The sequence below is a fragment of the Prunus dulcis genome, chromosome 1, assembly GCF_902201215.1.
Source record: "Prunus dulcis chromosome 1, ALMONDv2, whole genome shotgun sequence".
In the NCBI taxonomy this organism is placed as follows: domain Eukaryota; kingdom Viridiplantae; phylum Streptophyta; class Magnoliopsida; order Rosales; family Rosaceae; genus Prunus; species Prunus dulcis.
This window is the reverse complement of record NC_047650.1, coordinates 19,397,782-19,469,070: the sequence shown is the minus strand read 5'-3', so window position 1 is coordinate 19,469,070 and position 71,289 is coordinate 19,397,782. Positions and strand designations below refer to the sequence as shown.

The window sequence follows — 71,289 nt, the reverse complement described above, 5'->3', positions numbered from 1 at the left end:
ACCTATTTTCTTAAAACAACTTATGGAAAACGAGTATAGATGTATGGCTATACTATTTATTTTTAAGATTCAAAAAATAGTATGACCGGGCAGCGACACTATATGTATATACAAAGACCCGCCCAGGGCCTAAGCGCCACGTGTCAAAGAGGTAAAGCCGGTCGGCTATATTATTTTTTATGCAAAAACAAATATAGCCGCACGGGCTATACCTTTTTTTCTAATAAATATATGTTATTTTTATTCAGTATTATGTGAGAATTATGTGTATAATACATGAATTTTGTATGTATTATTGAATTTTTTGTAAAACAATACGTCTATTAAACATGAGAAATGCATGCGTACGTATATAATACATTATTAAACATGAAAGTGCTAAAATCTTTATACGGGTAACAACTTTGGAAAAGTAAAAAATCAAAAAGGGACAATAGATACTCCACTAACAGGTCGCCCATGGGCATAGGGTACTCATCCTTGGGGGTTGCAAGATTTAGATTTCTATAATATGTGCAAACCGTTAGAGCTCCAGTATTTTTCAACATTTGGCACAATGTTGGCCAGCCCCTCAACGTGTCGGGCGGTATGGATAAAGTCGTCTTTGAGAATATGTTAAATTTCTTCTTTGACTTTTAGTTGTACCTCGGCAGAAAATCGCAAGTGGTGGTTGTTGGAAAGGTTTGAACCTGTTTTTGATTTTCAATTTGTTTTCTACTAAACCTCTGGGTAATCCAAGCATCTCATGATAGTCCCAAGCAAAACAATCTTTACATTTGCAGAGGAGGCTGATGATTTCGACACTCAGCCTCAGGTTCAAAAGATTACTAAGAAAGAGAGGTCGTGGTTCGCCCTTAGTTCCTACATTGATTTCTAACAAAGGTTCTTAGACTCGAGATGGCTGTCTTCCATCTCAGTAGGTGCAGGATCCAGGTCATCAATGGTTAATACATCATCGTCATCTGACTCATGTTGGAATTCGATCAAATTAATCGGCAAGTTCGGCAGTAAAGAGTCCTCGGCCCAATATTCCAATAGTAGTTCCATCAGATCGACCATGGCCACTACCCCTTCTTCTTTGGTTATGGTGTGATCAACACCTCTCGCGCCGAATCCTTCCGGATGTTCTCGATACCTAGCTCCAAGACTTTCTTGTCGGATGTTCTTGTTAGTAGTCTTAAATCCGTGCTTGCATAACGTGGGTTTCAAAGGGTTTTCCATTAGCTGGGTATATTGACACTTTTGCCCGTGTCTGCCAAGCAATATGTTGTAGTCCACATTCGACTCCACAACATAAAAGGCCTTAACTCTTGTTTGATCGTCCACAATTATTTTCAATGGCAATACCCCAATGGTTTTGGACTTGTTACCGACAAAGCCGCTCATGGCCACGCCAAATGGGATAAGATCTTCCTTGATCTTATTCAGCTTCTTCATCAGGGAATAGGGAAGAACATTGACTTGAAGGAAACATGCATCTAATGCTTCAGAAATGAACTTTAGCCAAAACCTATATGCTGGTAATTTTTAACAACAATATTAAAACCTTGCAAGTGCACAAATCAAATGATAGTATAGTAAGCAAACAAGGGTCCGTCCCACAGAGATTGTGATCTAAAGAGATGTTTATCAATGTCACACAATGAAAACTAAAACACAATTAAACACGAAAACAAAATAAAGATTGAAACCACAAGGACTTCTACACATTTCTTATAAATATAAAGAGAGGGTGAACATAGAGGGTGAATAGAGCAAAGGACACAAAAAATTGAACAATCAATCAAACAATCAAAAAATCAACCAAAGACAAAAAACTCAAAATGATCACTTGATCACTGAGAACCTTCAAACAAACTGGAGCAACCAAAAGCTCATTTGAGCCACAAAAGAAGCCAGCTATAGATCAGAACTTCCAAATTTCAGAATTAGAGAAATAAGTCATTCAAAGCAAGACTTCTCTCGTTACAAATTTGGTTCAGCAAAAGCCAAGACAAGCAGAGTTTGAGTTTTTATAAATATGAAAACCTCAACAAATTTTACAGTGCAGTTCCTTCCAGCTTATTAAGTCCTCAAGTCTAGCCACTTTTGCTCCTTCAGACTGAAGAAACCGCAGTTCTGACTGCTCAAAAGCCTCCTAAGGCTTGAAGTAGATTAAAGCTCTGCCAAAATTGAACTTTGGTATCGATTTACAGCTAAAGCTAAGCAGTTGAAGTTGTTAACTGCTCAGCCCAGCCCAGATCAGAAGTTTCTACCTAGGCAGAAATGGGATTCCAGCCATCGTTTTGTCTTTCTAGAGTTGATTTCTCCCTTTTTAATTTTGTAAAAGGGAGTTCTGCCTAAAACAGTCCACTTTATTATCATCTATTCTGGACAAAACTACTAATTTTATACTGTGATAAATTATGAAGTCCTCACCAGTCTAAGACAGGAAAAGAACTTACTTGGGAGATATTCCTTACCCAAATTCACAATCGCTTGTTTAGAAATCAGTAACTTAGGACGCAGTTATCTGTTTCAAAGAAGTCTGTTAGGATTTTTTATTGCTAGCAGTGGCACGCTCGCACACCAAAGAAAGTTGGCTTGTTGACCAGTCAATGGTTTTCAAGGCAATGGGGAACTTTGTCCTTCCATCACAAGAGTAAAAAACAAAACGGGTGAACATTTTGGCACGCCCAGTGGGACTTCTCAGTATACATACTTCAATAGAAATTTTCTCAAGTATATGAATATTGGAAGCTCTAGCCAGAACCCACGCCATGCCATGGAAAGAAATCAGGTAGTTCTCCTAGAAGGATTGGAGTCAGAAGAAAGTGATGCCAGACACTCAGTTCATGACAGCACCGGTAGCAGACGTTCCAGGACAGGCTCCAGGAGGTTGAATCAGATACAAGAAGCTATGTTTCGACAGGAGGCTACAGCGCAAAGGAGCCAGGATACTCTGAACAACATGACAACCATGATGCAATGGCAAGTTAACAGACAGTTCAGGAAGGACCGAGAGGCTGCCATGGCCAGAATTTCAAACACAGATGTTGTAGTCCAGCAGCTAGTCCTCCCTTATGGCCCTCCACCAGGATTGGCTTGGCCATACCAAGAGAATCCTCTCATTGCACAGATAGCTGGAGTACAAGGGCATGGAGAGATCCGAGCTGGACAGAGGGGATGAGCCTTTCCTGACCAAGAGCATGAGGGTCCAATCAGGCCAGAAGGCCTTGCACCAGTTCAGGTTCTCAAAATCAGCCAGAACCTCCACCTATTCCATAACTCGTGGCCCCACGTGATTAGCCCCTGGCACTTCTGCTTGTGGCACCAGCTGTGTTGCCTTACAGACCCAGAAGGATGGATCCCAATCCATTCCCTCTACCAGTAAGAGACAGAAGAGGCAGAGGGGGGATTAACCCCTTTGCCAACAATGACAGGAGCAGACCAGGAGCAAATTGGAGAAACCATCTAGATTTTGAAGAAGAGGAAGAATACAGGGAGGAAGTTCTGCCTAGGCCATACAAAATGAAGCACGAGATTCAACACATCCATCCAGAACAGGGACGAAATCAACACCCTGTCAATGCTTTAAATGACATAGGGGCACTACAGAGATTGATCAGGGAGATGACGGAGCCTGAAGCCAGAGGAGGAGAAAGGCCCACTTACAGAAAGCCATATCCAGCTTATATTGATCAAATACCTCTATCCCAGGGTTTCAAGGTGCCAAACTTCACCTTGTTCAATAGAGAAGATCCCCATGCTTCATCAGTGGAGCGTATAGGCAGATTTTCTATCCAGTGCGTAGCCATAGAAAATAACCCTATGTTAAAGCTAAGACTTTTTGGAAATTCTCTCTCTGGACCAGCCTTCACCTGGTACACCAGTTTACCAGCTAACTCTGTTTAAACTTGGGAGCAAATGGAAGCGTTCATAGACAAGTGGCAAGTTCAACTCAAAGGTAAAACGAAGAAGTTATGATCTACGGAAGCGTAGTGGCACAATCGTAATTTATGATCACTAGAACCACATCCAACTTCTCTCTCTCGCAATACTCTTTCTCCTTGACTACTCTCTCTCTCTCTCTCTCTCTCTCTCTCTCTCTCTCTCTCTCTCTCTCGAGTTCGTAGACAAGTGGCAAGTTCAACTCAAAGTAAAAACGAAGAATTTATGATCTACGGAAGTGCAGTGGCACAATCCTAATTTATTATCACTAGAACCACATCCAGCTTCTCTCTCTCTCTCTCTCTCTCTCTCTCCCTCTCTCTCTCTCCGTGCGATGCCGTTGTTTCAGACTGCAATTTTATCTTTGATTGGCGACTAAATTTGACAATTCTTGTTCCAAAAGAATCGTCTCTCCCTCATTTACTTGACCTACCCATTTTCTCTGGTCGAAAACCAGCGTAGTGCGGAAGATATTGACTAGAAAACTGGGCAGATTTTCGAAGTCGTTTTTGGATATTCCGGCGACTGTTTTCTTCGATCCAAGTATACATCTTCAACCCCTCCACTTGCTCTAGCTGTCTATTATGTCCCCTTGAATCGATTTTGAGGTTTTACCGATCGTTCAACATACCCACTTTCGCCGATGGTTTCGATTTCTGTTCAGCTAGCTCTGTCTAGGATTTGGAAAATGGATTTATGCAAGTGGATTTGTAGAAAAGATGAATTCTATGATAAGTTTCGGAAAATGGTTTTCAAACCCACCGTAGGAGTACCCCCCTGGAAGTTGCCTTTGGAATAGTCCAGTCATTTATGACAACACCCCATGAGTGTTGAGGACAATTGAACTGTGTGGTGTGAGGATTTGCATTCAGGTTGATTATATCTTCCTAAGTCCTGCGAGGGGAATGGATGGATATGCGTTTCAGGCTGGTCACTCGATTTTGTGAGGATATGTGTTCTCGGGTTGACTACGTGTCCCCCGAGTTCTGCGAAGATATGCCGATCATCATACAATCAGAAATCGGAGGTTGTGGGCCTCGTAGACCAAATTGGTGAAATTCCACGATCGAATTCCATGATCGGGCCCAAACCGATCGTTGGATCATGATGAAGATTTCTTGGATGAGTTCAACTTATGGTTATGGACCAATAGGAATTATCATATAACAAATTGAGGATGTGGGCCTTTCGAGCCCAATTGACTTAGATAGTGGTCTATGTCAACTCAGTTTAGGCTATTTAGTAGTTGTAATTGTAATTGGAGGTTTGTTTTAAAATGATATTATGTTATGAGAGTTTCATTGAATGCTTATGAATTATTATAGAATCGCTTTGACCTTCCAAGCATGTTATATTATGTTTAATTGTGTGGAGTTAGGAATGGCTTGGATAACTGGGTTTTGGCATGAATCAGAAATTAATTAAATGCTAGATTATATGTGTACATTTAAATACATGCTCTGTGGCTTGAAATCGATGAATTATGAATACTAGTTTTCTCAATAGTATGTTGTACATATTTGAATGTAGTTTGAGAATAGTTTTGAGAGATTTTGCATGGTCAAATTCAAATTAAGGAATATTGGGATTGATCTTGTTTTAAAAAAGGGATTTTTGGTTATTTATTTACAAACTGATTTTTGGAAATTGAGAAAGGATTTGGAAAATGGATTTGAGAAAGGATTTGGAAAATGGATTTGAGAAAGGATTTGGAAAATGGATTTATGAAAGTAGATTTGTAGAAAAAGAGGAATTTTATGATAAGTTTCAGAATAGTCCAATCATTTATGACAACACCTCATGAGCCTCGTGGACGCTTGAACTGTGTGGTGTGGGGATTTGCATTCAGGTTGATTATATCTTCCTCAGTCCTGCGAGGGGAATTGATGAATATGCGTTTCAGGCTGGTAACTCGATTTTGCGAGGATATGTGTTCTCGAGTTGACTACATGTCCCCCGAGTTCTATGACGATGTAACATATATGGTACTTGTTTTGATGGAATATTATTGGAATTGACGGATTATGATTGGGGGCACGCCTAGGTGGAGAGTATTTGAGTTTTAAGATGTTTTAAACTAAAATTGATGATTTTATCTTGGTACTTATTGGTGAAGGTTTTAATACATTTTTTCAGATTTATGAGACAATGATTGAGAGTTTTCTAAGTTTTAAGGATTTTATACAATTCACAACTACTTTCTTAAGAGATGAGTTTGTTTCAGTGAATTGATTAGAGTTTGAAGCTTTTGGTTTTCGGAAATTGTGAAGGAATATTTAGTTCATGTGCTTACATATGGGTTGAACTTTGTTTCTTGTATAAAGAACTACGTGCGGCTTGATCCCTTAGTAAAGGTACATAGGCAACCTAGGCTAACCTATGTGCAGCCGCAAGTTTATGATTGGTTTGTTATGATCAGTTTTGTAAATTGAATTTGTTGAACGGTTGGGAAATTATTTGAGTTTGCTGTGCAAGTAAAATTATGGGTTTGTGGTCTTTTTCAAGGGAGACTCTGTTAGTTTCCGGTAGAAGCCAGACCTTAAAGTAGTTTTGGAGTAGGGTAAGAATAGTATTTTGGTTATTTGTGCCCGACACCTATCAGGTGTTGGACATGTATGGGGTTCCACATGGATTTCAAAGTGGGATTTGGGTCGGGTTCTGTCAAAAACAATATTAAAACTCACTAGAATCAGTTTATGGCTTCGTTAGAACCATATTAAGGCTAACCAAAATGATATTACACTAGAACCATTTTGTGACTTACTAGAACCATATTATGGCTTACCAGAACAATAACATGGCTTATCAAATTTATGTTATGAATTATCTAAACCATATGAGGTGTACTAGAACCATACTAAGGCTTACTAGAATCATATAAAAGCTAACCAAAAACATATTAACGCACACCAGAACCATATTATGGCTTACTAGAATCATATTATGACTAACCAGAACATATTAAGGCTTACAAGAACCATACTGAAGTTTATTAGAATCGGACTAAGGCTTATCAGAACTGTACTAAGGCTCACCACAACCATATTACGGCTTATCATGACCATTGTTGAGGTCTAAAAAATCCAAGGATGGGCCCAAATATATTTCTAGCCCATTACGACACCTAACTTGGGAAGAAACCCAACTTGGGTACGCAAGAGTTCGTCATATATGCTTGCACAAGAACCACGCCAAGTAAATAAGCAACACAACACGCTACAAGCTTAAGTGGGCCCAAGCCACGCCAATGCCTGGGGCTTGTGGAGCGGGTTGTGGTGTGGATTACGAGTATTCACGAGGCCCATTAATGGTCCAAGGAGTGGAAATTTTGGGCTACTTGGGAGCACCAAAACTCAGGCGTCTTCCTTGAGCCCGAACATACGGGTAAGCATGAGAGAAAACCCAATAGCCCATCACCTTAAGAAAAAGCCCAAACATCTTAGAAAAACATCCAATAGCCATAGCCCACAACACTTGGAAATATCCCACATTAGTCGAAATATCCAACACCTTGTCAAAACCAAGGCAAACCCACTTGAACACAAGCTGCTCCCAGCACCTTGTCAAGATCAAGGTAAACCCATATGCATAGGCTGCTGGAAGTAAATCAACTTTTGACCAGCTTCCTTACCCATTCTTTCCTCTGCAAGCTCTAGTGGGAAAATAATTAGGAAAAGCAAGAGGCTCCTTACCCAGATGGAGGAGTCCGGCTACAGGAAAGTCTTGGAACCCCAAAAAGCTCTTCTTTTATGTGCTAGGGTTGGGGAGATTTCACCAAAAGGGATTGAATGGAAGAAAGTGAGGAAAAATTGAGAAGAAGACTTGATAAAATTGGGGCTTCCAGTGCCTATAAAAAGGGGCATTTCCTACCCAGCAGATTGTCACATCCGGGGGGCATTTGTTGGAGATCTAGGGAGAGCAAGCATCCTCTCTCACTACTGGAACCCTCAAATTTCCAGCTATATTCTTCCATCTCTTTCCTTTTTCTCCTCTGGCATACCGATCTAGAGCAAGAAACATCCTTACTCGTTGCTGGAAGGTCCAATTTCGTGCTATGTTCTTCCAGCACATGCCCTATTTCAAACGTCCTTTCAGCATATGCCCTATTTCAAACATCCTTCCTGCACATGCCCTATTTCAAACATCCTTCCAGCACATGTCTTATTTCAAGCATTCTTCTAGTAGCTAGCAATCATGCCACGCGTCATCACCTCTACAGAGGTTTTGTCCGCTAATTTCAAGTGTTCTGGGGCTAGTGCTATAAACTCAAACACAATGATGAATCAAAACTCAATCCATCCTTACAAAAACCCAACAAGTTTATTGCATTTGCAACTCCAAGATTGGATCCCCACCATCTACTAGCACGTCTAGCTAACGTTGAGGCCCAACACATCAAAGTTGGGCCCAAATATATTTCTAACCCAATATGACACCTAACTTGGGAAGAAACTCAACTTAGGTACGCAAGAGTTCGTCATATGCGCTTGAACACATGCCACGCCAAGAAGAGATTGTGTTTTTAGAAAAATAGGATATTCACTCAATAAACTATGGGTAAGATGTTGCGTTCTCAGATATAGAGGCGTTTTACACTATAACTTACCATTAAGATATAGTGTTTTTAGAAAAATAAGCTATTTACTCAATAAATTGCAGGTAAGATGTTGTGTTCTCATATATATAGGCATTTTACACAATAACTTACTAGTAAGATATGGTGTTTTTAAAAAAATAGGCTATTTATTCAATAAGTTACGGTTAAAATTTTACGTTCTCAGATATATAGACACTTTACATTGTAACTTACCGTTAAGATATGATTTTTTTTAAAAATAAGCTATTTACTCAATAAATTACGGGTAAGATGTTGCGTTCTCAGATATATAGACACTTCACACTATATATTACCGAGTAAGATATGGGGTTTTCATAAGAATAGGAAATTCACAAAATAAATTACGGGTAAGATGTTGCGCTCTCGGATATATAGACATTTTATACTATAAATTACGGGTAACATGTGTCGTTCTCAGATGTATAGGCATTTTACACTATAGCTTATCGGTAAGATATGGTGTTTTTAGAAAAATAGGCTATTTACTTAGTAAATTACGGGCAAGATGTTGTGTTCTCAGATATATAGGCACTTTACACTATAACTTACTGGTAAGATACAGTGTTTTTAGAAAAATAGACTACTCACTCAATAAATTACGAGTAAGATATTGCGTTCGCAATTATATATGCGTTTTACACTATAACTTACCGGTAAGATATGGTGTTTTTAGAAAAATAAGCTATTTACTCAATAAATTAAGGGTAAGATGTTGCGTTCTCAGATATAGAGGCGCTTTACACTATAACTTACCATTAAGATATTGTGTTTTTAGAAAAATAAGCTATTTACTCAATAAATTACTTGTAAGATGTTGTGTTCTCATATATATTGGTATTTTACACAATAACTTTCCAGTTAGGTATGGTATTTTTAGAAAAATAGGCTATTTACTCAATAAGTTACGTTATGATGTTGAGTTCTTAGATATATCGACACTTTACACAGTAACTTACTAGTAAGATATGGTGTTCTTTAAAAAATAAACTATTTACTCAATAAATTTTATGTTAGGATGTTGCGTTCTCAGATAGATAGGCACTTTAAACTATAACTTACCGAGTAAGATATGGGGTTTTCGTAAAAATAGGAAATTCACACAACAAATTACGGGTAAGATGTTGCGTTCTCGGATATATAGGTATTTTACACTAACTTTTTGGTAAGATATGGTGTTTTCAGAAATATATGCAATTAACTCCATAAATTACAAGTAAGATGTTGCGTTCTCAGATGTATAGGCATTTTACACTATAACTTATCAGTAAGATATGGTGTTTTTAGAAAAATAGGTTATTTACTTAGTAAATTACATGTAAGATGTTGCATTCTCAGATATATAGACATTTTACACTATAACTTACCGATAAGATATGGCGTTTTGAGAAAAATAGGCTATTCACTCAATAAATTACGAGTAAGATGTTGCGTTCTCAGACATATATGCATTTTACACTATAACTTACTGGTAAAATATGTTGTTTTTAGAAAAATAGACTTCTCACTCAATAAATTACGAGTAAGATATTGCGTTCTCAGTTATATAGGCGTTTTACACTATAACTTACCGGTAAGATATTGTGTTTTTATAAAAATAGGCTATTCAGTCAATAAATTATGGGTAAGATGTTGTGTTATCAGATATATAAGTACTCTACACTATAACATACTGGTAAGATGTGGTGTTTTATAAAAATAGGCTTTTCGCTCATTAAATTATTGGTAAGATGTTGCGTTCTCAGATATATAGGCATGTTACACTATAACTTGCTGGTAAGATATGGTGTTTTTTGAAAAGTAGGATATTTACTCAATAAATTATGGGTAAGATGTTGTGTTCTCAGATATATAGGCGTTTGACCTAGGATGCACCGATACTTCAATTTTTAGGGGTATGCTCGTATCGGATACGGCTCCGATACGATACGGCACCGATACGGCTCCGATACGTATCCGATACGCCACGTGGCGTATCGTTGACTTATATGGCATGTTGACTTCTCGATACGGATCCGATACGGATCCGATACGTCCCCGATACGTCCCCGATACGGCATCGATACGTCTGGGGGTAAAAACGAAAATATTTGCAGACTTTGGGGGTGATTTTGAAAGTTTCTAAAAATTTGGGGTTAAAATGTAAAAATAAAAACTATAATTTCATATGTTGTCTGTCGAGAGAGGCTAGGTTTTTGGGTTTCCTTTCAACAAAACAGAGGCCAAACAAAAGAGAAGAAGAAGAAGAAGAAGAAGAAGAAGAAGAAGAAGAAGAAGAAGAAGAAGAAGAGGAGGAGGAGGAGGAGTAGGCTAGGTATTTCTTCTTCGCAGGCAGCTCAAGGTTTAAAAGGTTAGACCATTATTTGGCTCGTTTTGCCAAACAATGGCTGTTTTCTGTGCATGCTTGGACATGAAATTACTTGGCTTCTTTTCTTATCATCTTAGCCTAAGGGTAAATTCCCATGGCAGAGTTTTTGTGCAAATATTTTTGTATCTGGGATAGAGCTGGTAAACACTTTCTTGATAAACATAAGCAATAGAAGCATTTTATTTGTTCAATATGTAGAGATGATTAATCTCATATAAGTTGCAATTAACAGAACTGATCCTTGCATTATTAGTATCTTATATGGGTTTGGAACTTGGGTATTGTTGGAATTTGGAACCTGGGTATTGTTGAAACTTGGAGTTTGGGTATTGTAACTTGTATGGTTGGAACTTGGAGTTTGAGTTTGGGTATTGTTGCTGCCTATGAATTTAATTGGTTTGGGTATATAATTTAATTGGTTTGTGAAGTTAAAATTTTTGTTAATTAGATTATAGGTGCCTACCTATGAATTTTTTATATGTATTAATTGGTTTTTTTATTATCAAATTTTATTTGATTCACAGGAAATGAATAGTGTGGGTAGTTCTAGTGATGGGAATACTAGTAATAATAATGGGGAGCATGAGATAATGATAATACTCCTTTATGGAAATATGTCAAGAAGCTTGAGAAAAATGGTAAAGCCGGTGGCAATACTTCATTCCAATGCAACTATTGCCAAAAAACTTTCAAAGGATCATACTTTAGAGTGAAGAGTCACTTGTTAAAACTCAAAGGCAATGGAGTTGCTAGTTGCACTAAAGTTACAAATTCTCATTTGATGGAGATGGAAAAAGTAGTGGAGGAAGCGGAATTGAGGGTTAAAATGGCACAACTTAGAGATGTACCCTTACCCACCTCCAACACTTCAAGTCAAGGAGGTTCAAGTAGTGGTTTGGGTATGAGTTCAAATTGGTGTAGTGACTCAAAGAAAAGGAAGGGTAATCCTATTGAGAAAGCATTTAACAATAATCTTAGAGAGCAATTAGATGGTGAGATTGCAAGAATGTTTTACACGAGTGGCTTGTCATTTCAATTTTCAAGGTCAAGGAGGTTCAAGTAGTGGTTTGGGTATGAGTTCAAATTGGTGTAGTGACTCAAAGAAAAGGAAGGGTAATCCTATTGAGAAAGCATTTAACAATAATCTTAGAGAGCAATTAGATGGTGAGATTGCAAGAATGTTTTACACGAGTGGCTTGTCATTTCAATTTTCAAGGAATCCTCATTATGTGAATGCCTTTAGAATTGCTTGTAGTAAAACACTTCCGGGTTACCAACCCCCCGGTTACAATATGTTGAGAACTACACTTCTCCAAAAAGAGAAGAATAACATTGAGGAGTGTTTGCAACCAATGAAGAGGGCATGGCAAAGTAAAGGGGTAAGTGTTTGTAGTGATGGGTGGTCGGATGCACAAAGAAGACCTCTCATTAATGTGATGGCCGTTTGTGAAAGTGGGCCTATGTTCTTGAAGGCAATAAATTGTGAAGGTGAGTGTAAGGATAAATTTTTCATGGCAAACTTGCTTATTGAATCAATCCGGGAAATAGGTCCTCAAAATGTGGTCCAAGTGGTCACCGATAATGCTCCGGTTTGTAAGGCGGCCGGACATATTGTTGAGGCAAAGTTTAAGCACATCTTTTGGACACCATGTGTGGTTCATACTCTCAATCTTGCTTTGAAGAACATATGCTCACCCGTGCCAAGAAATCCGGAAGTGTATGAGCAATGTAGTTGGATTTCAACAATCTCAAGTGATGCATGGTTTATTAAGAATTTTATTATGAACCATAATATGAGGTTGTCAATGTATAATGATCATTGTAAGTTGAAGTTGCTCTCCGTTGCCGAGACACGTTTTGCTTCTACAATTGTGATGCTTAGAAGATTTAAGCAAGTGAAACAAGGCTTAGAGCAAATGGTTATTAGTGAGCAATGGGACATTTATAAAGAGGATGATGTGGTAAAAGCAAGAACGGTGAAGGAAAAAATATTGGATGAGTGCTTTTGGGAGGACATTGATTACATACTTAACTTTACTTCTCCAATATATGAGATGCTTAGGTTGAGTGACACGGATATGCCTTGTCTTCACTTGATTTATGAGTGGTGGGATAGTATGATAGAAAAAGTGAAGACAATTATATATCGAAAGGAACGCAAGCAACTCAATGAAGAGTCAATGTTCTTCAATGTGGTGCATGAAATTTTGGTGGACCGATGGACCAAGAGTAGCACACCACTCCATTGCTTCGCACACTCTCTAAATCCTAAGTAAGTCTTTACTTTAGTAAATTTCTCCTTGTGTTTATCATTATAATTTTATAATTCTTATAATATACTTCTAGGTATTATTGCAAGGAATGGCTTGATATGGCTCCTAATCGTTGTCCTCCACATAAAGACATTGAGATTACAAGGGAGAGGAAGAAATGTATTGAGAGATTCTTTTCTAATGAGGTGGAGAGAAGAGCGGTTAATGAGGAGTATGCCTCTTTTTCGGCATGTATTGAAGATTTTTCGGGTATGGACTCCATGAAAGATAGAGGTTTCATGGCTCCGGTAAAATGGTGGGTTATCCATGGAGCTTCCACACCAAAACTTCAAACCATAGCATTGAAGCTACTTGGACATCCTTCTTCCTCCTCATGTTGTGAAAGAAATTGGAGCACTTACAACTTCATTCATTCTATTAAGAGGAACAAGATAACACCGGAAAGAGCGGAAGATTTAGTATTTGTGCATAGCAATCTTCGTCTCCTTTCAAGGAAAAGGCCCGAATATAAAGAAGGGGAAACTCATATGTGGGATGTTGGAGGCGATGCATTTGATTCCATGGATTTGGAAAATGCCGGAGTGCTTGAGATTGCAAACCTCTCTCTTGATGAACCGGACTTAGAAGGCATCATATTTACCCATGATGAATGAAGTTAGAGCTTTGAGAAGTGATTTCTAATGTTTTAATTTGTGCTTTGTTTATGGATACTTGTATTTTGTGTGTTTTGGTTAATTTTTGCTTTGTTTATGGAGATTTGAATGAAGTTATGTGTTTTGTTAATGTTTTGAAATTATTATTGGTGAAATATCAATTTTCAAATTTTCTAGTTATATTATTTTTAAATATATATATTATTTTAATTGCCGTATCGGTGCCGTACCCGTATCCTATTTTTTAGAGATTTGCCGTATCGAACACAAGACTTAGAGTGCAAGGATAACTACTTTTAATCATTTCAGCTACAAATCCTTTGTTTATGAAACATTATTTTAGTGGTATATACTTCATTGTTCGCTTATTGGTGCTCAATTTAGAATTGAACGAAACAAACTCTACTACCTTAGAAGAGTCATTTTATTCAACAATTAAGAGATAGGCCTCATCTACGGGCCTTAGATAAGACCCTCACTATAGAATTTTTGAGGGAGTTATTTATGAAATGCGCTTAAGGCTAAAAAGGAGTTTTTCTTGGCCGAAGTTTAGAATGGACCATATTTATGTCCAAATCCAGGTAGGCTGAGCCGCTAAAAATTATGGATCATTTTTTTCTTTGGGGCCCAATTTTGATTTTTTACTTGAGTGCTTCTAAATGTACCCAAAGATTTGCTTAACGCATCCAACCTCTAATGTTTTTCTTTTTCAATTTCCCATTTAAGGGGCATTTAGCAAAGAATCTAAAATATTAAAAATAAAAATAAAAATAAAAATAAAAATAAAAATAAACCAGCAATTAGTTGTTAAATTTTGAAGAGAAAGGCTAACAACATGTCTGGGCTTGAAATATACATGCCAGCCCAAAACAAATATTGGATTCACTCTCCAAAATGGTATTGGGCTTTAGTTTACCAAAAGATGGTGAAAGGCCCATACTATTCAACTATTGGGAATCAATTTAAGCTAATTCACATTTTTGACAGTTGAGAAACAAAGTTACTTTCAATCCAAAAAAATCAAAGTTGTTTATAATAGTTTTTTCCCAAAAGATCACAGTTTATTAGTTGCTAAAGTTTTGTTAGGGTAAACCCTCATCATTGGTGGCTAAAATCCAAAGAAAATTTTTGACCTTAAAAGCTGGAAAGTAAGGTGAGATTTGCTTTAGTTAAAAAGACATGGCTATTTATTGCAAAATCACTTTTTTTTTTTTCTCCTCCCACTAGGATACTTGGATATTTATGGTACCAACGTTGGAACAATATGCGCATTATTGCTCACTTCAGCTACATTGTTACAAAAGGAACGATTAGGAGGCATTCAGGAACATTGATGAACAAATGCCAAAATTGATCAATGCATTGAACTCACAGAACTTTTGCCAGTTGTGCATTAAATGGAGGATAGTCTAAAACTATAATATCCAGATTTCTTCGGCATCACTTTTTCTTCTATAAATACAAGAGTGTCTGGAGTGGAGAAAATCAACCAACTAATCAAACAAAACTCAACAATCAATCCAGATTGATCAAAAGAAATCAAAGGTCATACACTCTTGCAATTACCAAAAGCAAGCAAGCAATCTTCCTTTAGGTATTTCATTATATGAGAACCTGAACAAATTTTCCAAAGACATCTTAATGTCTTGAAGTCGTCTAGATATATAGCTTCCAGATCATTTAGAATCGACCACATGTAGTTCTAATCACTTTTCCAGCCTCTTCAAGGCTCAACTCGTTTATAGCTTTGCCAACTTCAAACTTGGTATCGATTTCTAGCTAGTCCATATTAGTTGAAGATATTGACGTGCAATTCCAGTATAGAAACATTTAGTCCAATCAACAAAATCCAGTCCAGCCTGATCATAAGTCATCATTGCAACTATTGTTTCAATAAGAAGTCAAAGTTCAACACCTCTGAGAAGTAGTAGATTTAGAGATTCATTTGATACTTGTGCTTCAGACAGTTTTGCTTGGATTTGTTTGTTATGTTATCCATAAATTAGTGTATTTTGCTTTGCTAACCATATTTGTCTAGATAAATTGTGAAGTCCTCACAACCAAAATCACAATCGTTTGTTTAAAGGCTATTGCTTGGGGCGCTAGTATATAAAGTCACTTAAATCTGTTAGGGTATTATCTACTAACTGTGGCACACTCACATAAAGAAAGTTAATCCAAAGGGCAAACATATCACCTACAAAACCCACTGATATTGTCCTCAACTTAATCACCTATAAAACCCGATATTTATGGGGTTTTATCACAAATGACATTAGTGATGTTAGCAGTGGAATCATTCATTATATATGTTGTATTTTATTTAGTAAATTTTCGATATGAAACTTTATATTCTTCAACAATAGTTCGTCATATGAGAATAAAACAGAAAGGAAATTCAATAAAAATGTTATTTGAGGTGTTTTCTTCTCTTCAGTTTGTGGCATTTGTAGTATCGTTCAAATAACATTGGGACTAGGTGTGTTTTCTCTTGAAAGAATAGGATTTGATTTGATGGTCGTGATTTTCAGAATAAATTAGCAAAAGGTCACCTGACCACCTAACATATAGGCACAACGTAGAGAAAACTCCACAAAGCAAGCCTTGGAAAAGGATCGTGCCCCACACCAGCGAGGGAGTAACTCAAACACCTTCTTATATTTGACTGAGAATGAAAAGGAGGACCCAAAAAGAAAACCAGATCAAGCTCTATATGTAGTAGATTAGGAGGACCATTTAGTAGGCACAGAATAAAGTTCAAAGAGAGAGGGGGGGAAAAAAAAGGGTTCTTCTTTTCTCTCTTTTTTTTTTTTTTTGGTTACAGAAAAAAAAAAAGAGATATTTAGTGATATACCCATTTCTAGCACTAATATTATAAATAAACCCTACACAATTGAATTCCTATAAACAAACCCAAAAAAAATCCAAAAAATGATAGCTAGCCTTATTGAATTTAATATTGATTATTAAATTACTTTGATGCCCTATTGAGTGCTTTGGGTATTTTATGAGATTTTGGGGTTGGGCTTGTTTTAAGAAATTGATGGCAGTTTTGTAATTTATAAGAAGTTAAAAGCTTTTTTGTTATGGTGTAAATGGGCTTTGGGTGTGTTTCTAAAGTCCATTTTATATAGGGTATTTTTATAATTTGGGCCCCCATATTTGGTATAATAGTGAATCTCCCAAAAAAAAAAGGTGGTTCTTCAATATAGCGGCCTTTATTGGGTTCATAAATTTTGAGACGTGAAAGAAAAAAATAAAAAAAAATAGAAAATTGACATTGTAGGTGACAATGGGGGCAGTGGTAATTAGATGTTGGGAGCTAAGGGTTGGTCCGGGTTGGAACTAATTGAAAGTGAGAGGAGCTAAAGCTTTCCCAAGCTTATATATGGTGGATATATTAATATATTATATGCTTGAGATGTACACAAAGTGATAAGATGAAGATATTGTCATTGGAGCAAGAGAAAGATATGTATTGGCAAAGCCACTGTGCCAGACCGAAGCAACATTGGGGGAACAACCTTTTCTTTTACCCTTCTTTCTTTTGTTGGTTTACAACCCAAATCTTTCTTCCCTCAAGTCCCTCTCTCTCCTTTTGGACCCTTACCTTTCTTCACCACCAAGCTTGCCTGCCTGTCCCCCCATTACCTCTCTCTCTCTCTCTCTCTCTCTCTTAGTCATTTTCTCTTTCCAAACAAATAAATTTCAGTATATATCTAATATATATGAGTTTTCAAATAGATAGAATTTACATGGACGTAGCTTTCTTCTGTTACAAATGTGATCATCAATACTGCGTGCTAAAATCTGTCCCGACATTTGAAGGGGGAGGAGGGGATTTTGGGGCAGGAATCTACCTCTATTTTGGTTTGAGATCCAGACTATATTATGCTTCACGTCAGTGACGCTTGCCAACAGGACTCTTGTATGATGCAAACAATTTTTTTAATGCATTTAGATAAACTATATGACTTGTGGCAGATGTCCTTGGTCACATAAATAGATAACCTATGACACATAAAATGATCACATTGTTGGAATGTTGGAACGAAACAACATAATTGAACTGTTTGTTCTCATGAAATATTAATTTCTCATGTAATGCATTATGCATGACAGATAAGATTTACTCAAACCAGAAAAGAATGTTGATAACATGTTGTCAATCACAAGCACATTTATAAATCGTTGACGTGTGTGAATTTCACTACGTGCTCAAACGCACCAACGATTTTATTTGAGCACTAGTAGGAAGGAACTATCAGGTCAAGGACACTTCTCAAATTAAGGGGATGATTACAAACACATGATAACTGGTCGTGTGTGAGAGGAGGGCTAAACTTGAAACAATAATTTGTGAAAGCATATATATTGATTCTAAAATAATTAATTTAATCCTGCATTCTTTTTGCACGTGTATTAGAGACCCATGTGCATGTATTAAATATTTTTGGAATAATTTTTCAGACGATGGAGAGAGAGAGAGAGAGAGAGAGAGAGAGAGAGAGAGAGAGAGAGAGGTAGGTTTATAGGCGTTGGGTGCGGAATTTAGTTGATTGCATGTTTCATAAAGTTGAGCTCATGTCTTCGCTTTTGAGAGACGTCTTGGATTAGTTCAAAAGTCTTTGAAACAATTTACCAAACACCTCATCGACCCTCCTACGACTTTTAAGACTTTGTTTAAGTTTCAAACCTTATGTCCATCTCTGTCTCCCCCATTTCATCCTTTTAACTGCTTTAATGTCCCTTTTAACCTCTTCCATTATCACAATTACCAATAGCATATAGTTCAATTTCATCCAGCATCTTCTATAGATATATAACATTCGCCTTATCAACTCTTAATGTAAGTGATTTTATATACATCAACGACTAATAATTATTACACATCAAGGTGATGTATGTACGAGTCTTTCTTATCTACTAAATTTCATGTCGGATAGTTTTACAAAATTGCTTATTTTCGCCAATCAAGTGTTCAAAGGGGCCAACAAAATTAAGGTCCAATTTTGTGTTAAATCACGTGAGATATGTATGTAATTTAAGGGAGGAGAGCGTGTTGCCAATGCCAACAAGATGTATTGAAGGCGGTGGATGATGATTTTATAAATTTTGTCTGATGGGTGGTGGTGGGAAAGCAATCACTTCACTTTATTACAATTATAAATATAAATAATTAATTGATGGTGGCTCGTCTGTCATAACCATGAGTCTATATGAGAGCAGAGGGATTAATGTGAAGGGACAAGGTGTATGTGCATGGCTGAAGCGTGAAGGCAGAAGGCTGTCCCAAGAAGGAGACCTATTAAAACCATTTTAAATAAATCATGTTTATTAGGTGTTTAATCATAAAATGTACTCTGATTAATAATAATTAAATCCTGAAAGAGAATTTAAAAAAGTATAAAAAGAGAAAGAAAAAAAGTGCAAGATGGCAGATCATCTGCTCTCCAAAGTCTGGATTTGTAACTTTAAATATCTGCTTGTTTGTCTCCACTAGGCACTAGGCAACTCCCTTTGCTTCCTCATCTGCACTTCACGTTTATTTATTTATTATTTTTTAAAAAGGTTGCTAAAAGAAACAGTTGTCTGGCCATCAAGTTCCTTTGTTTGGTTGGTCCTGTTTGTCTGGAATTTTGGATTAACAAGGGTCTAAAATTTGTTTAACATACACAAATATTATTGGCAAAGGAGACATACATCCAATCCAACCCAAGGATGTGCCTAAGTTGTCTATAGCCCTATGGGTGCCATCATTAGTACACCCAATTCTCTCCATATATAACTTAATTTCATGTCAACAGAAAAACACATTGTATAGTATAATATAACTTATGCAAAATAAAATATTACAAGTTTCTGTTGTATATCGCTTTTAAATCGAATCAAACTAATTGCAATTTAGCAGGTACGTCTCTTTGTTACGAAATACATGAACCGTGAAATACTAGTGTTATAATTTTCCTATGTAGTAAGCGTTTAAATCTACATGTATTCCCAGATTGCAATTTTTTTTTTATGGCATCATCTAAATTTGATCTCATTCACAATTAGATTTTTTTTCTTTCTTTTTGGCTACACCATAGTTCCATAGACAATCTGTCGTTCCTTTAAGAAGTCACAAAAACGTACACACCAACCATGGAACACAACATTTCTCCTTGACAGCAAAAACTCAGAACATGAATTAAAAGCCTGACTAATTTCAATTTGATTGGGAGGCAGCCTCTTCAAAACTTGTACAACTCTGGTAGTGGGGACATTAAATGTGATTTAATTTTATCTACTCTCCACTTTATAATCAAGGAGGGCCTGCATGCAATTCGATTGCCAACATGCAGCATGATTAATGTTGATATAGAAACACGACCACAGAATGTGAAAAGAAAAATGCAGTAAAAATTTCTCCTTTTGAGGAGATGATCAGTAAATATCAATAAGAACAGAACAAGAACGTAAGTTTTCTTTCTCTGGTAAAATAGATTAATTAAAGTTACTTCTTTTAAGTTAATTAAATACTTCAGAACTTTTTCCACCTGTTTAGGCGCTGAGTAGGTGGTGGTTACTTTTGTTTTTCTATTTGTGTTGTTTGATTCTTGAACTAAAGAAAAAATAAATTAAATTGAACAAGGGGATTCTATCAAGTATATAAGAGCATTTACCCCTACATCTGAAGCACTAGGTTTGATTATTTGAGTCCTAATTTAATATCGCTTGTAATAAAGCTTGGCTCCTTAAAACTGAAGAGCAACTCCTCCTTACCACTAATGCGGTTTTGATACTTATCAATTTTTTTAAATAAAGGAAAAAGCCATGTAGGATGTGCTGAGTGGGCATAGTGGGCCCACCCTGCTAGCAAAATCAATGATAAAAAAACTGACTAGAGTCTTCTTTTTATGACTAGTTCAGTTGTTCGGGAGTTGGCTCTGCCTGCCTCCTTCTCTTTTTTTTCTGGAGTAGTTTGTGTGTGTGTGTATATATATATATTATACACACAGATTCATGGCCTGAGATAGCGGCTTTTTCTCTCTGAAGTCTTAATATCTGAGTAGAAAATGGGAAGAGCTGCACATTCATCATCTTCTTCAATAGATAGCAGCAGCCATCCTGATCTTCTTCTTCCTGTGCCTGCTGGCTCATCATCTTCTTCCTCTCTTTCTCAGAAAATCAATGGCAATTATGGTAACAGTCATATCAACACAAGAACAGATTTGAGCACTGATCTAAGACTTGGCCTCAGCATCTCCCCCTCTAGTCACAGTGACTTGTCTTCCACTTCAACCCCAGGGTATGCTAATATCACATTCATTGAACCAACCAATGTACAAATTATTTTATTATATTTTTTTAAGAACAAGAAGAAAGGAAAAGTTTTCTTGGGTTTTTCCCAAAATTTGTTCTTGATCAACTTTTGTGGTTGTAACTTGGTATGTATGTTTTGACTCAAAGTTGACATTTCAGGGAGGAAGCACTGATAAACTGGCCACCAATCAAATCTATCTTGAGGAGCAGACTTGCAGGAAAAGCAGACCATCCCTCCTTATTTGTGAAGGTCTACATGGAAGGCATTCCAATTGGTAGAAAACTGAATCTGTTTGCACATGATGGCTATGCTGCTTTGATTACAACTCTTAGCCTCATGTTCAAGGCCACCATTCTATGTAAGTTGTTCTTAAACACAAATTCTAGGACCTCTAATCATGAGATCAAATCAAATCATAGTTGGGTTCATATTATTTTGGTCACAGTATTTGACTAAGAAAAGCTTCAATGCTATTTCCATCTGGAAGCAGGTCCTGAGGAAAATCATGTTCATTCAGACAAATATCATGTGCTGACTTATGAAGATCAAGAAGGAGATTGGATGCTGGTTGGAGATGTGCCTTGGGAGTAAGCTTACCAACTTTTGATTCTCCATGTTTTTCATAATTGTTTTCCTTACATTTTGTTTCTCATTTTGGGTTTGGTACACAGGATATTCTTGACAACTGTGAAAAGATTGAAGATCACCAGAGCAGACAGATGTTAGTTAATTTTTTTTGGTCATCTTGGACTCAGTTAGCAGATATACTCTGCCCTGATACAGTTTTGTCCTAGTGGTGGTTCATAACTACATACTCAAAAGAAATTCAGATTAATTCATAGTTTGGGGCTGCATCCAATATTGTGTACATTATCAAATATAATAACAGTTGTATTTGTAGACTTTTTTTTTTTTTGCTTTTGTTTTCTTGGTTCCTTTTCTCTATGAAGCCAATTATTCTAGAAGTAAAAGTAAAGGGAAAACAACGTGGAGCTTTTGAAAAATTGCTATGAGGGTAGGGAAGGTTTGCTAATATGGATGATGGTCTTCATTTTTTCTTGTGTGTTTTCGCATTATTAGGTGGGATGTGGTCTTCGTGTCGATAAATTCTTAGATGAAGTGGTCCGACCACATCATCTGTACGATCACTATCACAAAACAAGAACCCTCTTTTTTATTTATATTTTTTGAGAGAGTGATCGCACGTGTGACGTGATCAGACCGAGCTACTCAAGACCTTGTCGTTCACGTCCCTTGTTGTGACAAGAAGATTTGTAGCCTTTAACTATATGTGATGATGATGATGATTATCAAACTGTGATAGATCCTCAATCAAAGACTCTTTGGGTACACGTGTTCCGGCTTGTGTTGTGTGAGCTTGTTAGACGTGCACGCCATCATGCTCATGATTCCTATGGTTTTGATTGCAGAAGAGAGATCAATTCAAAAGATAGATAAAAGTTGAAAAGCAAGCATCATAACTTTGATCCTAATAATAATGTTAACAAGTGCAAATATTGACCACCCAATTTCGTGAAACGTGGTCAAGTGGTGCCTCGAAAGCAATAGGAAGCTATTCTTCATAATCTCATCTCAGTGTATATTTTGTGCCCACAAAACCCCTGTAGAGGTTTTGTAGATATATATGTAGGTAGGCAGATAGGTATATTTGCACACAAGTCAGATTGTGAAAGGAGAGAGCGAGAGAGGACGTATTTGTTTGTTTGTTTATTCTTCTTGTTATTCTTTGCAGGCCATTTCAATTAGGTGAACCAACCACTAAGCTGCCACACAAGGAGAGAGAGAGAGAGAGAGAGAGAGAGAGAGAACCTAAACTGGATCTTTTTTCTTTTGGTAAATTGCAAATGGCACACTGCTCTTTCTTATTGACTAAAATGGTATGACCACCAAGTTTAGGCAGTTTAGCTACCAAGTCATCCTCATCAATCATGATGTCATCTTGGCAATCTACAATGGGAAAGAGCTATTCCTCCTTGCTTCTTTTGTCAAATCACAGTTAGATAAATGCATAATAATAACTTATTAAATACACAAAATAAAAAAATAAATTATATGTATATCAAATTGTGATTGACATGTTAACAGATATGACTAATTCTATGAGAATGAACCAAAGTATTTTCCTTATTTAAGGAGAAATTATATATGTTATATTTTATTTTGTTAAATTTCTGATGTGAGACTTCAACGGGCCCTTCATATGGGATACTACATCATGTGTTGGTTAAGGGATAAGGTTAAACATTCAAGCTCAATATGTGAACACCACATGTTAGGTAAGGGGTAAAGGTAAATGCTCAATAATTCAAGTCTAGACAATAAACCCGCTCTAATACCATGTTAAATTTATGAGGACGGGCTATTGGCTTACTACTAGCAATACCGATATTATTGTCCCAAACTTAACTACCTATAAAGCCTAATAAGTGTGCGATTTTATCACAAAAGGCCTCAATATAATTAGTAGTAGAGCCATTAATTATATGTTAGGATAATTTTTACTTTACTACAGTAAAATTTACCCACTTTTAGTGTTCAATACATCAAATGTTTTTCGTTTCAGTTGCATACATAATGTTTATTTTCATATCAATTTAAAACGTCTGTTAGTCATTTCGTCATGACCTCCGTTAGAAACTGACGTGGCAATAGATATGCATAGTAGACCCACTCATATGATGCCATATGGTCTAACAATAAATCAATTAAATTAACTAAAATAAAAATTCATCCACCCACCCCCAGCGTCTCATCTTCTTCCCCAAGTTGCAGAGATGGTTCTGCTTCATCTCCCAATAACTCACATATCTCTCCATCTATTTTACTTTCGTCTCAAAACCCAAAAACCCCAACCTTTACCATAACCACCACTCTCCACCCAATCCTCACTTCCAAAAACTTCTTCGCACCCAAATCCACCCTCTCAACCTCATAGCTCTTAACCATTTCCCAATTCCCAAAATCCACATCGAAAATCTCAAGAATTCGAAGCCCCCATCGAAACCCCTCAAAAATTCGAAATCCCAGAAAGTGATGGGGTATACCACGACGTCATTTCAGTCGAGCCCGGTGCTCAGCCCTGTCGGCTCCCCGCCCCACTCTCACTCCTCCATCGGCTTCCAAAAAACAGCATAACCCCAACTATTCATTGTTGTTTTGGTTTTGTGCTTAGAACAGATGGGATGAAGGGGAAGGTTCGAGGTTGGGTCGTGGGTCAAGCCCTTCAAGGACGGCGACTACGGCTTTGCCTTTCTTGACAGAGGGAAGAGAGACAGAGTAAGAGAAAAAGAAGACGGGATGGGCGGTACAGAGAGGGTACGGGTGGTTGGCGGCGACAATAGTGTGGGGTAGAGGCGGGTGGCAGTCATGAGAGGGTAAGTTGGGTTTGGGGGAGAAGATGAGCTGGAGAAGGATTTTTATTTATGTATTTAATACTGTTGTTTTATTTATTTAGTTTAGGGCCCACTTGGGCCACATAATGCGAAACATGTGGTTCATAGTATTGCCATGTCAGTTTTTAATGGGGGTTTTGCTAGAATGACCAACAGACGTATTAAATTGATATGAAAATAAAAATTATGTATGCGATTAAGACGAAAAAAATTTGATGTATCGAACTTTAAAAGTGGGTAAACTTTACTGTATGAAAATGAAAATTACCAAGGTCAACTATGAGAGGAGATCCACTAATGCAGTTGATCTCATTAGCCAACACTTTACAAGTATTAGGAGAGCAAAATACTACAGATTTTTCAAAATTGACCGCTTGACCAGACACATTGTAAAATAACTCTAAACAACTCTTTATAATTCTAGCTTGCTTAGAGCTAGCTTCAGTAAAAAGGATCAAATCATCAGCAAAAAATAAGTGGGAAACCAATGGGCCCGACTACGAGGCTTTAACAGGTTTCCACTTTTTCTGTCTCACAGCATCAAAAATAATATGGGAGAGTTTTTCAATACACAAAACAAATAAATAGGGGGAAAAGAGGTCCCCTTGTCTGATACCACTGCTAGGTTCGAAAATTTCAGTAAGCTCACCATTAACACAAACCTAATATCAAACACTAGAGATACAAGCCATAATCAACATTATCATCTTGGTAGAGGGCCCCACTTCCTTCAAAATATACTCCACAAAGTTCCAGTTGAGTCTATCATAAACCTCGGAGATAGGGATGGCAACGGGTCGGGTAGTGGCCGGGTATGACAATACCATCCCCGTCCCCGCTCTCCATCCCCGTCCCCGTTCCCGAATCCATCCTCGTTTAATAGGTTTCGGGGAATCCCCGTCCCTGTCCCCGTCGGGGGACTATCCCCCATATAGGCCCTGAATCCCCCATTTTTTTTGCATAAAAAATATTTATCATACATTTTAACATTAAGTTTCATATTAAATTATCATTCAACATATCCAAATGAACTATAAAGTTCAACTCAACTATTCAAAATCACATCAATATGAAATTCCATAGAAAATTAGGAAGAATTAGGAGATGGAGGATAACTTAAGGTTAAACATAAATATTATATTATATATATATATATATTTATTTATTTATTTATTTAAATATAAACATATATATTTTCGGGTCAGGTTCAGGGATGGGGACATCAATACCATCCCCTCCCCATACCCGTCGGGGATTTTTCAAGTTCGGGGATCCTTATACTCGATACCCGTTTGGCCTCGAAATCTCCCCCTATTAGGGTCTGAGACCAGTCCACGCGGGGATTTTTGTCATCCCTACTTGGAGAGATCAACCTTCCAGGCAATAAACCCTTTCTTCCCTATAAAAATTCAGAATTTATGCATAAGCTCTTGGGCTATTAAAATATTATTTGTTATTTGCCTGCCAGGAAAAAAACTTAAATGATTTGGGTTGATTAAATTAGGCATAAGGGGTTTGAGCCGAGTTACAATAATTTTGGAGATAACTTTATAGAGAGTGTAACATAGGCTAATTGGCCTAAACTAAGCCATTGAGATAGGCCTCTCCACTTTAGGAACTAAGGTGATCAGAGTATCATTTAACCCCTCAGGAACTTTACACTCCTCAAACACCCTACACACCATTGCAAAAATATCATTAGCATAGACATGCCATTGATTTTGAAAGAAACTAGCAAGAAACCCATCTACACCAGGAGCCTTAATGCTTCCAATATTAAACAAACTTTCTTTAACATCCACTAGTTCAATATTTATGTTTAAAGAACCAATATCCATAGGAGCAATATTAGGGAAAAGATTAGGGAGAATAATGTCATTCTGAACTGTTTGCGCTTGAGAGAAGAGGTGGGTAAAATACCTAACAGCTAGAGCTCTAGTAGCACCAGCATCCTCAATCCAAGCACCGTCTTCACCTTTAAGCTGCTCAATTCTATTCCTTCTTCTTCTTATTAATAGGAGACATATAGAAGAATTTAGTATTCCTGTCACCATCTTCTAGCCATTGAATTCAGGATTTCTGGTGCTAAAACACAGTCTCCTGATCAAGTAAATTATTGTACTAATTTACCAATTCAATTTCCAGATCATTCAAGAAATGATTAGGCCCCTGACATAGAACCCTCTAGATACCCTCACTTCTACCAAGAAGCTCGGATGTCCTGCGTTTAAGGTGACCAAAGATAGTAGTATTCCACTACTTGAGAGGTTCAACTAGCCCATAAGATTTCCTCAACGCTGAATCGGATAATTGAGGCCATCTCTGCTCAATAAAATCTGCAAAACCCTCATGCTTCATCCACATAGCCTTAAACCGAAAAGGTCTATTATTAAGGGAATAGCGGAAACTGGAAGTCAACCCTATCTTGATAGGATTATGATCTGATTCAGTTCCAGGAAGATATTGGACATGAGCCTCAGGAAATAGACCCCTCCACTGCAAGTTGCTAATAGCCCTGTTAAGCCTCTCGAAGACCATTTTATTTGTCCATGTATATTTGGGACTATGAAAGCTTAGGTCCACCATCCCATGATCATTAAACCACTATCGAAATCCTTTTAAATGATAATGAGGAACTCCCCAACAACATCCCCCTCCCCCCCAAATTTATCATCATTATGCAACATTTCATTGAAATCACCCGCTATCAACCAAGGCAAGTTATGACAAGTAGCCACAAAAGAGATATAATCCCACATCTGAACCCTCCTGACACCATTGGGGTTAGCGTAAACATCCAAGAAGTTGGACCCATACCATGTGTTTCCCTCTTTTCGACCGAGGTGGCCGACATAAGGAACTTTTGGTCCTTTTTCTTTTGAGTGCGGGGCGTGCCACCGCCAAGCCCCGAATTTGGGCTTGAATGGAATGTGAGTATATGGGTGTGTTGTGCTTCTAACTTTTGATCAAACGATTGATCGGCTAAGCAAGGAACCTCCTCTTGGCCTAGGTTCTTTCACTTCCTCGGGCTCAAGGATGGTTAGGCTTCGCAAGGATGTTTTTGTGATTTTTAGAGTTTTAAGTAAAAATAATGCAATTAAACTAAATGTGCGTTTAAACGTCAAGACAAAAATTAAAGTGCGACAAAATAAATCAAAGTGATAAGTAAAGCAAGAAAGAAATAAAAGCAATAAGAACGATACGAATGATAAAATAAAATAAACTTGGAATTAAACTTAATTGAAGTGCGATAACAATGAAAAGCAAAGCAATGAAAATAAACTTGAATTTAAATGACAAGAAAATATAAATTGAACAAGAATTTAAACTTACACTAGAAAAAGGAAGAACTCGCTACACTAAGTGCATGAAAAGTAAAATCCTAAGTCTAGGAAAAGAAAAGTGCGAGATGAAAGATAGGTTTGTCTGTCTGATGTTGTGTGTCTTCTGCCTTCGTTTGGTGAGGTTTATATAGGGCACCGTTGGCCCATGGGCTGGCCATTGAATGGCCAAATGTCAACTCTTTTTAAAATCTTTCCTTTTGAAGCCCTGTTAAATCAGTGGGATTGCATTGATGGAGATATCCCGACATGCTTGATTCTTCCTTGCTTTGGAACATTTTGACTTATTATCAACCTCTTTGATTTCTTTCCTTGCAAGGCCTCCGTCACGTGCATATAATCCTCCGAAAATCCTAGGCTTGAATTTGTGTCTTGGGCTTAGACATTTGATCTCTTGGCATGACATGAGGGTGTCCTTCATGACCTTTGAATTCCTGGAGCTCTAAAATTTACAACCTATAATAAATAAATACACAACCTCAATTTCTCAAGCATATATAAATTCACAATCGATTCCACTTCTCAAGCATTCACAACCTAAGAAAATTAAAGTTACAATTCCAAACATTCCAATTAAAGTTAAACTTCTCAAGCATTCCAATTCCAAATCCTTTAAAGTTACAAACCAAAAGCAAAATGAATTAAAGTTACAACCAAAAAGGAAAATCCAATTCAAAGTTAATTAAAGTTACAAACTAAAAGGAAAAATGCAATACACCAATGTTACAAACTCAAGTGTTGGTGGTGAGTGGATTTGAAGAACCCCTTTGTGTTGTTTGAGCACCAATGCTATCTACAAATAAAACAACATAGTTTAGTACATTTTATTATAAGAAGAAGCATAAATAACATTAGCATAAATAAACTAATTACTTACAAGTTGTCATATCTTCCATTTCCTTGTAGAATTCAACCTCATCATCCGTTGGTTCTTTGTAAAAGGAAAATTCGTCCGCTCTAAGCCAATCACTAGTACACACTAATGTCTCTACCATTTTAGGATGCAAAGAGCTTCTAAAAGGATCCACAATCCTCTTGCCTAGGCTAAAAGCATTTTCACTAGCAACCGTAGAACTTGGAATTGCAAAGATATCCTTGGCAACTTGTGAAAGAATAGGATATCTTGTTTGGTTCCCTTTCCACCAATTCAAGAGATTGAATTGTTTACTCAAGGGGCTCTCAAAAGGATCCGTCAAGTACTTATCCACTTCATTGAGATCGAGAGAGAGAGGAAGAGATGAGTTCGATTCGGGTCTGTGAGAGAGAACCTGATTTTGAGAGTTGAGAGAGAGAGAGAGAGAGACGAATGGGAATAAGAGAGTTGAGAGAGAGACGAATGGGAATCAGGAGAAGAAACAGATTCCAGGTTTTCATCTCACGGCTACAGAGAGAGAAGAGAAGGGTTTACAATTTTACTTAATTATTCTTAGAGTATAGCCGTGCGGCTATACTTTGCGGTTTGCGGTAACCGCAAATTTTGAAAATCAAATACCGCAACCGCAACCGCAAATGCGGTTCGGTTCTTAATACCGCGATTGCGGTTCGGTTTACCGCGATTGCGATTTTATTGCGGTAAAATATCGGTTGGTTTTTGCGGTTTTTCGGTTTAAAATGCCACCCCTAGTCAAACCTTCAACCCGACTTGCAAATACCTACAGACTCCAGCCTCCACAAAAACCCACAAGACTCCTGCCCAGAAAACTTGTAGCTTCTGGCCGCCAAAAACTGGGCATCGACTGCAAAAAATCCAACAGCATCTTCCAGGACAGCCCAATTGCCAAAGCCCCAAGCCTCCTAGCGGACCCGGTTGCAGCAATTCTTCGAAACCTGGCCGAGATCTCCTAAATTCTCCAGTGGTTCTGGCCGCCTTCTAGCATGCCATAGCCCTCTGGCCGTGCCCAGCCGCATCTCGCTGCCCAGTTTCACTAGCTGCCCTACGATTCAAGGCTCGGCCACAATTCCACGAAAACTCGGCCCCATCTCCTTGGGCTCCATCCATCGAACCCCGGCCGCACTCTCTGAGCACCCAAAATTCAACCGCAATATCCTTCAATTCGCGCTCCCAATCTCAGCCACGAAGCTCCTTCCAAACTGGGCTCCAAACCTTGGCTGCGAAGTTCCTTTAAGCTGGGCCCCAAACCTCGGCCGCCAAGTTCCTTCAACCCGGCCGTGATTTCCACCGGCTGTGGTTTTCATAAAGTGCATATATTGGATGGATTTGCACCACCCCCAAACACCATGCACACAAACTGTAATAGTCTGATCGGTAATACCAAGAACATCAATGCTTACTTTATCATTTTTCCAAAGTAACCATAGACCTCCTGAAAACCTAGTAGCATCAACAATCTCATAACAAGGGAAACCAAGAGACTTCACCATAGAAATAGCTGTTTGGCCACAGATTCGAGGTTCACATAAAAACAACAAGCCTATATTGTTTCTATGATTCAATTCCATAAGATTCACTCTAAACTTGGTGCTAGCAGCACCCCTCACATTCCAACATAACATATTCATAAAAACAGAATATGAAATACAAGTAACCTTAGGGCTACACCCTATAATCCAAAAGTCATATCTCCAGCTGTAGTGAAGGTATTGCTAGCTAACTATCCATGTGGAGCCGGCTCGTGGCCATACAAAAAAGGTCCATATTTTTTTATAGGCAGTCCCTGTCATGAGTCGAATCCCTCAAAGCATCCTCTTCATAATTTGTATCTAAAGGTTCCTCTGGATTAGCACTACTAGTCGCTATATTGGGTGGTTGATGCCAAAAAAATGTAAGCCTCTTCTCATGAGATGCATTTTACCTAGAGAACCAATTAGCCAACAATTCTGTCACTAACACCTTATTCGCAATCCTCTTCCCACCAACAATCATCTTTCATAAGAAGCCCAATGACTAGCTGAAGACTCACCATGCCCAACCCCTTTCTTGGACCCAACAATCACAGAGTTTTGTGCTTGCCCATTTTTATTCGATATATCACTCAACCCCGTGCCTAGTCCCAACTTTAGCTACCTTGGATTTAGTCCAGACTTTTTGCCCAGCACCCTCACCTCTAGTAGGTAATTAAGTAGGCATAATAGCTTGTTTATCACCCCCATGCCCAGATGCCTCAACGTCTCCAAAATTCTCTCTTACTTGCCTCAACTTTTCAAACCTTGAGCCCTGGCTCTGGCCTCCTGAAACCTTACTGCCTCCATATTTAACCACCACCTTGGACTTCCTGCAAGGTTGAACAATCATCCATGGCCCCCTTAGCTCCTCCATTGTATCCACAGAATCAACTTGCCCCATCTCAGCATCTGGACCCGTTGGATTCTGTCCTTTGGTAGACCCTTCACCAATGTTAGGAGCAGAGACATCAGCTTTCAGCTCACAGTTCTCCCTTTTGTGTCCATACTTTCCACACAAATAACAGATATCTAGAAGCCCCTCATATTCTATATTATACCATTCATTATTGATTTGGACAAAGGCCTTTAGAGGCTTTGATAAGTCCAATTTAACATATAGCCTTGCAAATTTTCCCCTATGCTGTGCAGTTGTTAGAGCATCAATTTTCAGAAGCTTGCTTAGTAGGTTACCAATTTTCTTCAAAGCACATATGCCAAAGCATTCTAGTTGAATTGCAGAAACACGAATCCACGCCACCATTCTGGTAATAGTTGCAGAAGTTGGACAAAACCCATGGCGCCATTTCAGCATTACCAAATACTGGCCTGCAACGATCTGCAACGATCCAGGGACCGCCAGTCAATACAAAGTGGAGATCCTCTTCTAAGTCGAACTTAACGACAAAGTAGTCATTAACAAGGTCAACCAATTTCCATCCCCATTTTAAGCTCCACTTATGTTGCAGACATGCATGGAGGTAGTTATAGGCATGAGATCTACCAAGAAGCCTAATAATTAGAGCATTCTTCCAAGGTTCACAAAGGTGTGACATAGCTCTATCTGAAAATTGGATGCTAGGGCCATGAACACCTCTCGAAATCACCACATCTTCATCATAATTCAAATCCTCATATTCAACATTCAAAGAGTTCACATTAGTACCAGCGTTCTTGGTCAAATTAACCTTCTGCATAAGCTTGTCTCGAAAAGTTCAAGACCCAAGAGCCTTTGGGAACGCTTGATTGTTATCCAACTCAATCATCGGACTCAAATCACTCTCAGAAGGCATCGAGTCCTCTAAGGCTCGGCTCCATTTGTGCATCCGAAAATCCTTCATAAATACCTCTGGCGAACCTTCTGTCATGACTCATAGACTGCAAGGACACCAAAATTGAACTTAGGCGAGTTGATTTGAGCCTAGAGACCACCAGCATGGAAGCTTCGAGCCAATGACTGTTTCGCACCCTAACTTCCTAGAGAATATCAAGAGCATATGGGCATGTTTTATTTCAGAGTGTTCTTTATGCACATGCGGGTTCTATTTTAGAGCGTTCTCTCTTGACTAAATACTTGGGGATGCCCTTAATTCATTCTCGTGTGACTAGGAATACGCACAGGAGCTTGGTAAAGTAGTCCATAAAAGGTTGGCGTCTTGGAAAAGTAAGTTATTATCCATTGCTGGTTGAGCCACTATGATCTAGGCTGTCACTGCTGCAATCCCTATTTATGCTATGTAAACTATGAGGCTACCTATGAGTACTTGTGAGGAGCTAGATCGCTTAAATATAAACTTTTTCAGGGGAGGAAGTGACAAGAAATAGAAAATTCATTTATGCCAATGGGATTTGGCTTGTCACCCTAAAGCTAAGGATGGTTTGGGATTTAAGAGAACAATTGCTATGAATCAAGCTCTCTAGGCTAAAATTGGGTGGCGCCTCCATTGTAAAAACCAAGGGTTATGGGCAAATATTTTTGAGGGAAAATATTTAAAAAGCTAGTACATAATGGATCCTTCCTTGAAAGAAAAAAAAAAAAAAAAAAAAGGGCGTTCTGCTACTTGGGGGGGGATTCTGTATGGGGCAAAGCTTCTTGGGCAGGGGGTGATATGGAGAGTTGTGGGTAAAGGTGATATGATCAAGTTCTGGAAGGATCACTGGGTCATTGAGAAGCCCTTGTTACATTAGGAGGGTGTATTGAATTCTCATGATTTGGAATGTATGTGGATAGCTTTGTGAAAGATGGTTGGTGGGACATTGACAAGCTTCGTGGTGCTCTTATTGATGAGCTTGTCTAGAAAGTGATTGATACTCTTGTTCGGTTTAATAGTAATTTGCAGGACATTCAAATTTGGTGATCTGCGGCAAATGGGATATATTACTGTTAAAACTGCTTATGAGTAGTTGGTTACTAGGCATGGCTGGAGCGACCCTCTAGGAGCATCTTTGGAGGTTGAAAGTTCCCCATAAACTAAAATTCTTCTTATGGTTGGTTTGCCAAGGGAAATTCTTTCTAATGAGTAGAGGTATAAAAGACAACTTACTATGGATCCCTCTTGCAGCATTTGTGCTGGTAGTTCAGAGATAGTTCTTCATATCCTAAGAGAGTGCCCACAACCTAAGGAGGTATGGAGAGCTATTTTGCTTCCTTTGCAAGTCCCTCATTTCTTCCAGTAGGATTTGTAGCTTTGGTTATCTTGCAATATGTTTAATAAGAACAAAGGTTGTACAGGCCTGCCTTGGAATACAATTTTTGGTTTTACTTTTTGGTATATTTGGAAGTGGAGAAATCATTGTGTTTTTAATAGTGAGGAGGCTCTACCTTATTGCCCCAAAAATACTATATTTGGAAGCTGCTAAGGAGTGGTTATTGCATGTTTATGTGTCTCAACCTCAAAAACTGAACGTGTTGGTTTCTCTTGTTTGGGTTCCACTTGATGTGAGATGGTTCAAACTGAATGTGGATGGTTCTCGAAGATTTTCTTGTGGCACTATTGGGACTGGAGGGGTACTTCGTAACTGTAACGAGGATTGGGTTGAAGGCTTTACTGCTAATTTGGGTCAAGGGTAGGTTTGGGATGCTGAAATTTGGGGTCTATTCTTTGGTCTAAAGTTGGCCGTGGCTCGTAACCTCTCTCATCTTATTGTGGAGATGGACTCTGTTTTTTTTTTTTTTTTTGGGGGTCAACCAAATGGACTATGCTTTAGTGGTGCATCTCATACAAATGACTAATCCCATTCTTTTCCAATCATGCAGCTGGTGTAATTATGGTCTGCAGACATATATGATGGCTTAAATAGGTCAGTGTCAGCTTCATCATATCTATCGTGAGAAAAATTGTGTTGCAAATTGCTTGGTTAATGAGAACTTCAATCGAGATTTGGGTTTCTGTATTTATGATGTTTCTCCTAGTTCGGTAGCTTCTTTTTTAGTTGATGGTGTGTTAGGGGTGTCTTGAACCCGTTTGATTTGTTCTGAGTCTGTTTAGTTTGCTTTTGGGGTGTTAACCCCCTTTTTTTCACCCAAAAAAAAAGGGTGAAAAATACCCTATATGTTATATTTTATTTTGTCAAGTTTCCGATGTGGGACTTTATTCTTCAACAAATTTCAATAATTAAAACTTACCATAATAAATATAATATTTGAATTAAGTTGATTCCAATACCATCGACCCTTAAACCAAGAACCAAAACTAAAAATGAAACCAATATATGTAGATTTGGGCTATAATTAGTTGGTCAAGGGTATACCTTCTTGCCCATGAGTTGGGATCCCCTTCTCATAAATTAGAATAGTTTGGAATATTATCTTGCGAAATAAAAATAATAATGAAACTCGATCAACCAATATAAGGAGGTGTCTTGTGTTCGAATCCACGAAAAAAGAAAAAAACGAAAAGAAAATGACCAAAACATAGTTAGCCCAATTCAGCATTGTGGCTCAATAATTAGAGCAAGTCCAGCACAAGGGGCTAGCCCAGGCATGAGGGGGCCTTAGGCCTGGAAGGCAGCTCCAGCCGGCAAGACCTAGGCCGGGCAAGCCCACGGAGAGATCTGGCTCTTCGTATTGCCTTTGGGCAGCTGACGTCAACGCAAGAATTTCAAAAAAATTATACCTTTGGTGTGTGATGTGCCAACAGTAAATTTTTTTTGAAAATCTTGTCCTGACACTAGCTTTGCGTCAGCGCAGCCAGAAACCAATAGCTACAAACCACGTGGCTTCTCTTGGAGGCTCTGATATGAAAATATCATCCAATCCAACGACATCTCGTTCTTTGGATTAAAAAAAAAATCAAAAAAAATCAAAAAAAATTGTAAAAAATGTTATTTAAGGCAAAACAAAAAAGAGGAAAACCATTACACATGGCTCCTCAAGTGAACAATGCACACAGTCGGTTCCAGTGGTGCGTTTCGTGTAGGAAATAATGACATTATTGCGTCCCCCAAAGGAAAATACTCCCCCATGCCGTGATACGGTGGAATTGCCTCCGCCAATGATTGAGTCGTCCTTGTACTCAATTGTGTCGGACTATGTCACTATGAGGACCGGAAGTATTTCAATTATATGATGAGTGAGATATGAATTTTATAATAAATATGGACACATGGCAACCGAAAGTCTTATCCGAAAATTTTATTTGAAATTTGAGATGTGAATTTTATAATAAATATGGATACATGGCATCCAAAAATCTTATTCGAAAATTTAATCTTAAAATTTGAGATGAGAATTTTATAATAAATAGTGACACTTAGCAACTGAAAATCTTATCCGAAAATTTTATCAAAATTAATCATTTAAGTATAAAAAATAGAAAATAAATTAAAGTGAATAGTAATTGCCCTTGCCCATACGGTTGGAAACAAAATTGCAAGGGCTGTCACTATTCACGTGAATAGTGATAGCCATTGTCCATAGGGGTGGAAGTGCTCTTAGGTCCATTAGTTTGTTAACCAACTCGTTACGCCCATTGATCCACAACTGACTGGCGGGTAGTATCGGCCCAATCCAATCTGTTAGCGGGTCCTGGAAGGTCGGGTTTAAATTTACCCGCAGCTCGTCAAGCCCGTTGAAGAATGCAAGGAAGAAAGCAATAGGAGGGTGTTTTTAAAGAGGAAGAATCTCCGAGACTCGGACCGAAGAAAAGAAGAAGAATCGGGTCGGGCATGTCAGCCGCTCCGAATTAACTGAAGAAATCTAAAATTGGTTGAAGGAGGGGGAAGCCATGAAAGGTCAGGCGTCGAGTTCCTACAAAGGCGCTGTCAAGTTCAGGATGTGAGTTTTTCTTGCATCTTATTCTTCTTTTGTTCGTTTCCGTTTTCTCTCTAGTGTTTTGGTTTTCTTCTACGAATTATTGCCAAATTTACCTTATGTATACAAATTACAATGGACAGGCCGACAGCCCAGAATTTAGTACCGATTCGCTTGGACCTCGATGTCGATGGCCAAAAGTTTAAAGACACTTTCACTTGGAACCCATCTGGTAGAAATTGGATTTTCTTCATTTTTTTAAATTATATTTTTTAAAATTTGACTCTTGCCCAGTTTGCAGAAGTTAATTATGGGTTTTGTTGTGTGGTGATTGATGGCAGACCCTGACTCAGAGATTGTGGTGTTTGCGAGAAGGACAGCAAAAGACTTGAAGCTTCCTCCGGGTTTCATTACAGTCATTGCTTCTGCCATTCAGGTTGGCACTTCAACTACGTCAAATTTTCCCATCAAAGTTTCTACTGAAAACTAAACACTGATAGCTTATGACCATGTTCTCTGATCAGTCACAGATTGCAGACTTTCGGTCGTTGGAAGGCCAAGATATGTACCCGGGCGAGAGGATTGTGCCAATTAAGGTTACCCCTTGTCATATTATAACTTGATTATCTGTACTGGCAAGTGGCAAACTTTCAATGCTTTTGGCTTATCAACAAAACTGTGATGTGTTATTCTCAGCTTGATCTTCGAGTGAACCATACTCTTATTAGGGACCAGTTTTTGTGGGTGAGCTTCAACAGTCGTTTGTTTCATCTTATCTTTTCAATACCTCCTGCTCTTACACTTGGGTTCATCCGTTTCGAGGGATTTCAGGACTTGAACAACTTTGAAAGTGATCCTGAAGAGTTTGCTAAAACATTCTGCGGAGATTTAGGTATTCAAGATCCTGAAGTGGGGGTAAGTCATCATATCAGTTTTTTAAACAAATGCAAAGGCTTTTGATTTGTGTCAAAGTTGGAATATTGATGTCTTTCCAGTTTGCTAAAAGAAGCGATTCTCTTTTTGCAGCCTGCAATTGCCTTTTCAATTAGGGAACAACTGTATGAGGTTAGATTTTGTTGCTTCTTCGAACTATTATGCGTTTATTATGCTACCTTTATATGAGTTACATTATGCAAGTCATGTGAATGAACTTTTTTATATGGATTCACTTACTATGGTCTTTTTTGTGTTTCATCTTCTAGATTGCAGTTCAAAGTGTAGCATCAGCAAGAGAAAACAGAATAAGCAAAAAGGGACGCCGAGGGGCTGAGTATACTCCAGTCAGGTTTGTGTGTTTGACTTTTAAAAAATACAATGAAAAATGAATAAAATTTATTTTTTGCCCCCTCCTTGCTGTTAAACACAATTTATTTTAGGATAGGAAGAGGGTATATGCATTGTAAAGCCTACATGATAGTATATATGTCATTAACTCTCTCTCCGAATCTCTCTCTCAGTAAAGCAGGTAGTACTGGATTGGACCTGGTGAAGTTATTCGGTCAAAAATCTAGTGTTGTTCGGTATGTCTTCTAACTGTGCTAGGTTTTGGGAATTTCTTAAATTGGAAAGCTTCATTGTTTATGCTAAAAATGCTACCATTGCTGTTCTTTGGAGTTTATGTTTGTCTTGTGGCCACTGATATTTAGGTCCCTCTTCACTCCATAGGTTTGGTTTTCTAGTTTTTCCATTAGTGTTCAGGGATGCAATTCCCTAGGGATCTTCATTAAGCTACCTTTTAATGGCCTTCCGGCAACCAAGATCATATATTTTCAGTAAATCTTCCTGGGATAGCTATACTATGAAATTACCATTTATTCAAAACACTTTTTCTTTCATGAATATTTAAAATCAATTTCCCGTGGCATATGAGATGCTACAACCTTGACCTAAGACAGAAGATATGTTGGCATACTTAATATAATTCTATGGGTTAAAATCATCTTCCACCCATTACAGATCCCAACAGCTTATCTTCTTTTAGCACAATCAAGAATAGTCTTCTGTGTTTGGCTTGCCAGAAGAACTTAAAGGTGAATGAATCTTCACGCCTTACATTTGAAATTCACTGTTAGTGTTCCAATAGCAACAACTTTACTCATAATCACCAACTCACTCTTGTTTCTATCTAATTCAAGGAGAAAAATGCTTTGACAACAGGGCAATGGGCCTATGTTCTGTATCTTACTTATTTCGAAAATTAAATTTTGGTTCATCTACATATAGCTACTTACTAAATTGTCTATCAACCACTCTGTAAATTTAACATATTAAAGTCCCCATAAACAGTGGAAAAATGAAACCTTCATTCTCATACTTTACCCCCCTTCAAAGCTCTTGAAGATACTAAAGTCAATACTTTGCTTGAATGGGTTTAAACCTGTCAAAATACATATAGATATTAAATTCCTACATGCCTTTCCAAACTCATCCTCGTAAGTGAAGAAAAAAAGTTCAAGGTTGAGCTCAATGTTACAAGTACTTCCCAATGTAGTGCCCCTATATTATGTGTTCAATATCAAGGTTTTTACTTCCCCTCCATCTCTTCAACATCATTTATTTCATTTCAACCCTCTGATTATGATTAAATTCAGTACTCTGTGCTTAACTTTTTTTTCTTTTAGTTGATAGAGTTGTTAGAAAAAAGTTAAAACTGAGATACTGATAGTGGTTTGCCACTTTGCTCCTAAATGTATCAGGAAAAGGAAGGAGTGGGATGTATACGAGCCCATTGTTGATCTTCTATCTAGCGAGGAAGTGGATGCCCTTCAAGCGAAAGAAGAAAGGCTTACTCGGTGAATGAACACGACTCTGAGGGGTTTTACTTGTAGTTTGTATAGGGCACCTGTAGGTGACTAACTAGGAGTCCAAATTCTACGACTAATGAAATAGGGTACTTTAGTTGACTCGTGAGGTGACTGGATTCTCTGCATAATGAAAATTCGCCAGTCATTTTGACACTAATTCTGGTTCTCTAAGTTCATATCTCAAAGCCTGCAAGGTGCCCCCCTACATATGAAGAAAATCTTCCCTATAACCATTGGATACACTGGATCTCTCAAATCCATTTGTCCCGTGATCGGCACGTGAAGAGTTGGATGTAAGAGGCCTATTGTGTACAATGGTTGCAGGAATTCCCATAACTTGCATTGTGTATTTAAATGCATAAAAATGCAGTTTTGCTTGCGCCCTTGTCTTCTAAAGTCAACTCTTGGTGCATTTACTTTTCCTATAATTCATTACCAGCTTTGAGATATCTTCATTTGTCCACTTGCCGCAACAGGACAATTGATCTTTAAAAGGAAGGAGATGAAGAAGAAGAAGACAGATTCATTCATATCCATCAAGTCTTGGTGATGGTGGTTTTAAAAAGAAGAAGAAGACGAAGGTAGGTGGGTATTGTTTATTTACCAGTGTGAAAGTAGTGACGATCCAAACCCCCAATAATGCATGGACTTTGGAGCCTACCCATAGCTAAATTTCCTTGCTTTTGACTCCTGAATTGGAACCTATAGGGCCGTACACACAAACCAACCAATGCAAATTTATAGTCAATTTGTGTGACCCTTTGTAAGGGCACCGACTTTAAGCCTGACTGGTCCAGTAAGTGATCAAATATGGGGAGCTGCCTGACTGGACATGTTTGAGGACGGCCTTGTTGTACCGGGATGTACCTTTGTTTAATAGATCCAACTGGTACATTTTCTTTGCTCCACCAGTTTCCTCGAAAATTCCTGCTTCACTGTTCCCAGCTCCATTATTTATTTTGGACAGATTATAAGATTAATAACAAATGCAAGGTTCACGTTATTGTTTTTCGTGTAGTTGCATGACAAATGGGTTATAAAAAAGAAAAAAAGGTTTTTGACTCATCTTCTTTTTTCTATCTCCATCAACTCTACCTATCCAAAACTTCAATGTCTTCAAATTATCGAAAACTCGAGCTTCAAAATCAAAATTGTGCCTGCATCAAAACCAATGTTAGAACGTCGTAGACTTCTTGTCATTTTGGGGGGTTGGATTTGAGGTTGAGGATTTGAATCACAGAAGTAGTGTGCATTTGATTGTGAGATTTTCTTTTTGTTTTTGGTGAAAATTGTCAGATATTTTTGTCATACAAGGAAAAAGATAGGAGAAAGACTTTCATAAAACGGGAATAGCTTAACTAATAATGCTATGACATGCATGATAGTAAAACAGTGTTATACCCATCGAAACTGGAATATGTTTTTCTCAGAAGGCAGATTGTAAATGAAGATGAAAACCAAGCATTAAATAATATTTTTGTTTTGTGTGGCAATAATAATAAACAACTTGCCCCATTATCTCATGTTTGGCACTGTGAGTAGATGGGAAATTTTTGGTTTGGCTTATTAAATTTGTTTTCTAGCAGTCACAAGAAGCACATCATATTTATTACAAAAGCAATGTGTTGGATTTTTATTAAGCAGCTGAAAAAAGTAGTTGGGAGCTTTCTGATTTGTTCATAGAATCCCATTCACTTTGTTTGATTTGTTCTGTCAATTATTGCCCACACAAAAACTTCTGACTGTTACTCTATTCAAATTAGTTATCTAACAAATAATCTGGACTATATTTCCTATAAAATAAAATATAAAAGGACTATACAGTAAAACAAGTCAGTTCACCATGCAAAATTGTGACGCTGCAAGTCTTACTTGAGGACCAGAAAGGAGATGAGATGGTAAACTACAAAGAAACAAGAAGAAGAAGAAGAAGAAGCTGACTAAATTTTTTTTCTTCTAAATTTCCATTAATAAATCTCACTGTGATCTTTAATCACAGGGATTGCCTAGTTCATTCATTTAACAATTACAAACTAAAAAAACTTTCCTGAAATCCCCTCTCCTCCTCCCCCCTTCCCCCCCTTCCCTTTTTTTTTTTTCTTGATAGTTTTGAACAGCTGAACAAGTTGATCATCCAACACCTCTATTTACAAGTAATTAATGAGAGCCAAAATGATGCAAGCTAGCATGACCCAAATGGTATACACAGATATGCTAATTGCTGAATTGGGTCTTTCTTTTCTTCTTTTTTCGGTTTTTTCTGTTTTGTTTTTTGGGGATGGATATTGGCCTATTTTTTTAGCCATAGCCATCCATCTGTGTTAAGAAGCAGTGATGTTGCAGGCTGAGGGCTTGGACTTGTCCAGAATAGACCACATCACCTGAACATCTTCATATGAGCATGCCATCACTTCACCATGCAGAGCCATCACACTACTTTCATTCCCTGTTCATAACATCATGGAAGAACACATCACTCACTATGTTCCATATTATGACTCATATACAATTGGCATCAATGCATCATTATCCGATAGACTTGCTTGTCAGACTATGAATTTGAACCACGAATTCTAATAAGAATTAGCCATATCATTGGTCCAGATTCATAATCCGACAACATAAACGTCTTATTATATTGTCAATGTAAGTTTAACAAGAGAACATTTTCTCATATACAGAAAAGTGGTAATATTAATATGTATCTACCTTGCAGCTGGGATTTCTTCTGATCTCTGCCTGGCTGCTGGTTGAAGAAAGTGCAAGCTTTCCTGAATGGAGATGTGATGGTTTTTTTCCAAGAAGGCATGTGTGCTTTTCAAAATTGGTGTTCCAATCAATGTAGAAGCTGATAATGTTGCAGAGCAGTAGCAGAGTTTAGAATATTTTGGACCCAGATGACTTGAATCTCTCAACGCCTTTTATGCAGAGATAGAGAGCTGGTGTGAACAATTTATATAGTTATATTATATATATATAGGAGGTGGAGAGAAAGAGAGGGGCAAGATCCGTGAGATGGGCTTTTTGAGATTAGAGGAACATCACTCTTTTTCATTTTTCTTTATAAATTTTTTATTTTTCTTATCTCATCTCACCAAGGTCGCCGACTGCACCAAAGCACATGGCGCACGCTCCCAAACAGGCCCTTCCCTTCCCTACCCTTTAGACCCTTAACACGTGAACCCCTTTTACTTTTCTGAATGTGACGTATATTATGGGATTTGCCCATCTCACTGTTTCTCTCTTCTTTCTTTGTCACATAATAAGCTAACCAAATTGCCTTTTCACCAAGGCTTTTAGACCACATCACCTAAGTGACTTCGCTCACCTTTACTATTACATTGCATTGCATTACAATCTTTTTGTTTGATGATGATGATTGCATTTCATGCTTATATGTCCCCCCTTAGAAGTAATGCAATTAGCCAATTACTTTGCTCCTTTCTTGGCTTGTCGATTGAGAAAAACTTGGGTGAAGACGTCCTCGCCATATGATAGGATGAGGAACAATCAATATCATGTTAAAACGTAGCATATATATTGTGACCCCAAGTTACCATGTGAGTTTTGCCATCACTTAATTTAGGATTTCCTGCAAAATATAACATTTGTTACAAATTTGTATATATGATTGAGATTCTATTATACATGTTATATGTTTTGACTGTACACACATCCTCCCCCCTTCCCCCCCCCCCTCCCCCAACCCAAAACCCAATGCTGCAAATTCTTGGCTCAGTAATGTGAGATATTTTATACATGATTATGGAACAGGCCTAATTATCCATCATTAGTATTATTATTCTGTCCCATTTATATGACCCCCACATGCCTTGGTAGGCAGAAAGACTGACCAAGACAGCCAAATCTATTTGCAGTCTCTGTAAATTATGCTCTCATGACATATACCCAACCAAACCATGTTGTGTGCTTATAACTAATTAAACCCATTAATCTATGCTCAAATTCAGTTACTTAGATTAATGGATCCATCCGGCATCAAACCGTACTTTGATTAATATTAAAAAAAACCGGATTAGTGGTGCGTTGATTTTAATCATGGGTTGACAAAAGCATTCACACACTCCATAGGCAAACATGATTTAATGTCACAATATTACTCTACCATTATCAAATTGATAAATTGTGGTCTCAAGGCAGCAATATTTGCCCTATTAGCGGGCACATGATCTTCTTTGCATAATGTGTTTTTCTAGCAACCCAAGAGGGTCATGTTGCTAACATTTTAAGAAAACGAAAAAGGGTTTTAAATTAAGTCAAGGTTTAGCAATTCCTTGGACTCTCAACAACCCAATAGATTAATATTTGTTTTAGAAACTTAAAATGCTCTGTTATGTCTCTGAGCTGAGCACTTGTTCTCGTGTAAAATTTTCATGCAGTGTGAAAGTGCATCCCCCCTTTGATTTTTTTGCATCTCACATGCTCACAATGGCAGTTTACCCTCTGATAAAATATTGTTTTAATCATAGTTTATGAGTGGATCTTTTGATTAAACAATAACTGAGAAGGATGATTGGTGGGCAGTTTTCACATGTAGACAGAGCAGGTGCACTAAATTGATGGTCGGTTTTTGTTTTTGGATTTTTTCTGAAAACTTTTCAATGGATGGTGTTGGTTTTTGCCGATCTATGTGCATGTCTTTTCCACTTCTTGGGGCCTTTTTTTTTTTTCTTCTACTTTAAATATGCTTGTCCCTTTTTTCTCTTGGATTTTTCTTTGAAAAGACTCATAGGAAGCACAAGACGACCCACGTAATAATTGACACAAAGATTATGATGATAATGAGTGGTGGTGGTGGTGGTGGTGGGGAAGAAGTTGCATTGCAAAAGGCTTGTGAGGTCCAAGTTTGCAACTGAAATTGAAATTGGATTTTGCACAAGTGCAAGAGGAAAATAAGAAAGAAAAGGAGACTTTGATTATACGTAGAGGCCAACCAACTAACCCGACCCAAGTTCGTGCAAGATAGTACAATTCGGGTTTGGTTTGGTTCGTTGCCTCAACTTTTAGGCCATCACAACTCTGAGGCTCTCAGCTGCTCCACACAATCATGTGTGTGCGTCTCTCAAAGCAATGGAAAAGTAGCCCCCACATACTTTCATATTTGTAATTTGCTTCAATCAATGCCCATCCCTCTCACTTCCCACTTGGGTTGGGTTGGGTTGAGTTGGATTTTCATAATAATGTAAGAAGTTTGTAATTCAGTTGGTTAAGAAACAGTTACTTTTATGATTGAGATCTTGTGTTCGAATTTTTTCTTTCAATATTATTTGTATGAAAAAATAAAAAAAATAATGCTCTTGCTTGACTAATTAATTAATTGGAGCACAAGGGCGATGAGATTAAGCATTTTTTTTGGGTCATTATGTATTAAGAGTGTGATTAAATTAGTCTTATCAGATGTTGCTTATGGATATAAAACATATAATTTATGATTCCTTGTGATAACTAGATAGAGAACAAATTTAATACAAGAACATGTGCAAAACCTAACAACTAGAAGGATTTTATTTAATCTTCTAAAGACTCAGAGTAACTGAGCATTGATTAAATTAGATAACTGTTTGTGATTAATAGCTTATTTTATGTTCTAAGTTATAACCATAAAAATTCAAAACCTAAACAAGAAAGTCTTCAACCAACAATTGAGAGCGATGCTTTTAGAGAATGTGGTATAGATGTCAGCCTCCAATGTTGTTTCTCCACCTCTATTCCCTCTATTTGGCAATACTGATATGTGCATCCTGTGATTTTCTTCTCTATCTTAATTATTAAAAAAAATTTGAGAGAGATTAAAGGGAAAGCTTTAGAATTTTATGGGGGCATTGACCTCTGACCCCAACAATCAGCCTCCAATGTACGTGGTTGTTGTCATATATTGAACTTGATTGTGCAAGATGGTCTTAAAGTTTTATCTTTCTTCATTGAATTTACTGTTTTTAAGGGTACTTTGACTGAAATGAAAGTGAAATTTGATATGTATTGGGCTGAGTTTCCTATTGTTTTCTGCTTTGCCAGTATTATGGACCCTGGGTTTAAATTATTTGCAATTGGTGAATGGTTAAAGATGATGGCATTGATCAATTCAAAACTTTATGATTTCAATTATTTGATATCTATAAGAAGAGTGTAATGTCTGATGTGGGTCAAAATGTGCAAACTTCAATTGTAACTTCAAGTATCTTGAGCCAAGTTCTTGGTTCTGTAGCTGTCCCTATTATGAGAAATTTCTCTATGCAACGTTTGGAAAGGGCAAAGCTATCTTCTTTTTTTTCTTCTTCCGCTGCTACTTATGAGTTACAATTTTATTGATATACCAACAATAGAGGTTGATGATGATAATCAATTTAGTGTTTTATGTTGGTGGAAAAGCAATCAATCACTATATCCTATTGTTTCCCTTATGGCTCGTGATTTGCTAACTATTCCAACTTCCATTGTAGTATCGAAATCATGTTTTAGTGCAGGTGGTAGAGTTGTATCAGAGAAGAAGGCCAATTTGAGTTCAAATACAATAGAATCATTAATTTGCTTGAAAGACCGGACCTTAGCAAATTTAAAGATGCAAGATGCAACACAAGATGAGCAATGCTCCGAAGAATTAATGAACAATAGAGCATCATGACCAAATTGGATGACAGCTAGTGAAGATGTTAAAAGTGAATGTGATGAAAATTTGACAAGTCCAGGTTGAAATGTTATGTAATTGAAAGCCGAGCCCATGGGGGCAGCCCTGGACTTTTATTTTTTGGTGAAAGGCTAGCCGACCCAAGCCCAATAATTTTGAGTAGGGTTGACCCAACCCGACCCATTAACGAGCCCTATAGTAAGCAAAACTTTTCAAATTGCCACGTAGGTCAACAAACTTCAATTGAAAGAGTTTTGGCTAGCTACTACCATTGGAGATGCTCTAATATGGCTTAAAAGGCAGTGTTGTGGGTTTAATTTAGAACATAAACCTTGGGGATCTTCCAAAATACTCAATTAACTGCTAAAATAAACTTGCATGTTGGAGTTTTACCAAAAATCTAAAACCGCAAAGGACTTGTAACTCAAGTAGTTAAGAGTATACGTACGATTTCCTCTCTCTCAATATCACTTGTATTAAAAAAAAAAAAAATCTCAAAAGCCAACAATTTTTTCTTTTCCTAAAAACAATCATAACATACAAGACCAGTAAAGGCCGTGGACTTGATTCTCTTCAAGTGTTCAAACTTTGAACTTTGAAGTTTGAAGCCTCTTTTTATTGCGCGATCCATTTAAAATGATGAAAGAATCTTTGGCAAGTCCAACCAGAACTGTAGAGTGTTAGACTGAATATGAATTGAACACTAAAGTAATGGGAAAAAATCGCAGAGCACTGCCCAAACTGATGGCTCTGAGTTTTGATCTGCCCTCAATCGCAGGTTAATTGTAGAGTGTAGACTGATTTGTCTGGGATTTAGAACCCCAATAGAATTAAATATTTCACCAAACTTGAGCATCATTGTGAACCATGATTTAATATAAGCATAGCTATAGCGTTTCAATGTTTCATGCAGGTGGTCACAATTTGACCCAAATAAATAACTAAATAAAAGGGACATCTTTCATAGAGAAAAGGGTAACTTTTTGTTCTTTATGCAAAGCATCAACAGAGTGGATAAGAAGTTATATTTAATCCTATGGACTTTTTGTGTATATGCTAAATGGTAATTTCTCTGCGGGCTATATGGGTTCTGTGACCTCTTGGCCCAATGCCATGCTCTGTGCATTTGTTGCATTATTGGGGAATCAACCACTTGGGTGTTTGTGGGTATTTAGATTTTGATTTGGATAACCTAAGCAAAAGGTTTGGGGATTCGTTGGGCCATCCATAGGCCCTCGAAAGTTCTAGGTATTTTTATATCAATTACTTTGTTTTTCTATAGAAAATAGTGCTGGAATCCTGTTCTAGTAAAACCATGTTCTAAATTCTTCCCATAGATCTTAACCTAGTTTGATCCCAATCACAAGTATAATGCCTATAATTTGTGATTTACATCTCTCCCTCAAGATATAAATACTTGAATGAAAACTTCCCTGCTGTGTGGTAGGATGAGTGACAGACATTGTCCAGTTAAAACATAACACACAAGAACTTCATACAAGATTACTTACATCGATAGATCTCATTAAAACTGTAGTTACTTATGGGTTATTATGTTTTCATGCATAAGAAATAATAGAAAAAGATAAATACATTCAAGTTAACTAATCACATATAGTGGAGTAGAAAGGCTTTGAAGACAATATACCGCTTTAAATATGCACATGTTAGAACCACAAAAGGGTCTTCATAAAGGGATCTTTAGACGGTCCAAATGCATTTAGATGATTCTCCTATCATGTAGCTGCGAAAAAGAAACAGAACCCAGTGAGAGTTACTTTTAGCCTGGCATGCCATTGCCTAGCATTTCACACTGATTGCAGCTTCTTTCACCTCAATGGAAAGAGAGAGAATTCAGAAGAGGAGTTAGAATCCTTAAAGAGCAAGTAAAAATAGCAAAACAAAAAACTTTTATATTGTCTTAGACACTTTTTCAAGGTGTTTGGTTTTTTCTTGGACTAAGCCATGAGTTGGAAACCACAAGCATTAGGTTCCTGTTGCCATTTTAGTCTCTTAGACCCAAAACCAGAGCTCTGTTTATTCTTTTTTCAATTGGAAATTGGCAGCACATCTCACTTAATCTCATAGTTAATAACTTAATTTCTGTGATTAAAGACATTAACTATTCTGAGTAATGTGGGCTGTTTGTTTATGAGTACGTAAAACCCACGGCACTGAATTTAGCTATCTTCTCATGCAAGATACCAGACAGTGCTTTGTTGTTACAAGGGATGCCAAAATTATACATATTCCCTGCAGGTACACTATGTGGTACATATCATTGCTCACTTGGAAGTGGACAAAAATTCTTTTTTCCCTTTAGTTCTCTTATGGGAAAAGAAAAGTTGGCAACTTTAATTCATTATGATGCTAGCTTTTGATGTGGATTTTGATTTTGATTTTCACAGCTGGGGACCAAACTTATTTTGCCAAATTGACATTAATTTAGCAGCTGAAAAACTGCCTGATATTTGGATATTAAGGAAACTTCTACCCATTTTTTTCAGTTTAAGTTTTTAGATATGTGGCTTTAAGAATAGTAAAAAAGGAGGAGAAAGGGAGATATACAGAGGGAGCCAACCAAAAAGGCAAAGGAGCAAAGTTATATATAATCCAGGTGAAACTGCACTCTAATATGTATTGATTTGATGGTGAAGATGCAAGCAAAAGAGACAATATTCTCGGTTTTTTCGATCGCGTGCTGTTCAAGATGAAAGAATAAACAAACCAATTTTAACTAAAACAAGAAAAATAAAAGAGAGAACAAAACAGCAGTTAATTGTTTTGCTGCAGAAATACCAGACTGTCCGTACATGTTAATTCTCTTCAATATATTCAACATATAGTAAAATGTGTTAGCACCTGTTGCATGTATTTCTCTAGTAAAATGTGTTGGTTTAATAACTTTGAATTGTAATTGATGACAGGTTGCTAATACTTCAACTGTTTGATATAAAGATTATTTTGACGGAAATATAAGCAACCAAGTAAGAAAAAAAAGTTTAAAGGAGGAAATTAGGTTGTAAATTTTTATTATCTGGATTTTATTGTAACTAAGTCACAGATTACATGCACACTTCCAAGAAAAAATTACAAGAGAAGAAGGAGGGGATGGAGGAAGCATGGCAAAAAATTGAAGTACAATCAGCTGGTCTGATCAACCACTACTACATCTCTAGCTTAATTTGATCAAACAGCAAAGGTTTGGCACTCGGGATCGGAAACATGACTAGCGTAGAATCTGGTAATGAAGTCAGAGGCTTTGCCGTCGATGCCAGGCTCAGCAGTCCAACCTCCTCTGTCTTCATCGCTTGGACATATTCTTCTTCTAACATAAACACCACCGTCGTCAGAGTAGGTATCGTCTCTGTTGCTGCTAGAAAAGCAGGCCTTGAATATGTTGCAGAAGGAGAAGATTGAAGAAGACTTTCCCATCTTGTGCTTAATTGGTTTCTCTAGTTTTCTTGACAAGCAAGGTTTAAGGTTGGCTAAGCTATGAGGGTTTTTGTTACTAGTTGCAATGGCATGAAATATGTGTGTCTATTTATAGTGGAAGAAACCAAGTAGCTAGCTAGGCCTTAACATGGGGCAGGAAAGTCCAGCTAAGTTGGTTGCTGATTTAAGATGATATGGAGGGTCAGGATTCAATGATATGACTTAGTAGGAAAGGATATGATGGTTGTAAAACTAAGAGAAAGCATAAGTGTTATTGTCCTCTGCTTTTGAATTGACCCAAACAGTTCTCCTTGGTGGTACAGTACCCAACTTTTTCTTTTTCTTCTTGCCATTTTTCTTTGGCCCAAAAGATGCCCTCTAACCCTTTAAAATAATGCCTAGGGAAAACTTAGATTGGATTTGGAGGCACTTGTAATTTAAAATGTATCTCTCAGAAAGCTGATGCATGGAATTTAAAACTAGGCAAGTACTGTTACTGAAGTGAAAAAGGAAATCAGAACATGCATAGCCCCAAGGAAACCAACACAAAATCTGATCTCTCAGATTATCTTATGGTACTGTAAGGTCCATTGCACCATCAGAATTAGTAAGATTTAGAGAACCATTCACTTATTTTGCTTCCAAATCAAACATAAAAATTGAGAAATAAGACCAAGTATTTCACTGAGAGTTTAGACGTGTACTTAATCAAATTCTTGGAATGGCATAATTGGTTACCATTTTAAAAATATTTGGTAGCTTGATAAAGTCGCACCGCATATTTTGTACCTAGCTAAGAGTTCTCTTAGAGGAAATCAAAGGGAAGGGTTCAGAAAGATCAAAGATGGAAGCAGAAAAATCAAAAGCAGGCTTTTGAATGTGCAGTGCTTTTCATTACTTAATTTTTGTAAGGTTAACTTTTCGGATAAGCATCGGCTGTTAAGGGTTGGGAGATTGCTAAGAAAGTCCCCCCACAGCCCTTCACAGCTACAAGCAAGCAGTGCGTTCAAGCTGTCTAGCTTTGTGGCATCTCAAAGAAAACCCTGCACTGGAGCCAGAGTTTGGTATGCATTTCTCCTTTTCAGGGTTTTTCTATTCAAAGTTCAGGACACAAGATCTCTGCCTTTAGCCTTTAGTTTGTTTCATTAATCACTAATTAAGTATTATATGTTTTCTTGTTGTAATCACATCTGCTGTGTTATGTCTCAACTTTATGCCCTTGTGTATATAAATATATAATTAGGCAGAAGGGTTTGATGATATACATGTATGTATGATCATATCCCAAATCCAGCCATGTGGCGGACCGACAGTCACCGAATATATCATATATGTAGAGGGTTAAGTCTACAAGTTTGCAAGGCATATAATCTGTGCAAGTAAAGACATTCCTCTCCTTATAAATTCAAAGCTACAATATTAAACTGACCAAAACCCTGTTCAATAATCACAACTAAAACTACACCATCCAACTCAGAACCAAAATATCAATCTACTTAAGACCATAATTCTCCTCACGTCATTGTCTAAGTATCTGTTTCTTCGAAGGTTCCAATTACTTGCAGAGCACATGTTCTCGCTAATCTACTAGCAAAGTCTCACTAGTCAAAAAGGATTATAGAAATATTACTTTGACTACTTTGACATGTTTTCAACTGCTTCTAGCCCATGAGGCAAAGATTTTTAAGTAATTTCAGATTACCTTAGTCTTTGGATATTTGGGTTGGACGTTGGAATTAGAGGTGGCTTGGGCTACGCCTCACAAGAGAGAACTCCGTAATTTTGTGACCCATTTGGATCTGGGGATTGGACCGCAATAAACAAACTGGGCCAAAAGAGCATTCACTTGGATTATGACCCAAAAAAGGTAAAATTTACCGAAGGAGGGGTTTGAAAGAGTCCTTCTATAATGAGGGTCTTATATGACATTTAGGTGAGGTCCTTTCTCTTAATCGTTGGAAAAAGAGAAAAGAATGAGAGATGGAGAAATTTATTGGGATAAGAGACAGGGAACACTATTGAAATTGCAACCCGTCACCCTACAACAAAACATCAACCAACAAAACTACAGATCCACAACAAAACATCAACCAAGAATGAGAGATGGAGAAATTTACTGGTATAAGAGACAGGGAACACCATTGAAATTGCAACCCGTCACCCTACAACAAAACATCAACCAACAAAACTATAGATCTACAATTTTGGACACAAATAACCTCCCTACAAGTAAAACCTCAAATCCAATAGATGGGGAAGGGGAAAAATAAGTACGAAGGTAAGGAAAGAGAGAGGGAGAAAAGAGGAGAAGCAGGAGTGGCCTCCTTCCCCCCTCCCCGGAACACACAACGCAAAAGATGTTTAAGAGAGAGAGAGAGAGAGAGAGAATGCAAGCAAGGATTTTCTAATTTTAAATTTGAATAATTTCAAGACTTTTTTTTTTTAAAATTATAAAAAAATCTAGGATTGAATACATAATTTAGTCAAAAAAATCACTAGCCACAAATGGCCAATACAAACTAGTCACAAAGGGCCATTACAATTAGTGCTGTTTTTGGTTCGGTAACCACACCGATATCTGGCAACCGGCTACCTCCAGACCCTCATCGGAATGGCCTAAATGACAACTGTGACCGGTTTCGCAAGTTGCAGTTTACCACATCTTTGGTGGGTCCGGTTCGGTTGTGGGCTTATTGTGAAGTCTAATTTTTTTTTTTAGTTACTCCTAGTTTTCAAGCCCATTTTTGAAGATCTTGCCCAGTTTTTAGAAGCCTTTAGAGGCCATTTGTTTCAAGCCTTTGTTTGTATAAGTTTTAGGCCACTTAACTTTTGTCATTCAAAATTTTTGGTCATCATGCATCATCATATCATCAAAGTATGATACATAACAAGTAAAAGTTAATTTTAAAAAGTTACAATCCAAATAGAAAATGAAGTGCAATGAAAATTTATTTAAAAATAAATTACAACTCAAATATGAAATGTGCAATGAAAACTTAAATTGTTACAAACCATGGTGTCTCTCACAACTCAAGAGTAGGTAATGATGATGTGTAAGCAAATTGAAGAGGTAGTGATGTTGTAGAAGTTTGAGTACCGGCCAAATCTAGTAGTAAACAAGTAAAAAAACAAACATGAATGTTAAAAAAAGAAGTTACAAACATAATTTATTTAAAACAAAATAGTAGATATGTCATACTTGCTTCAAGTGCTTCAAGTGCTGTATAGAATGCAAGCTCTTCATCCGTTGGCTCCTTGTAGAAGCAAAATTCATCTATCCTAAGCCAATCACTAGTATACACTAATGCCTCTAATGACAGGACCCGACCTAAATTTTACTTTGGAATCCGTGTTGAACCTCGTGTGTGTCCAACACCTGGCACGTGTCGGGCATGAATGACCAAAATACCCTTCTTGGCCTAATCCCAAAAACTGCTTGAGGGTTTGACTTCTACTGGAAAACCGACAGAGTGTTAGTATTGATTTTGTGATTGGCATTCCCTAGATACCAAATAGACTAAGTATAGATGGTAAATTAGTTGTGATAGAAGAACAATGGAGGTTGTCAAAAATCCAAGATATGATTTGAAGGCACATATGTCAACCAACGATCTCTAAGATAAATTATTCATTCAATCATGCATCTTGATTGTGTTATTTCAAGAATTATTTCAAACTCACAATCTGATTAACATTATGGTTAAGAAGACTTTTTATTTAAAGAAAGATTGATTTAATTTTAATCTGCTTTCCAATTTTGAATATTAAAAGTCTTCTTTGATTGGAAATCAATTAGTATGATTTTGGAAATTAATCTGTTTGATTAGGAGCTAATAGATCTTGTTTCTAGTTTTGAAAACCATTATAAAAGCAAGGCTTGGTTTCATTCCTTAACACAACTTTCGACTACTAGAGTTTTCTTGAGTTTTCATATAAACAAGAGAAAGTTGCTGTGCATTATTTTCCAGAAGGATAAATCATCAAGAGTAAGATTATCTTGGTGATTTGTCTTTGCATTCATTTGCATAAGTTACAAGGTTCTCATACCTCTGGTGAGCTTGGATCGATCTCGTCGAGAATCGGATTCAACATAAGGAGAGAAGGAGAAATCCCGTGAGAAGTTGAGTTATGAAGAAGTTGGTACGTTGTCTAGAGTGTCTAGGACAAGTTTGTATACTTCCTGTAATCGTCGTTCTATAGTGGATTTGCCTTGGACTATCAGGTCCCGTGAATTTTCCCCAGAGGTGGGGTTTTACCACATAAAATACTTTATGTGTACTTTTTGCTTCTACGTTATGCACTGTAGAGGATTGATACATCGTATCAATCCCTTTGGTGTGTTTTTTGTATTACCATTTTACTCTTGACTACTCAAAACGCAGACCTTACTCTTTTGTATTTTAAGCCATCCTATAGGTATTTTCAATTGGCATCAGAGCAGGTTGCTGAACATTCTTAGCAGGATCCGACATACCTTAGGATGGAGCATGCCGTAGGCTCAGTTGTGCATCCACCATATTTTAATGGGAACAACTACGGTGCTTGGAAGACTAAAATGAAGTCTTTCTTATGGTCTATGGATGAATGTGTTTCGAATACTGTGGTTCATGGATTTTTTGAACCCACAAAAATAACTGGAAAAGGAGATGAAGAACGCACAGTTCCCAAACCTAGAGAGGAATGGACAAATGCAGAAGTCACACACAGTACCAAAAACCAAAGTGATAGGACCCGCCCCAAGTTCCTAGGAATCCGTGACGGATCCTGTGGTATTTTCGACATCAAATTGATGTCGGCCTACTTGCTAACAATATCCTCTTCTATAAATCAAAGGAAAGGAGGGTTGAGACTTTCTGCTGAAATTTCGGCAGAGTCTTCCCTGAAAAACGGACTTTTCCCAAAAAAATTTAACCTGTCAAACAAATTTAAATAATCCCAACAGCATCATGCACAATGTAAAAGCACACAACTTACATATTAGACCTCCGCCCTTACGTTCAACCCTAACATGGGTGATAGTAGAGCAATTCTAAGAATTTTAATTTACAAACAAAAATAAAGTTCAACGAAATAGAAACAAGTAAGAGTTTGTACTATAGGAGCTCGGGGCTCGAAAGTTTAGGGCTCTATTCGGCTGCTCGGCTCAGGTCAACTACTGCCTGGGGGGCACAAAACAAAAAACTTGTGGGTGGACAAAAATAAAGTCTTCATATAGTTAAAAACAACATACTAACCCCACCATTTAGAAAATGATGCCGAAAACATGCAATTGTAACCCGATATATTCGTATATAGTCCATTAAAACTAAGGTAAGAAACATATATGATAATAGTATACTAATACTCAAACTCACTCATCACCCTTCCCTTTTTCCCAAACCACTCTCACCCAAAACACGTGCCCATTGACACCGTGAGCGAGGAAGGATCCTCACCGATAAACAAGAACGAAGGTGTATATATATAAGTATGACCACTACCAAACTTGTACCGGGAAACAATCCAACCGGGGGATTGTTTGATTAGACCACATGAAGAATCCTCAATTGACCATGTGGCTAGGAAACGACCCTTCCAACTGAGGGATTGGGCTCACCAGCACGCACAACAGAATCCTCAATACTCATACGCCTGTGACAAGTCATACGTGAGCAGACTAACCCCGCTAAGGGACTACGAAACACCCCGTCAAGGGTGCCCGGGTTCCGACATATCCAAATATCCCATAATTCCAAGTATCGAATCCAAGTATTCCAAAATCGGGGAGGTACGTAGGGTAGTGCTAATAGCACTCCAAACTTACATAAACTACAACCCAACTCACATTCCATAATCTCTTTCCAACAATCCCATGTACCCAAAACACATCCATGTATAGATAGTAACTCTCAAAAATAGCATATATCAATTCAAAATAATCACAATTTGCAAATATCCAAATATACTTCCAATACTTTCATAACAATATTATATTTCAACATTTAAATATATAATAAACTCAATATTCAAATAACCCATTATGCATAGTCTTGCGTCTTTGAAAGTAATGATTATTAATTAAAAACAAAGTCCACTCACAGATAATCCAAAGCTGCTTGACTCTGGGAGGGGTTGAAGAAAGAAGCACCAATCATTCATATTCATTGGTTGTTGAGATGTTGATATAAAACGAAAGCTAATGAAAACAAGACATAGAAGAGGAGCAAGAAGAAGAAGAAGAAGCGAACTTGGATTGGAGTGGTATTCTAGGAGAGATGGGAAGCACGAGCTGTGCTTCCATTTCCAACTCGAACTTCATTTGTAGTCGCAGCCATGCACCCTTGAGTCGTCCCCTAAAAATAATGTATAAAAGGATCAGGCATACCTCAAAAGAATTGGAGCCAAAAGGCAGGGTAAGGGAAATTGAGCAGTTCTTAACTTACCGGTTGAGTACGCTGAGCCGGAGTATCTATTGAAGAATACGAGGACTAGATCAATTAAAGTACTTCGAACGAGAACTTTAAAAATAAACTCCTAGTTTTCCCGGAATTCAAAGTGTGTGTACAATGAACGGGGAGTTCCTATGGTCCAACTACGCATTTCGAATGGTGGAATAACCTCGGAAGACGCTCAGTCAATCTAGTGGTCAAACTTCCCAAATTTGGTCAACGGGGCCTGCGGAGCCCACGACCTTCTATTTCCGATATGAAAGTTCCTACAGATGCAACAAAGTTTATTATACACGTCCTGCGATTTTGGTGCAGATTGAGTGGTTTGATCACTCGTGATAGCAATATCGGACGGTCACAGTTTTACGTAATCTTTGAATCATTGATTCGGAATACCAGGTCCCCAATTCTCGATCCGTGAATTCCTACATGATCCTAGAGCTACATAGATCAACATATTTGGGAATGGAGTCAATCCAACGGTCTGAACATATCAAACTAGGATAACGCCTAATATGCGTAAATTCGATCGACCACCAAATGGTAACCAAATTCAAATCCAAGCATATCGTCATGCTCAAGATGATATGGGGAACATTTTAGAACCAAACGGGCCACCCAACCATGGTCCAATCGCCGCCACACGTGCCGGCAGCGCGTGGGTGGCTTGAGAAAATTTCGACAACACGAAAATTTTCAAAACACCGATCAATACCTATACTTACGTGATCAGGAAAACTAGTGGATCAACCTTTGTTCTTAGGCCACGGCCAAAAAGTGGCCGGAGCTTGTTGAAAATTCAAGCCAAACTGAGTTTCAAAAAGTGGCCAGTCAAAACTTGGTTTCAAACTGAGTTTCAAAACTTCAAAATCGATCCTAACCAACCTAACCATTAGCTAGATCACGTTGAAAAGATGAGAAAGCATACCTGGATCGACAAAAATGGTGGCCGGAATCGTTGGAAACGACGCCGAAAATTTTGAAGAAATTCTGTCCTATTTCGAGCTGTTTTCAGTTGCAGGGGCTGCAGGTTTCGCCGGAGGTGGGGTGGAGCAAAGAGAGGGAGGTGGGCCGTTTGTTTGGGACCAGTCCTGTCTCAGATGATGGTCGGACGAGGGTGTTGTCCTCCAAAATAGTGGCCAGTTGGAGGTTGTCATGCAAGAGAGAGAGAGAGAGAGAGAGAGAGAGAGAGAGAGAGGAATCAGATTGGGTTTTTAAAATCTTTGATAAAAGATATATTATGTTATCAATGGGCAAGAAATGTTGTTTTATACATTAAATCATCCAATATTATCTTTCAATATGTAGAACAACCATAGTCCAAGGAATACACAAGTGGATATGAGAGCTATGTAATGAGATTGTATACATGGAGACTTCTCATCATCCCTAAAGCCTGAATATGTTCCTGGTCATAGGAATATTGATTGGGCGTCAATATTCCGCAAAGACCAGTACACACAATATCGTCTCTATATGTAGGGAATGGCAAGGTCTCAAGTCATTAAGTGAGGAGACACATCGATATATAGGTGCTTGTAGAAGAACAAGTACACTAACGCGATCCAACACATGAGTTACAGCATGGAAGTCTTTACTCACATGTCAAGCTGGAACTCATAAATTGCAATGGTGCAAACTAATCCTTAGACCTGAGGCATCATAGATGTTTTGTGGCTATGTTGTTAATCTTTGAGGGCACTATACGGTCATGTTGAATTAGGCATAGCTTAAAGGTGCTCAACAAGATTCTTAATAGAGTCATGGAAGCAAATGAATGTACAACAAGGAATATCTACTCTCAGTAAAGGAGAGAGAATACTTCAAGATATGATTAGTCAAATCTCTACGCAGAGTAGTAGATAAGACTTGAAAGAAGAAGTCTTCAAATCTTACAAGGATAATCATATAAAAGGAATGATTCACATTAGGATATTGACAATCGGATTCCATGATCTAATAATGTGAATAAAGAGTATTGACATAAGAGAAGGATTCAATTGCACGGTCATTCCAATTTGAATAGGTTCTTTCACAACGTCTCATTTAGCTAGATAAACGTGACTTGCTACTAGGCGACAACCATGGTTTGTGGATATCCTAAAAGGTTTCAATTAACCTTTATTAATAGGAAGAATTAAATTGTGGAATTTAATTCGTATATCATCTCTGAGGAGTTGAGTCAACTCACTACCTTGCTAAAGGGAACCTACGGATCTGCACACCCAAAGAATGTGATTAGAGGTACAAATGAGGAGAAATGAAATGAGGAGACACAAGTCAATGGTTGATAATCAAATGTCAAAGTCAACGGTCAAAAGTCAACATGTTGACCGGAGCAATTGACCAAAGTCAAATAGTTCGACCGAGTCAATTAAGTAAGACTATAATTATAATTTAAATTATAATTAAAAGATTAATTATGGAATTAATATTGACATATAGAAATATTGGATTGGGCTTTTAAATATGATTTAAAAAGAAAGGGACAAAATAGCCCAAAAGGCTATTGGGCCCATGGGATAAGTGGCATAAGATGACATGACCCATGGACCAAATGGAGCCCCTATACCCACCCAATTTGCCTTTTGTGTTGTCCTATATAAGCTAAGTGTTGGAGAAAACCTAGCTAGGGTTTTTGGTTTCCTACTTTGGTTGATGAATGATCATCTTTGTATCTCATCTTCCATAAACCAAAAATTGATCCAATCAAGAAGTAGACTAGCATCCATGCTTCTTGATTGCATTCTCTTCATCTCTAGGAGCATTTGGTGTGGTGAGGTAGAGGACTCCAATCTTAGAGCCTTATGGTGAAGGAGTCAAAATCAAGAGAAACAGCATGCCTTTCCAACAAAGGTGTTCATTCTTGAGAAACCAAGAAAATGTCATCAAGGGTAAATGTCTATTCCCTTTTTCCCTTTTTTATTTGTGTTCAAAGAGACTAGGCTAAGATACTTGGTTTAAAATGAAAAAGGTTTAGCTCAAACAAAATGAATCCGCCATTTAGAATGTTTTTGTTGTATAGGTTGCGGCTAAAGTTCATTTCCTAAGCATTAGATGCATGTTTCCTTCAAATGGTATTAGAGCCAGGTCTAGTCTCTTTGAGCTTTTTATTTTGGTTATTGGTTTTAATATGGGTTTGTTTTCAAACTTATGTGATATATGTGTTAGATATTATTTTTCATGTCACTTATTCATAGGATATGGGATATAGGATGAATGAGTAGGAGTATGAAAATAAAAATCAAGAGATGCCACCGATGGGGGTGGGAGCAAGGAGGGTCTTTTTGGGTCTTATGTGTGTCCATGTGTGAAATGTTTACATGGTTGTGTTAGTCTTGAAATTCTAAGTATGGATATGATTTTTGCATGAATTTAGGATTTTTGTGTGATTTGTGAAGAGTCATAAAGATTTGAAAAAGGTTCTTGAAATGTTCTTGGTGTTCATGATACATTCATAAGAGTTCTTGTCAAGCATGCTTTTTGATCTTATTTGATACGTGACATTTGTATGTTGAATGTTAGTAAAAAATATTTTATGACATCCTATGACATTTTCACATAGTATATAGTTTATGTCCCCTAAAGTTTTAAAAAGAAACCAATGAAAATGAAGATGCTTTTTGGGTACACATTGGCCAAGATAGGATCCAAAGGACGGTCAAATAGGGATACCTTGAATCTTTGGGTTCAATCCTATGCCCACTTGTGAATCATGTCTTCAAGGCAAAATGTCAAACTTGCCTTTTTTAGGAAAAGGGGAAAGAGTCACTGAGCTTCTTGAATTAATCCACACTGATGTATGTGGGTCATTGTCAACTACATCAAGGGGTGGCTTTTCTTACTTCATTATGTTCATCGATGATTACTCTCGGTTGGGCTATGTATACCTAATACAGTATAAGTCCGAGGCCTTTGAAAAGTTTAAAGAATTCAAGAAGGAAGTTGAAAAGAAAATAGGAAAGAGTATCAAGATTCTAAGATCAGATCGAGGAGGAGAATACTTGAGTACTGAGTTTCTTGAATATCTCAAGAAACATGGCATCCTATCTCAGTGGACTCCACCTGGAACTCCACAGCTTAATGGTGTCTCCGAGAGGAGAAACCGAACATTGATTGTTATGGTCCAATCAATGATGAGTTATATGACTTGCCAATATCGTTTTAGGGATATGCACTTCAAATTGCAACATACCTGCTAAACAGAGTACCTTCCAAATCCGTGCCCAAAACACCATATGAAATGTGGTTTGGGAGGAAGCCAAGTTTTAATAATCTTAAGATATGGGGTTGTCCAGCTTATGTCAAGAAGCATGATATTGACAAGCTAGATGCTAGATCAGAAATGTGTAGATGCAATGGATATCCAAAGGAAAATACTACTTCTACCATCCAAACGAACAAAAGGTGTTTATTGCAAGATCTACAAGATTTCTTGAAATTGTTTTTGCATTGGATGGCACCTGTGTGCAAAAGGTTGAGCTTAAGGAAGAGTCTGGAGAGCCTCATGAACCTGAAGTAGTTTGATCCAGTCAAGAATCCAGTCCCTTTACCCACACTCACCCAACCTTCACATAGGTTTGAAAAGACCAGTAGAGCACCTGATAGATATTTGGGCTTACACCAAGTTCTTCTCATGAGGGACGACATGGAAGATCCTGAAATCTACACAAAGGCAATGTTGGACATTGACTCAAAGAAATGGCAGGAAGCCATGAAGTCTGAGATGGATTCTATGTATGCCAACCAAGTCTGGACTCTGATTGACCCACCCGAAGGTATTGTACCAATAGGAAACAAATGGGTCTTCAAGAGGAAGAAGGGCTCAGATGGCAAGGTGAAGACCTATAAAGCTAGATTAGTAGCTAAAGGCTATAGACAAAGAGAGGGAATTGACTATGAAGAAACTTTCTCTCCTGTAGCAATGATAAAATCGATCTGCATACCTCTCGCCATAGCAGCATATTATGACTATGAGATATGGCAAATGGATGTGAAAACGGCTTTTCTGAATGGCCACCTTTAGGAAGAAATCTACATGGATCAACCTGAAGGATTCATATCTAAATATGAAGAGAAGAAAGTATGCCAACTTCAAAGATCAATCTATGGACTGAAGCAGGCTTCAAGGAGTTGGAACAGTCGTTTTGATGAAGCCGTTAAAGGTTATGGTTTTTGCCAAAATGAAGATGAACCTTGTTTATACAAGAAAAACAGTGGGAGCGCAATCGTATTCCTCGTACTATATGTAGATGACATATTAATGTTTGGAAATGACGGCATGCTAACCTCTGTGAAAATATGGTTATCAAAGACCTTCTCAATGAAGGATCTAGGAAATGCATCTTACATACTGGGTATCAAGATCTATAGGGATAGATTGAGAAAACTAATTGGATTATCTCTATCCCTGTATGTGGACAAGGTGCTCGGGAGATAACAAATGGAACATTCCAAGAAGAGTTTTCTACCAGTCAGACATGGTATTCACCTATCTAAGAGCATGAGCCCCAAAACCCCAGAAGCAGCGATACAGATGAGCATGATCCCATATGCCTATGCAATTGGGAGCCTAATGTATGCCATGTTGTGTATGAGGCCTGATATCAGCTATGCTGTGAGCATCACAAGCAGATATCAATCAAACATATGATTTGAACACTGGAGTGCTGTAAAGACTGTGTTAAAGTACCTTAGAAGGACCAAGGATATGTTCCTAGTCTATGGAGGAAACCCAGAATTACTGGTGGAAGGATATACAGACTCAGATTTTGAATATGATGTTTATGATTGGAAATCCACTTTTGGATATGTGTTCACATTGAATGGAGGGGCAATCAATTGGATATGTTGCAAGCAGAGCACCACTGCAGCCTCCAGAACTGAAGCAGAGTACATAGCTACTTCGGAAGCGCTTTGGATAAGGAAGTTCATTACTGAACTTGGAGTAGTCCTAAGCATTGAGTCACCAGTCATTTTATATTGTAACAACAATGGGCTATAGCACAAGCCAAGGAGCCAAGGTCTCATCAAAGATCCAAGCACATTTAGAGGCGCTATCACTTAATCAGGGAATATGGTATTGATGGAGATATTAGCGTGTTCAAGGTTGCTTCAGCAGACAACATAGCAGATCCACTCACAAAGCCTATGAGTCAGCTTCAGCTAGACCGACACATGGAGAAGATGGGTATTAGATATATGTCAGATTGGCTTAAAAATGCAAGTGGGAGATTGTTAGAAATATGCCCTTAAAGCCAACTTATTATGTAATAGTTAGAGCTAAGGACATCTTTGATAAAAGACATTATGTTATCAATGGGCGAGAAATGTTATTTTATACATTATCTTTCAACATTTAGAATAACCATAGTCCAAGGAATATACAAGTGATATCAAAGCTATGTAATGAGATTGCATAGATGGAGACTTCTCATCATCCCTAAATCCTGAATATGTTCTTGGTCATAGGAATATTGATTGAGCGTCAATATTCGGCAAAGACCAGTACATACAGTATCGTCTCTATATGTAGGGAATGGCAAGGTCTCAAGTCATTAAGTGTGGAGACACATCGATATGTGTGTGGGTGCTTGTAGAAGAACAAGTACATTGAACACGATCCAACACATGAGTTACAGCATGGAAGTCTTTACTCACATGTCAAGCTAGAACTCATAAATTGCAATGGTGCAAACTAATCCTGTTGGGAAATCAAGCACCTGCTCACATACCTAGCTATGTCACCCTTCATATGCGGCCATGAGTAGTACTCACGTAGTGTCCGATACATCTTGGTACTACCTGCGTGCATAGAATAGGCAGAACAGTGAGCCTCCTCCATGATTTCTCTCTTTAAGTCTTCGTTCTTTTGTACACAGAGATGCGTTCTAGTTACTAAGGCTTCGTCTTCTCTCACAACATAATCCGTCGGCATACCATTCTCTACTTCCAGCCTTATTATACAAAGTGTAGGATCTTCCAATTAGGCTGCAATCACCCACTCAACCGAAATAGGCCTCACATGCAAACTAGCGAGTAGTCCACCCTGTTGATTGATTCCCAGTTCTACCCCTTCTTTCTGCAATTCCACCAGTAATGAAAGGTAGGCCATTCTAAGGTGAGCTAGGCTTCCACAAGACTTCCTACTCAAAGCATCCGCCACAACATTAGCTCGGCCAGGATGGTACTCAATCTTACAATCATAGTCCTTAATCAACTCTAGCCAACGCCTTTGTCTCATGTTCAACTCATTCTGGGTGAAAGAGTGCCTGAGGCTTTTGTGATCAGTGAAGATCTGACATGTCTCTCCATACAAATAGTGTTGCCAAATTTTAAGGGCAAACACCGTACTGCCGCAAGTTTCAAGTCATAGGTAGGGTAATTCTGCTCGTACTTCTTCAGTTACCTCGAGGCATAAGCAATCACCTGATCATGTTGCATCAATACACATCCCAAACCTTGTAATGACGCATCACTGTAGATCACAAAATTTCCCATGTTATCGAGAAGGGCCAAAACAGGTGCAGTAGTTAATTGCTTCTTAAGCTCTCGAAAACTCTATTCACACTTCTCAGTCCACACAAATTTAACTCCTTTTCTCATTAACCGAGTGAGAGGTGCAGCTATCATAGAGAAACCATCCACAAAATGAGATAGTATCCTGCCAACCCCAGAAAACTCCGTACCTTCGTCACATTAGTAGGTCGTACCCAATTCACTACTACTTCCGCCTTTCGAGGGTCCATGTAGATTCCTTCTGCTGAAATTACATATCTAAGGAAGTCCACTATATCCAACCAAAACTGACATTTACTAAACTTGGCATAAAGCTGCTTTCTCCTCAAAGTCTTCAATACCAACCTTAAATGCTTCTTATGAGCCTCCAAACTCCATGAGTATACTAAGAGGTTGTCTATGAACACAATCAAAGTAAGGTTCATGAGATCCATAAACATTGCTGGGGCATTAGTCAATCTGAAAGGCATCACCACGAACTCATAATGACCATAACGATTCCTGAATGCCGTCTTAGGAATATCTTTTTCTCTGACTCTGAGTAAGTGGTATCCCAATCTCAGATCAATCTTGGAAAAGTACTTGGCACCCTTTAACTGATTGAACAAGTCATCAATTCGAGGCAAGGGATATCAGTTACGCACTGTCACCTTGTTCAGTTGTTTGTAATCGATACACAACCTCTGATAAGTCCATAAATATACTCATTTATGTACTCTTTTACTTAGGTTTTGTAGGAGAATTAGATTTAAGAAGGGCTTATTACTTTACTTTTCTAATTTTCTGCGCTCTTAGAAGGTTTTTAAGGTAAAATCAACTTTTTGGAGGAATTTTAGCGCAAGGCCAATTGGAAATGCAAGCTAACATCTTGAAGTTCAATCCATAATTTTTCTAGAATTTTCTACCAAGCGAATTGGTACAGTATTACAAGTAAAGTTAGCCCTTGTGCAGACAGGATAGTTTTGTACGTGTTACGTGAATGTGAAGAAACAGAAGCCTTCCCGAATTTTGCAAGTTACGTGCTATATATAGATGGAAAGATAAGACATTTATCTTTCTAAAATATATTTTTACTGATTTTTATAGAGCGCCGAAAATCCCCAAATCGTGTGGCAATTGGGCTGAGCTGTATTTCCTTGTGGAGTTAGGAATTGTGATCTTTACTTTCCTATTTGGATTCCTTGTTTACCAAGACTTCTTGGACTACTTTTTAGTCAATTTTGGGGTTTAGGACTCTAATATAAGTCATATAAAAGGCTATCGAACACCCCCATTGTAACATCCCACATCGACCAACGGAGAAGGGGTGATGTGCCTTATATGTACATGGCTGCCTCCGTCTAGCACGAGGCCTTTTGGGAGCACACTGGCTTCAGAGTCATGGGAACTTCAAAGTTAAGCGAGTTGGTGCTAGAGCAATCCCAAGATGGATCACCCACTGGGAAGTTGCTCGTGAGTTCCCAGAAACAAAACCGTGAGGGCAGAGAGAGGGGCCCAAAGCAGACAATATCGTGCTACGGCAGAGCCGATCCCGAGATGTGACAATTTGGTATTAGAGCCACTCTGCTGTGCGGTACGAGTGTGCCAACGAGGACGTTGGGCCCCTAAGGGAGGTGGATTGTAACATCCCACATCAACCAACGGAGAAAGGGTGATGTGCCTTATATGTACATGCCCGCCTCCATCTAACACAACTCCTTTTGGGAGCTCACTGGCTTCAGAGTCATGGGAACTCCGAAGTTAAGCAGTGGTGCTAGAGCAATTCCAGGATGGGTGACCCACTGGGAAGTTGCTCGTGAGTTCCCAGAAACAAAACTGTGAGGGCAGAGAGGGGCACCCAAAGCGGACAATATCGTGCTACGGCGAAGCCGATCCCGGGATGTGACACCCATACAAGGAATTCACATCTTAAGGAGATCAATTGCGCAAGAGGAGAAAGCTGCCAACAAGTTCTTTCTCTTCCTTTCTTCTTTTAATTTTCAGTACTTACGTATTTATTTTTGAGTTCATCCATGAACATGAGTAAGTAATTTCTTGTTAGTTAGGGCTTAATCTTGGAGCCCTAAACATGATTTCAATTCTATAAACAAGTTTGAATGGATTTTTCAGTTTCTACAAGAGTGATGTTTTGGTTTCTCTATGTTATGTGAATTATGATATTTTGTTTCTTTGAGTAGCTAACTTGAAACATGTATTGGAATTAAATTTTTGTAGAGTCAGTAATGGCAGTTGAAACTTCCACCTGGATAATGGATTCAGGAGCTAGCAGATATGTTTACAATATATTGCAAGGTCTAGCAGATCATAGGAAGTTGTCAAAAGGGGAAATAGTGCTACGGGTCGGTAATGGTACCCAAATATCTGCAAAAGTAGTAGGCACTTTCCACCTTAAGCTATCACATGAGGAGACACTTGAACTTAAAGAATGTCTTTATCTTCCAAGTTGCGTAAAGAACCTAGTATATGTTTCAATTTTGCTGAATGAAGATTACACTGTCACATTCAATAGAATGGGATGCTCTTTACAATAAGGCAATCGAATCATATGTAAATGTACTATAATCGATGGTCTCTACCGAATTTAAATTGTGTAAAATAGAAATTGCTTGATTGAGATTCCATGACCTAAGAGGCCCAGAGAAGAACTCAACCCAACTCAAGTTTGGCTCCTAAAGTTAGGACACATTGGCCAAGATAGGATCCAAAGAAAAGTGCGAGAAGATAAAAAGGTTTGTGTGTATGACAATGTGTGTCTTCTGCCTCGTTGAGCAAGGTTTATACAGGGCGTCCGTCAGCCCATGGGTTGGCTATTGAATGGCCAAAGATCAATTCCCTCAAAATTCTTTCCTTTTGAAGCCCCATAAATCAGTGGATCATGTCAGCGGAGATATTATGGTTGCTTGATTTTCTCTAGTTTTGGAAAATTCTAAATCGTCATCAACCTCCTTGATTTCTTTCCTTGTGAGGCCTCCATCACCTGCACACCGACCTCCGAAAATCTTGGGCGTGAATTTGTGTCTTGGGCTTGGACCTCCAAGATTCCATCTAGACATCTGGTGGAACCTCGTGCCCTTCGAATTTTTAGAATTCTAGAGTTGGTTGATCATCTGCCAAGGTGGGTGGTATGGGAACTCCAAATATTTGGATGTTGGGGTTTGCCCCACGTTGAACTATCTTTGAGTTCTCAAAATATTGAATATTGGGAACTCGGCAGACGTACCTCCAGTTGAACTTCAACTCCCTGAGCGAAAATATTTCCCGCTAACTCCCTCGGCGGAAATACCTCCTGCTGAACTTCAACTCCCTTGGCCCAAATTTGCTTGCCCGAGTGTTGCGAGGAGGGCACCCCTGTGCATAAGGAGAAAATCAGCCCTGGCCTAGCTTTTTGTAAGAGGAGTGGCCGACCAAGGTATTTAAGGAGTGGCTCACTCAACTTTTTGGGAAGTGCCCGGCCTTTGAAGAAAACACCTAGACTGCATGGTTGAGAAAGCACCTCGGCTGCTAGGAATTCTCGGCCGTTAGGAATACTCGGCAGCTAGGAATTTTGGGCAGCTAGGAATTTCGCCACTAGGAATTCTCGGCCACTAAGAATTCCTCCTTGGCGGATTGGGTGAATTTTGACCACCCCAAACAGAAGACAACTGCAAACAATCCTAAACCAAATGGCAAATCTCTCTTTTATCAATTATTTGGTATTGAAAAATATCAATCTGTCTTTCTTAAATTTATGTGTTTAACTTATAACAACGCACAAGCAGTCATCTAGTAAACTCCAAATACTGCATGAATTTTTGTTTCGTACCCTTTTATTTTTTCAACTGTTGGCCGTAAAATCTTTTCGGCTTGACAAGTGGATTTGAGATAACATAATCGAGGGCCAAATTAAGCTGGTAACAAAGTCGTCCTTTTGGTGTGTTTGTGCGAAGGCGTGTCAGCTATCGCGGTCACTCCTGGCCATGATATCGATGAGTTGGTGTGGTGGATGGATTGATTAATAGGGCTTTGGATCCTGACTTCGTCGAGCGACTATGGCCAAGTAAGGAACACGGTCTCAGCCGTTGAGTTCTCAACTTTGGTAGCAAATTTGTTAATGTCGTATGCTCTGAGTCGAGTGCTTGTACGACTGCCATGTTCGGCAAAGAGTTCAACTGTCAATTTGATGTCTCAAGTCTTCTTTGAATTATAAACTAAAACAAAGATTTAAATGAGAAATCATGGTGGTTTAGATGGTGCTTCAAAAGAAAACTTTGGTAATTAAAGCTGTTTGTTGATATATTTAAAGTGAACGATCACAATGATGGTGCTCAAGAAAACTTTGAATAAGCCACAAAGTTTTCTTGGTGATATGGCTACATGGTTCCTAAGAAAGCAATAAAATTCTAAAAGTCTGATTTTAAAAACATTTGAGCAACATTTTTGGTTGGTTTTGTTTGAGGCGTTGAGTGGGTAAAAAATGATGTATAGGCCTCCTATTTATGGACAAATACTTGCTGACGTCCAAATATGCCACGCTTAAAAAAAAAAATCGAACTTGGGCGAATGATACCATGATAACATAGAAGAAGATTTTGGGATTTTAGGGCTTCAAGAGAAAAAGGAAGAGAGAATCTGATGTGATTAATTGCAAGTGGGCAATATCGCTGAAATTAGTATAGTAGAAAACAGAGTATCGTTCCAACAGGGACCAAGTTATTCTATTAAATACTAGAGTGATTTATTTCTAATTATATTTGAATTAAACGATAAGAGAATTAAGATGATGAAAATGTAACTAAGCAAGTAAAATAAGAATAAGTAAATAATGTAATAGATGAAACCAAAGAATGATAATGCACTGGGACACCGATTTAACCTAACTAATCCCACCCAAATCCTTCTAGCTTGTTGATCCTAATTACCTAACATGTTTATAATCGTTTTCTTTTACCTCACCAATACTTCCGAGTTATATTAGTTGTGTTCTGTACCGTCAACCCACTCTATTCCTAGGTGGATTTAGATGGCTAAGACATTAAGAATTACGGAAAACATTAAAGACTGCACAAACCATAACCTAATCTTCCAAGTTGGCTATGTAATTTATGGTACTTGTTACAAGAAGCTTTTTATTGAGAATCTCCTTCTGGCCTCAACCCAATTCTCCAAATCATGCAATTAGTGGCCAATTAGTTGAAAGAATTAAGAGCGGTAACAAGCACTCAACATGTATAAATAAATAAAATTAACAATATAAAATAATTTGAGTATTCATAGCTAAGCTACATCATAGCCCTCATAGAAGAAATTAGTTAATGAAGGACTTATTGAGAATCATGATGGTTGATGAAGACATGGATGGTACCGAATTCTCCAAGTAGAACGCCAAGGTTGCACAAGCACTCTTCGTATTCTCCTTTGAGTATTTTGGCGATGATTATGAATGTGTGGAATTCGATGGTGGAGGATCCTTTAATCAATGGCCGAAACTTCCTATTTATAATACTCTAGAAATTTTAAGGTATAATTTCAATTGTTATAAAAATAGGATTCCTTCTAATATAAGGTCTTCTTTATTTCTCCTTATTTGACTTGGTAAGACTTGAACAATCTTGAACTAGGAAATTTGACAACACTCTTTTTAACAAAAGGAATGACTTGGCTTCTTTTTTAATTAATCTCCAATCTTCATCTTCTTGCCCCTTTTTACCTCAATTTCTCATATTTCACAATTCCTTCACCAATCTCACAAAACAAATTAAACAACCAATTTAATCCAAGAAAATTAACAAATAAATAAGTAAAGGAGGCATAAAATATATATAAAATATAGGCTTATCAAATACCCCTATACCTATTTTTTGCTAGTCCTCGAGCAAAACTAAAAATAAAAAATAATATACAACAAACAAACTAAAGTAAACCACTTTCTCAAGTAATATCATGGCACTTAGCATGTGCCACAAGCCTTTAAACATTTAGGTGTTCCTAGTAGGAGGAGTTGTGTCTCATGAGGGTTTAGCAGTCATGACACCCACAAACGCTCCTTGGAAAGCAAATTCGTTAAAGCAATACTTCCAACAAACTAATAATAACCAATGAATGCTAATCCCAATTTCAAAACTAAAGTTATGCCACTATAAATAAAATGCACCATAGTGTAAAGTGTAAAGCCAATACCCCAAGCATTCTACCTTAAAGATAACCATACTCGGTGTGTGTACAAATTCGCCTCGACTGTAGGCCTCACTGGATAGCACTCAAGACACATATGCATCCAAAATGAATAAAAGGCAATTTCTGGAAATAGATCTCATGGAAAGAAAATCAAATACTAAGAACCATAAATAAGATGCATACCTCCAAAGATTTGTTTAGTCTTTATTATGGTTGTAATGTAGGGCTAGGTTATGCGTTATGAAAGAAATGATAGGAAATACTACAACTTCAGACATACGAAGACATTTACCGTGTTATACGGCTTGGCTCTTCAATTTTACTTCACAAAGGCGTCCAGAATTTTTGATATGCTTCACTTTTTGTTGTTGAATATATTTCTCTCTTTTTTTTCTTTTTTTTTTCCTTGAACTTTAAGCACATATTTCCTCGGCACACGCTACCTCTTTTGTTGATGTAGAGCTTAACCTTCATTCTTGTTTTCATGTGCCATGGCATCTCCCAAGTTATAGGGTATGGCTAAAAATAAGGTGAAAATGGTAAGGAAATATTGTGGGTGGTGAAAGAAAAGGCTAAGTGTTTGGCTTCAAAGGGGTAATGGCACACACAAAAGTAGGACAAAAGGCTTATTTAGTGGTTAGAACATGCGTAGCCTAACATCATCTCTCAAGGTCCATCGAATTCAAAAGTGAAAGCATAGGATGATTCCTACAAAAAGAGATTAGTTCTTAGTATTCAATTCAAAAGCCTAATTGAGATCAATCTAAATAAGAAAGAAAGAAAATAGTGAATAAGAATAATCCCAAATACCCTCTTAAGAAATGGCAATTTGGCCCCAGCATCTCACAAGGGTAGTCTCCATTATTTCTCCACAATCGTCCAAGTATAGCTACCTTGTCCATCAAAATACTTAAAGCATGGCTAAGTGAAATGCTATAATTATGATGCCTAAACTTTCATGGCAAAGAATAAAGAAATTGCTTAAGAATAAAGAAATTTCATCAAAAGGAAGAGGACACAACTGGAATAGCTCCTAGAAATCTCTGATCGAGGATGGAATGGATCTGAATTGATTTGGATTGGAAAATTAAACTTCAGCGATGAAAAATCTGATGAACACCATCGCTGAAATGCTTTAGCGACGACAAGTCTTCAAATTTCTGGGCAAACATCAGCTGGGCTTTTTTGGGGTTTAGGCCACTTTTTCAGCTTCAAATCTTCCTAAAACGTCATGCAAACCACTTGAGACCCCCAAAAATGTTTCAAATCATCATAATAACCATTCCAAACATGTTGGTCCCTTCAAATTTACCTGAAAAACATCAAAAAAAAAATATGGCAAAAAATTTGATTCTGACCAAAAGAAGAACATAATAAGTTGTTTTGCTATTTTCTGGGTTTGCAAGTCATCTAATGACCAGAACCACTTCTGTAACACATTTGGAACATGTTGCAATCATCTACGGGCTAGAAAAAGTTGAAAAATTCTTTGAAACACAAAATCCTTTCTTTGGAACACAAAATCAGTTGTTTTTTTTTTCTTTTCTTTATGACTCAAAACTCAAATAACAACAAAAACAACAAAATTCCACATCCCTGAACCTAAACTAAGCATTGTCCTCAATGTTTAAAGTAGATGAATGTAACGATTAGTAAAGGCATAGAGGGATGGAAACTAAAGGAAAAAAATTGAAAAGAAAGGAACGAAGATACCTAATTGGGTTGCCTCGCAACAAGCGTTTGGTTTATAGTCCTCGGCCCGACTTTTGGAATCATTATCACCCGGGATCATGGAGAGCGAAGGTTTCCTTTTGATGATTGAAATTTGCTTCCAAGTATCTTTTCAAAGTGAGGGTTGGTGCTGCAATGGTGCTTGAGACGACCTTGGTTTCCAACAAGTTCACCATTTCGAGAACGAGTGGCTCCTTTCCTACCTTTATCTCATGAACCAAAACTTGCTTTTAGTGGATCTTTTGGATAGTCCGATATGAATTGCCTTCGAACAACATGATCTATTGCTTCTAAATGGAAACAATACTCCGAATCAATGGGGTACTTGGTTGGATAAAAAACTTTGAATTCCACCTCTTGATAGGCTTCTCGTAGGATCAAAGAACCTTTTCCTACGTCAATTATCATTCTTCCCGTAATGAGGAATGGACGACCTAGAATAATTTGAGTATTGACATCTTCTTCCATATCCAAAATATGAATCAGCTTTGAATATGAAACAATCCACCTTCACTAGTACATC

At 37.8% G+C, this 71,289-nt stretch overlaps 6 protein-coding genes across 9 annotated transcripts; 4 read left to right on the top strand and 2 right to left on the bottom strand.

Annotated features, from left to right (window-relative positions):
• Window positions 1-11,700: 11,700 nt before the first annotated feature.
• Window positions 11,701-13,839, top strand: LOC117616022. The gene is made up of 3 exons (XM_034345223.1): window positions 11,701-11,905; window positions 11,958-13,185; window positions 13,260-13,839. Exons 1-3 carry the CDS (start codon window positions 11,701-11,703, stop codon window positions 13,837-13,839), a joined length of 2,013 nt encoding a protein of 670 aa, XP_034201114.1.
• Window positions 13,840-20,762: 6,923 nt separating this feature from the next.
• LOC117614674 (auxin-responsive protein IAA31) lies at window positions 20,763-22,060 on the top strand. 2 transcript variants are annotated; one of them, XM_034343559.1, is made up of 4 exons: window positions 20,763-21,130; window positions 21,304-21,503; window positions 21,636-21,732; window positions 21,817-22,060. In XM_034343559.1, exons 1-4 carry the CDS (start codon window positions 20,898-20,900, stop codon window positions 21,869-21,871), a joined length of 585 nt encoding a protein of 194 aa, XP_034199450.1. In that variant the 5' UTR covers window positions 20,763-20,897; the 3' UTR covers window positions 21,872-22,060. The 2 variants fall into 2 exon arrangements, with proteins under 2 accessions (XP_034199450.1, XP_034199449.1); XM_034343558.1 differs by having other exon boundaries at window positions 21,633-21,732.
• An 8,915-nt stretch (window positions 22,061-30,975) lies between these two features.
• LOC117616013 lies at window positions 30,976-31,996 on the bottom strand. Its single transcript, XM_034345214.1, has 2 exons — window positions 31,595-31,996; window positions 30,976-31,500 (listed from the first exon to the last, which is right to left on the bottom strand). The coding sequence occupies exons 1-2, from the start codon at window positions 31,994-31,996 to the stop codon at window positions 30,976-30,978; spliced, it is 927 nt and encodes a 308-aa protein (XP_034201105.1).
• A 1,348-nt stretch (window positions 31,997-33,344) lies between these two features.
• LOC117616005 lies at window positions 33,345-33,870 on the top strand. The gene is made up of 2 exons (XM_034345204.1): window positions 33,345-33,425; window positions 33,532-33,870. Exons 1-2 carry the CDS (start codon window positions 33,345-33,347, stop codon window positions 33,868-33,870), a joined length of 420 nt encoding a protein of 139 aa, XP_034201095.1.
• Window positions 33,871-35,847: 1,977 nt separating this feature from the next.
• Window positions 35,848-39,302, top strand: LOC117614982 (chromatin structure-remodeling complex protein BSH). Of its 3 annotated transcripts, none has more exons than XM_034343942.1 (10): window positions 35,848-36,075; window positions 36,195-36,283; window positions 36,393-36,487; window positions 36,576-36,647; window positions 36,748-36,795; window positions 36,883-36,966; window positions 37,078-37,116; window positions 37,254-37,336; window positions 37,509-37,571; window positions 38,748-39,302. In XM_034343942.1, the coding sequence occupies exons 1-10, from the start codon at window positions 36,026-36,028 to the stop codon at window positions 38,845-38,847; spliced, it is 723 nt and encodes a 240-aa protein (XP_034199833.1). In that variant the 5' UTR covers window positions 35,848-36,025; the 3' UTR covers window positions 38,848-39,302. The 3 variants fall into 3 exon arrangements, with proteins under 3 accessions (XP_034199833.1, XP_034199832.1, XP_034199834.1); XM_034343943.1 differs by having other exon boundaries at window positions 35,901-36,075; window positions 36,582-36,647; XM_034343941.1 differs by having other exon boundaries at window positions 35,899-36,075; window positions 36,748-36,966.
• Window positions 39,303-41,107: 1,805 nt separating this feature from the next.
• On the bottom strand, window positions 41,108-41,865 carry LOC117615011. Its single transcript, XM_034343972.1, has 2 exons — window positions 41,565-41,865; window positions 41,108-41,301 (listed from the first exon to the last, which is right to left on the bottom strand). Exons 1-2 carry the CDS (start codon window positions 41,662-41,664, stop codon window positions 41,177-41,179), a joined length of 225 nt encoding a protein of 74 aa, XP_034199863.1. The 5' UTR covers window positions 41,665-41,865; the 3' UTR covers window positions 41,108-41,176.
• Between the last annotated feature and the right edge of the window lie 29,424 nt (window positions 41,866-71,289).

Coding starts and splice junctions, on each gene's coding strand:
- LOC117614674 (XM_034343558.1), top strand. CDS start 20,898: ATGGGAAGAGCTGCACATTCATCATCTTCTTCAATAGATAGCAGCAGC. Junction 21,131..21,303: donor TCTTCCACTTCAACCCCAGG/GTATGCTAATAT, acceptor TTGACATTTCAG/GGAGGAAGCACTGATAAACT. Junction 21,504..21,632: donor GTTCAAGGCCACCATTCTAT/GTAAGTTGTTCT, acceptor TCCATCTGGAAG/CAGGTCCTGAGGAAAATCAT.
- LOC117614982 (XM_034343941.1), top strand. CDS start 36,026: ATGAAAGGTCAGGCGTCGAGTTCCTACAAAGGCGCTGTCAAGTTCAGG. Junction 36,488..36,575: donor TCATTGCTTCTGCCATTCAG/GTTGGCACTTCA, acceptor TTCTCTGATCAG/TCACAGATTGCAGACTTTCG. Junction 36,967..37,077: donor TTCAAGATCCTGAAGTGGGG/GTAAGTCATCAT, acceptor CTCTTTTTGCAG/CCTGCAATTGCCTTTTCAAT.
- LOC117616005 (XM_034345204.1), top strand. CDS start 33,345: ATGGATCCCTCTTGCAGCATTTGTGCTGGTAGTTCAGAGATAGTTCTT. Junction 33,426..33,531: donor AGTGCCCACAACCTAAGGAG/GTATGGAGAGCT, acceptor AAGGTTGTACAG/GCCTGCCTTGGAATACAATT.
- LOC117616022 (XM_034345223.1), top strand. CDS start 11,701: ATGGAAAAAGTAGTGGAGGAAGCGGAATTGAGGGTTAAAATGGCACAA. Junction 11,906..11,957: donor TCTTAGAGAGCAATTAGATG/GTGAGATTGCAA, acceptor TCAATTTTCAAG/GTCAAGGAGGTTCAAGTAGT. Junction 13,186..13,259: donor GCACACTCTCTAAATCCTAA/GTAAGTCTTTAC, acceptor ATATACTTCTAG/GTATTATTGCAAGGAATGGC.
- LOC117615011 (XM_034343972.1), bottom strand. CDS start 41,664: ATGCCTTCTTGGAAAAAAACCATCACATCTCCATTCAGGAAAGCTTGC. Junction 41,302..41,564: donor GAAGAAATCCCAGCTGCAAG/GTAGATACATAT, acceptor TGTTATGAACAG/GGAATGAAAGTAGTGTGATG.
- LOC117616013 (XM_034345214.1), bottom strand. CDS start 31,996: ATGCAGAAGGTTAATTTGACCAAGAACGCTGGTACTAATGTGAACTCT. Junction 31,501..31,594: donor ATGCTGAAATGGCGCCATGG/GTTTTGTCCAAC, acceptor TGTGCTTTGAAG/AAAATTGGTAACCTACTAAG.